The sequence below is a fragment of the Drosophila nasuta genome, unplaced genomic scaffold, assembly GCF_023558535.2.
Source record: "Drosophila nasuta strain 15112-1781.00 unplaced genomic scaffold, ASM2355853v1 ctg28_pilon, whole genome shotgun sequence".
NCBI lineage: Eukaryota > Metazoa > Arthropoda > Insecta > Diptera > Drosophilidae > Drosophila > Drosophila nasuta.
The window spans coordinates 222,826-294,914 of NW_026869488.1; the positions used below are offsets into that span (position 1 = coordinate 222,826).

At 39.7% G+C, this 72,089-nt stretch overlaps 2 protein-coding genes and 2 long non-coding RNA genes across 4 annotated transcripts; 2 read left to right on the top strand and 2 right to left on the bottom strand.

The window, feature by feature from the left end:
• The first annotated feature begins 13,989 nt into the window (after positions 1 to 13,989).
• On the top strand, positions 13,990 to 25,649 carry LOC132797859 (uncharacterized). Its single transcript, XR_009633805.1, has 3 exons — positions 13,990 to 14,101; positions 14,167 to 14,590; positions 25,321 to 25,649. It is a non-coding gene; the product is annotated as an uncharacterized LOC132797859 (long non-coding RNA).
• A 2,222-nt stretch (positions 25,650 to 27,871) lies between these two features.
• Positions 27,872 to 33,565, top strand: LOC132797867 (uncharacterized). Its single transcript, XM_060809626.1, has 3 exons — positions 27,872 to 28,061; positions 28,227 to 28,277; positions 33,123 to 33,565. Exons 1-3 carry the CDS (start codon positions 27,872 to 27,874, stop codon positions 33,563 to 33,565), a joined length of 684 nt encoding a protein of 227 aa, XP_060665609.1.
• A 2,998-nt stretch (positions 33,566 to 36,563) lies between these two features.
• On the bottom strand, positions 36,564 to 37,812 carry LOC132797873 (uncharacterized). The gene is made up of 6 exons (XM_060809631.1): positions 37,514 to 37,812; positions 37,377 to 37,449; positions 37,261 to 37,319; positions 37,001 to 37,190; positions 36,793 to 36,946; positions 36,564 to 36,712 (listed from the first exon to the last, which is right to left on the bottom strand). The coding sequence occupies exons 4-6, from the start codon at positions 37,163 to 37,165 to the stop codon at positions 36,582 to 36,584; spliced, it is 450 nt and encodes a 149-aa protein (XP_060665614.1). The 5' UTR covers positions 37,166 to 37,190; positions 37,261 to 37,319; positions 37,377 to 37,449; positions 37,514 to 37,812; the 3' UTR covers positions 36,564 to 36,581.
• A 5,475-nt stretch (positions 37,813 to 43,287) lies between these two features.
• On the bottom strand, positions 43,288 to 44,178 carry LOC132797874 (uncharacterized). Its single transcript, XR_009633807.1, has 5 exons — positions 44,105 to 44,178; positions 43,990 to 44,048; positions 43,730 to 43,919; positions 43,521 to 43,675; positions 43,288 to 43,437 (listed from the first exon to the last, which is right to left on the bottom strand). It is a non-coding gene; the product is annotated as an uncharacterized LOC132797874 (long non-coding RNA).
• Between the last annotated feature and the right edge of the window lie 27,911 nt (positions 44,179 to 72,089).

The window sequence follows — 72,089 nt, forward strand, 5'->3', positions numbered from 1 at the left end:
TATGAGAGAAAAACTCTGGTATATTCGTTTTTGGGCTATAAATACATGAATACGATTGAATCAGATTAGTTACAGTCTAACGAAGACAGTAAAGACGAATCACGAACACATTATTTACATTTAGAACATACATTAATTTAACGAAAACAATGGTTACTTCAAAAAAAATCGTCCATATGTGTATTTTTCGAAATATTAAATACGACTCAAAATCAACCATAAAAATTTGCATACGCACGCGAAAAAACATATGATTACTTTGAAAACTCACCCTTGACCAAAATAGCCATTTGAAAGCTTTGGAATGTTACCATTGGAATAAAACAAAATTTAACCAAATATTGAACAATTTTATTTGGACTATTATTCTGCTAGGTGGCTCATTGGGGCCACTGTGCGTTGAACCGTTTTTTGCACAGGCTCCCCAAGTGGTCAATTTGCGACATTGCTGTACGCTGTGCAATAAAAAGACACAGTGATGCTACCTTAATTTGCACATTATAATTTTCAGATGCTTTTGCAAAGTTGAGCTGCTTCGCCTGGGTAAAGACACTCATGGCATTTGCATGCTTCTTTTTTGCAGCGTGAGCTCGCAGATCACTTAGTTTAGCCGTAATAGTGGTCTTGCAACAGTTGCAATTTAGGAAATCGACATTTGGTGGTGTTAAAACAGAGACAGACGCAACAAATTCTGTAATATATAGACGTTTAGGTCTATATTTATCTTTTGCACGGATAATTTGCTTGTAGCTTGGGTAAATATCACAATTTCTCTTTTTACTTTCCAGTCTAATGCTCTTGTACTGTTTTTTTGGTAAAGCCATTCTCCATGAAAAAATCTAAAGCTTCTTCTGCACAGTGGATCCGCTTGTATGGAAGAGCGGCCGAAATTACTAATAATGGCCATAACGTGCTGAACTTTATAAAGACAAGTAAGAAAGCTACAGTCGAGTGTACTCGACTTTTTCAAAATATACCGAATATACTGCAAAATACTAAAAATATACCAAATGGTATATTTGGTATATCGATATAGTGCCGCATGGAAAATATACCATAGACGGCATAATATACCAGATTGTCAGCCAAAGCAACTAAGACCCCTAGTAAATAGCTGTTTTGCCCATTCAAAAGTATTTCTTTAATAACTTCGATAATTATACCCGCTACCCATAGGGTAGAAGGGTATTATAACTTTGTGCCGGCAGGAAATGTATGTAACAGGTAGAAGGAGGCCTCTCCGACCCTATAAAGTATATATATTCTTGATCAGCGTCAACAGCCAAGACGATCTAGCCATGTCCGTCTGTTTTTGTGTGTCTGTCCGTCCGTCCGTATGAACACCTAGATCTCAGAGACTATAAGAGATAGAGCTATAATTTTCGACAGCATTTGTTATGTTTGCACGCAGATCAAGTTTGTTTCAAATTTTTGCCACGCCCACTTCCGCCCCGCAAATCAAAAAAATCGAATAACAAGTGTAATTTTAAAGCTATAGTTGCGAATTTTGGTATATACAATAACTACTACAGTTATGATTCCTGAAAATTTGGTTGCGATCAGATGAAAATTGTGGAAGTTATTAAAGAAATACTTTTGTATGGGCAAAAACGGCTACTTACTAGGGGTCTTAGTTGCTTTGGCTGACAATCTGGTATATTATGCCGTCTATGGTATATTTTCCATGCGGCACTATATCGATATACCAAATATACCATTTGGTATATTCTTAGTATTTTTAAGTATTTTCGGTATATTTTGGAAATGATACCGCAATATTTTGCCTTTATTAAAAGTGGGTAGCGGGTATCTCACAGTCGAGCACACTCGACTGTAACTTTCTTACTTGTTTTTATCTGATCGCAACCAAATTTTCAGGAATCATAACTACTATAGTAATTATTGTATATACCAACTCTAGTTTTAAAATTACGCTTGTTATTCGATTTTTTTTATTTGCGGGGGCAGAAGTGGGTGTGGCAAAAATTTGAAACAAACTTGATCTGCGTGCAAACATAACAAATGCTGTCGAAAAAAAATTATAGCTCTATCTCTTATAGTCTCTGAGATCTAGGTGTTCATACGGACGGACGGACAGACACACAAAAACAGACGGACATGGCTAGATCGTCTTGGCTGTTGACGCTGATCAAGAATATATATACTTTATAGGGTCGGAGAGGCCTCGTTCTACCTGTTACATACATTTCCTGCCGGCACAAAGTTATAATACCCTTCTACCACAAACCATACAATACATAGATGCTTCATCCCATGCAAATTTTTGTATCATTAAAAACTGAATTATGGCGGCCCCATTCGGGCCGTGCGCTGCGATTTAAACCCCAGAGCCTCTTCGGCTCATTCGAAAATTGGAAGCGCAGCGTTGAGTTCAGTCGCAGATCAAATGCGGAGCGATGAGCACGGGTGTATTTCGTTGCGCTCTGCTTTCGATTCTATGCCTGCGTGTATGTATCTACATGCTCGCCTATTTTTTTTTATTCGTAGTGTAGATTAGAAAAGGTTTACAGAGTGGAGTTAAAGAAAATTATACCTAGAGAAAAGGAAGAAAAACAGAGTTAGTGGAGCCTGGCTCTTGTGGGACGGCCGCGAAGCAATGCTTCACAAGGGCGTCGGCGCCACTTACTCGCTCGTTCTTTGTCTTGCCTTCTCGGCCCTCCTTTGCTCGTTCATGACCGCTGCCACAAATTGGCTGATCAGTGTCCAGTTAGTGGACGATACCAGCATCAGCGGAACCAACGTCGACACAGTTAATCTTTCACCAATTGCATCTGCCAGCTCTTGTCTTAGGGCTGCGTATCTACCGCACTGAAAAATTACGTGCTCGGCATCCTCCACCGCAGTCGGGAAACAGGCGGGGCACTCTTCGGCTGTGTCATGTCCCAACCGGAACAAGTAGCTCCTGAAGCAGCCGTGGCCACTGATGACCTGGGTCAAGTAAAAGTTCAACTGGCCGTGACTCCTTGTCGTCCATTCCTTAATGAGAGGGATAAGCCGGTGAGTCCACCGCCCTTTGGACGTCTCGTTCCACCGGGTCTGCCACCTTTCGAGGCATTCCCTATGTGCTCTTTGCTTAATGGTTCTTTTCTCGGCGTTGGGTAAGGAGCCAGTCTGGAGCTGCCGGAAAACGCTTACCCTCTCCCTGACCATTTCCTCGAAGGGGGTATGCCGGCAATGACATGTGCAGCCTCGTCGGAAACGGTCCTGAAACCGATTATGACTCTGATGGCGCTCAGCCGGAAGGTTGACGCCAAGCCGCCGATGTACGAGCTTTTGAGAACGGCGTCTGCCCAGATAGGTGCAGCATATAGGGCTATGGACCTTGTCACGCTTGAAATTAGTGCTCGACGACACTGTTTGGGGCCCCTGGTGTTGGGCATCAGGCGAGATAACACCATGTTGGTGACAGCAGCCTTGCGGCCAACCTCCTGCAGGTGTTCTCGAAAACTCAGCCTCGAGTCGATCGTCACTCCCAGGTACTTGAGTGTTCGGTTGGAGGTAATATGGGCGGCTCCGACCTTGACTACCGCCGATTCAACTTTCTTCCTGCTACTGATCAGCACTGCTTCCGTTTTGTGGAGAGCCAACTCCAGTCCAACGGAGAGCAGCCAAGTCCCAATGCAATCGATAGCTCGGTTGCAATTTGCGATTTAGCGACCACAAGTAGCGCAATGTCGTCGGCGAAACTAATTAGGTTTGCTCCTGTCGGCAGGTCCAGTCGAATTATTCCGTCGTACATCGCGTTCCACAATAGCGGGCCAAGCACAGACCCCTGAGGAACGCCTCCAGTCACGATGTACTCTTCTGTTCGAGCGCTGGTATCATATTTAAGTACCCTTGACGAGAAGTAACTCCTGATAATCTTTAACAACTGCCGTGAGACTTTGAATGCGTCTAGCGCCCGTAAGATGCAGTTCCAGCGGGCCGAGTTGAAGGTATTTCTGATGTCCAATGTCACCATCAGACAGTACTTCTTCTGGCCCCCTTTCCAGCGAGTGCCAACAATTGCATTGGAAGCAATGCCAACTACCTTCTCGATTGCATCTACTGTCGACCTGGCCTTACGGAATCCATATTGGTTGGGGGAAAGGTTTCCGTTCACCAATATAGCTTCCTCCAAGCGAGTGCAGATCACCTTCTCCAGCAGTTTCCCCGCCACGTCGATGAGGCAGATAGGCCTAAACGAGGATGAATTGCCAGGCGGTTTCCCGGGCTTCGGAATTAGGACCAGCTTTTCTGTTTTCCACCTATCCGGGACTACAGCTTCTTCCAGGCACTTATTCAGCATTGATGAAAAAGCTTCTGGATGGAGGGAGCAGGCGAGCATTAGTGCCCTTGCGGGTATGCCATCCGGACCTGGAGCCCCGGTTTGTTTCATGCTTCTAACGCATTTTAACACCTCCTCGCTGGTGACCAACTTCAGCGGCAGACCATCGTTGGATGCTGTATCTGGCAGCCATGCGTTGTCTTCCTCCACGCTGGGAAACAAATCCATGACAATCCCACGCAACAGATCATCTGGTGGTGGTGGCGATCTCCGTGACCCGATTTTCTTTATAACGATCTGGTATGCCTTGCCCCATGGGTCGTCATCCAGTGTGTCACACAGGGCCAGGAAACACCGTTTTTTTACTCTCCTTGATCGCATTTTTGAGAGTTTTGCGGCTCTCTCTAATGACTGTTTGCCAATATAGGAAAGAGGGTCTTCCCCGCGCTCTCTGATAGCGCCTCCTCGCGTGGTTGCAGACACGTCTTGCAGCGGCAATGGTCTCGTTCCACCAGTAAACTGGCGTGTGGCGTAGCGAGGGGTTTACTCGACTCGGCATGGAGCCTACGCAAGCCGACTCTAGCCTTTCCATGACAGCTTCGACCATCTGTTCTGCGCCGCCTGAAACCTCCAGCTCTCTCAGCGAGCTTGCAAAGCGCTCGACGTTTAGCTTGCTGGCTGAGAAAGTCCTCCAACGAGGTGCGGCAAAGATGCACCTGTGGCTCCGAGCTCCAATTTTGCAAAAAAATGGCCATATGGTCGCTCCCTGTATTGGAGTCACTGACTCCCCACTCCGCTGAATGAGCGAGCGAACTGCTGCAAAATGTTAAGTCAACAATTGAGCTGGTACCGGCCCTGCTGAATGTCCATTGCGAGCCTTGATTGAGAAGAGTTAGGTCGAGTGAAGCAAAGGCTTCGACCACCAATCGCCCTCTTTGGTTGGTGACCATGCTTCCCCAATCGACTGCCCAAGCGTTGAAGTCGCCTGCGACGAATACTGGTGAGTGGTCTCTCACGTCCGCAGCTAATCTGTCCAGTATGTTAGCAAAGTCCGAAATTGGCAAACTGGGGGCTAGGTATACGCTGTACACCCAAACACTGCCCACTGTCAGCCTGTTGGTAGCCAAACTGGAGTGGGTTTCTGCCACAAACCCATATAGCCGCCTTGCCGGTGTGGTCGCACGTCCAATCAGCTCCAAAACCAGTTCTGAAAGGTTCACTAAGAACGCATACATCAACCTCGTTCTCCCTGATCGACTCCAGTAGGAGGTCCTGAGCCGCTGCACAGTGGTTCAGGTTCAGCTGCATAATCTTCATAGTGAGCGTTTGATACTTCGCCCATTTGCCGAAGGGCAGAGTCTGCTATCTGCTCGGCTACTCTGCATCGCGTCCATCCGATCTTCAGCTTGCCCAGCTGTGCAATTTTTTTGGCCCAAATTGGAGGCACCAGGACCGTCGCCGCCTGAGTGTTGGCGTAAGCTGGTCTTATGCTCTTTACCTGGCACCTGGCAACTTGCTCCGCCATCGCTTTCACAATCTTGCAAGTTCGTCCGAGTCTCTGACAACCAGCTGCGCACCTCTGCACAGTCTCCCAACACATTCTCGATCTCCTCTCGCAGTTTGTCTGTGTTGTCCAGACCTGTTCCTCCAAGTTCGAGCAGTAGATCGCCCTTGGCAGCTCTGCGCGCAGTGGTTACTCTGAGACATCTTTGAGTCTGCCGCCCTGTCGTCTCGTAACTAGAGAGACCACATCGCTGTAGCTCATCTCACCTTTCCCGCTCACTATCAGCGCGTCCGGGCGTACTTTGCTGGTCTTTTTCTTGGCACCGGTGGTGATGTTTCTGCTGGTCCTCGGCTCTACGGTTATCCACTCGCCGCCTTGCACCTGGTTGTTAACATTTTTATTGCGCTTTGGGGGAGGAGTTTTCCTCGGCCCGCTCTCCGTGTCTCGCGGTCGTTTGGGTGTGGCCGCTGCCTTGCTCCCAGTTGCCGCCAACTTAACTTCAATTGGAGCTGCCTGAAATGGTACTACTCCTGCGTTGGGGGATCTCTAGCTGTCTCGTGGCATAGTTGCTCCGCTGCCGCTCGTTACAGCTTCATCAGCCTCATGAGCTTGCTCCTCATTTTTTCGTTTATGTGCCTCTAAGAGGCGAACTGCTCCGAGAGGCCGTCCAGTTCTGTGCCCATCCGCTCCAGAAGGTCTTTGACTGACCGCTTCTCGCTGGCTGGGCCAGCAACAGGCACGATGCGTGTGACCACCATGTCGGGATCAGACCCAGCGACCGCCGACGATCTTGTTGACTCCTCGCTCCTGGTGTCGCCCATTTGGCTATGGCATGCTGTTGCTTCTGCGCTGCCGCCGCCACACGGGAACTTCGGCCTACTAACCACTACTGGTTGTAGTGGAGGTGTGCGCTGCATCGCGCCAAGCGTCAACACGCGCTTTTTCGACCACTTTATTTAAGTACTTGACTTTTTTCGTTCCAGGTGGACTCGAACCGAGGATCGCTGGTAACTGGGAAGTCCGCGCCTTTATGCACTGCGCCACTGCAGCTGCACTCTTTCAGCGGAGCTTATTGCGTATATTAGTATGCAGCTCCTGAAAGTATGCACCTTCAAATAACCCGCTACGCAACAGGCCCTCCTGGAAGTATGCAGTTATTTTTGCGCTTTTTAAGCTTTGCGCTGTGGCAACGCCAGAGCGCCCAGTCTGGCTGAGCAGCTGATGGTGGTGCAGCCCTCGTCGTCAGCTGATCGTGGGAGTGCAATTGATATTGTTTACCAGTAGTTGTGGTCAATTGTACTGGAACCAACAACAATTTCCCTCGCAGCCGTCAACTCTGCCAATGCTTCTTCTGGTAATGCCTACGTCGTCCAGCAGCAGGTGCCCCGACCGACCGTGAGTACACAGGGGTTGAACACTGCTCGAGCTCACTCGTAGTCACTTTTTTTTAGATTTTCGACTTATTTTGGCGAATTTCAGAGCGATCGAAAGGAGCGTCTTCAAAAAATGCGACCGGCTTGTGGAAAATTCAACTGTGTAGGTCAATAATATTCAAAATATTATACAAATATAACATAAGTTGTGTTTTCAAACATCGATACAAAATTAAACAAGTAAGAAAGCTACAGTCGAGTGTGCTCGACTGTGAGATACCCGCTACCCATTTTGAATAAAAGCAAAATATTGCGGTATCATTTTCAAAATATACTGAAAATACAAAAAATGCTAAAAATATATCAAATGATATGTTTGGTATATCGATATAGTACCGCATTCAAAATATACAATAGACGGCACAATATACCAGATTGTCAGCCAAAGCAACTAAGACCCCTAGTAAGTAGGCGTTTTTGCCCATACAAAAGTATTTCTTTAATAACTTCGACAATTTTTATCTGATCGCAACCAAATTTTCAGGAATCATAACAACTATAGTAATTATTATATATGTATGTATCGAGTTCATTTACTTATTGTGTATTCGCGTCCAACAAGGTCATTACTTTGATGGAAGCCAATATTGAGGAGCAGAATAGGCATTTTTTAATAGATGCTACATTTAAAGTTTGCCCTTTCGGAGACTTTAAATAACTGCTTTTTATATGTAACATATACATATGTTAAGCAGATGAAAAATGTGATTATTTCATTGTTTGTATAATTTCATATTTTATTTGAACTTATTATTTATTTTTTAGATAACACATTTTCTATTTGTTTCGATGACGCGTAACGGAGCTCTGTTACGTATGTTGTCTAAAAATGGAAAATTTTCTTAAATTGCAAGATTTTGATGATGATTTTGACGAAGTGGAGGAACAGGTCAGGATCACGCAACACCATCTACAGACGGCTCTGCAAATGTCACTTCCCATTAAGCTTGTGAGAACTTGGAAGATATGTGACGGCATCAAATCATTAAATTCCAAAAAAACACCTGGAATAGATATGCCATCGCACGTTGAAGGTTTTGCCAATGAAGGCTATACTCTCTATTGCTAACATTTTCAATGTCATGCTAAGAGTACAGGTGTTTCCAAAGCAGTGAAAGATGGCTACGATTGTGATGATTCATAAACCAGGCTGTCGACGCCAGATGATGGCAGGTGTGACCACTCAAAACAGCTGACAGTGTGGTCGCGATCAATTGATATCGATAGTGACAAAGCTAGTATACTGTGCGTGTGACCTTGTCACACGCGCAGTCACACTGATCTAGTTTATCCTCACGTTGGTCACCCTGCCCTCTTTTAGTGCTTTTTCCTAATAACATATGTTCCTACTATTCGCTGGCCTGCACAACAAGTGTATTTTTTCAACAAGTGCAATAAAAGTGATTTGTAAAGTTTGCAAATCTACAATAATTCCAAAGTAAAAGTGTTATTAATTATTCTGAAGACGCCCCCCTACACACAGGCAAACCAGAAGCTGAAACAGAATCTTATCGACGAAGGCCTTCTGTGTAAAATAAAAATGCTGCTACCTGCTCCATTCTACGGAATCTTAAAATCGTATATGGATAGACGCGAATTCAAGGTCAGAGTTAGAGACTCATTTTCTACAACATGCCACATGAGAGCTGGAGTCCCGCAGGGTAGTGTTCTAGGACCACTGCTGTACTCCCTATACATACATACTCCTTATGGCCTACCCATCCCAATGGGTGCATATATGGAATATCCCTCCAAGGCACAGTGGGCGATTTGGTCTCGCTAGCGGCATTTAATTAATAACTTCTAAACTAAAATAGATGTCTTCGGTCGGTTTTTTTTCACTGATCAGAGAAAAATCATAGAATTTTTTAAGTTAAAAAATTTTTTTTTTTAATTTTATTTTTATTTTTTTTTTTAATTTAAACAATTTTTTTTTTAAATTTAAAATTTTGTTGTATTTTTATTTTATTTGAACTTCAATTAACATATTTCATATATAAACTTTATTTAAAAAATGATGGGATGATGGAAAAAAATGGGATGACTTCTGAGTGCAATACTAAAAAAAAATCCCTTTTTGGTACTAACACTGTGTCTAAAAAGTACCATAGTTTGAAGGCTAGCAGGTACTAGCAGTTAATATTACACATTTTGGACGCCACTGATTCACACTTTCGGCTAATAAAAGAGTTAGACTCCACGACAGTCAGGTGTACGCTAATCCGGACTCGTTGTTAATACATTGAATTACCACTACGTTTTATGAGCTACACATTTATAGACCGGTCACAAACATTGATTTTTTTTGAAAATACATACCTTGAATATAATAAAAAACCAAACTTCTAACAAATTCACTAAAAATTGTAAATTTCCGAGGAACTCGAAATCAATGCGCGAAAAAAGAAAGAATTTTCTAGAGCTCTTTGCAAAATCATATCGTGTGTTTGACCGTTCACAGCTAATGATCAGTTGATCGTAGAGCTTTTAAAAAGCTTTTAAAAATCTAATCCAGGGGTGCTCAAATTCGTCTTATGGCAGTGCGTTTACTAACACAGATACAAGAAAACGTGTACTTATGTAGCGGCGCTTTTGTGTTGGGACGCAGCTGTGCACTGAGAGAAATTACGATTGTATTTTGTGTTTACATCCAGAACTACGAAGCATATTTCGCATTGTACTTCACATTTAAAGTTTTTGGTAAAAAAAAGTGCTCTCCAATTCATCACTCATTTTTCTAACCCGCCAAAAAATTTAACATAACCGTTACGGTGGTCCACCACAAAATAAATTAAAACCCAACCCAGGCACAAGAATAAGTTCCAGTGCATGTGTTCGAGGAAAAAACAAAAACAAAATACATTGCGGTCAGCGACGCGTGACGACGGAAAGAAATGTAATGACGAAACATGCAAAATTGTTTTTGTTTCACATGCAAATCGAAGCCCATATGCACGGTGCTTATGGGCGCACTACCCATAAGCACAGAGCATCTACAAAAACAAAAGTGCACTCAGTGTATAGGCGTTGAGCACCCCTGATCTAATCAAAGCATCTGCTATCGATATGTGAAAAAATATTAACGGTTTTTTAAATTTGAAAATTTGAATTAAATGCCGCTAGCGAGACCAAATCGCCCACTGTGCAAGGCTCTCATTGCATCTTATGCGGACGAGATTGCTAAATTATACAACTCCCCAAGCAGAGTAGAAGCTGCAAACGGACTCCAATGATACCTGGATAGCTTGGCAGCATGGTGCAGAAGGTGGAATCTGAAAGTCAATTCCACAAAAACGAAAAAACCGTGTTTTACTCTGAAAAGATTAATCTCCACCACTCCAGCTATTCACTTCGAAGGCGTGACACTGGAACAACATACTTCTGCGAAATATCTTGGTATCGTTCTAGACAAGAGACTCACTTTTGCGCCACACTTAAAAACTGTTACCAAGAACTGTGGCCAAAGGCTACAGAAATTGCGCTGGCTGCTCAACAAAAGAAGAAAAATGTCTCTTCGAGCAAAGAAAGCAGTATACGTATGTATGTACATTGCATAGTGCCAATTTGGATATATGGAATGCAGATTTGGGGGATTGCTGCCAAATCAAACTACAAACGCATCCAAGTACTGCAGAATAGGGTGTTACGACAAATTACAAACTGTCCGTGGTATGTGAGAGGATCCACCCTACACCGCGATCTGAAAATACATTCTGTAAAATATTTATGATTGCAATCAAATCAAATTTAACACGATTGTGTGAGTGTGTGAGACGAAGAGAAGAGAAGCGCAGCAACCAAGTCTTCGTGCATACGCATGTACATTAGGGTGTCCCAAGGTAACAGGTGGGATTTTTTAAATTAAAATCGCATACCCTCTATTTTCTTTCCAAATGACCTTATGAACATAGAAAATAAATATTATGGCGATTGAATCAGGACAACCCGTGCCGACTTGATGTCGAACAATCTAAATTTCTGTACAAAATAGGTATTGAAGATTACTAAAAAATCGAGTTAATTAAAATATATACGAAACATATTGCTATTTATTATTATGTACAATATATGTGAAATACATTATTCTACAAATTTTCTTTTTAAGGTTTGTTTTTTACAGTCTGGATAAATCTTCCGGTGTTCTTGTACGCAGCGTAATAAAAATTGCTTTTGTTCCTCTTCAACTGTAATTAATCCATGAAACTCTTGCATCATCTTAACCGCTCTATCAGCAACATCATTGACTGCCCTTAGCATTGAAATATATTCTGTAGATATGCAGATTGGCAGACACACAAGCCGATATAGCGATAGGTTGCTAACTCATAGAAGCAGGCTCGCTAGGAGACTCCTACAAGCTAGACCGTTGATGCGATTGAAGCGTCAAGGGTTCGCCAAAACGTTCACCCAATAGTAAACTTCTCAGAAACTCCTTAAACTAATATGAGGTTTGGCCCAAACATAAACATTTTTTTTCCTGTGTTGTTATAGTACTATTTATACCCGCTACCCATAGGGTAGAAGGGTATTATAACTTTGTGTCGGCAGGAAATGTATGTAACAGGTAGAAGGAGGCATCTCCGACCCTATAAAGTATATCTATTCTTGATCAGCATCAACAGCCGAGACGATATAGCCATGTCCGTCTGTCCGTCTGTGTGTCTGTCCGTATGAAACACTGGATCTCAGAGACTATAAGAGATAGAGCTATAATTTTCGACAGCATTTGTTATGTTTGCACGCAGATCAAGTTTGTTTCAAATTTTTGCCACGCCCACTTCCGCCCCCGCAAATCAAAAAAAAATCGAATAACAAGCGTAAAGCTTAGTTGCGAATTTTGGTATATACAATAACTACTATAGTAGTTATGATTCCTGAAAATTTGGTTGCGATCAGATGAAAATTGTGGAAGTTATTAAAGAAATACTTTTGTATGGGCAAAAACGGCTACTTACTAGGGGTCTGAATTGCTTTGGCTGACAATCTGGTATATTGAGCCGTCTATGGTATATTTTGAATGCGGTACTATATTGATAAACCAAACATACCATTTGGTATATTTTTAGTATTTTTAAGTATTTTCGGTATATTTTGAAAATGATACCGCAATATTTTGCCTTTATTAAAAGTGGGTAGCGGGTATCTCACACTCGAGCACACTCGTCTGTAACTTTTTTACTTGTTTCTTTCTGTACTGGTTCGATACTTAAATAAAGAAGCTAATTATTTGAAAAAAAAAAAACTTTTTAGCAACGGCATGGGTGTTTTTGAGAGCGCGATGTTCCAGAAAGCAGCGAATCTTTTTTTGTAGCACATTTTCGAATGAATAGGGAGGAGTTTGCCATCCGTATGGAGCGCCTTTGTGGATTGGCCAAAAAAGACACCGCATTTCGAAAGGCCATTCCTCTCGATAAACGGATTGCAATCGCATTGTAGGATCTTCTGCGGAGTATCGGACAGTGAGCACGTTGTTTAGTGTGTCGAAAGCAATGGTCTGCAAATTATTGCTAGAATTTTGCCATGTGACCTGTAAAGTTCTGTCATCCGACTACCTCCCGCACAACTTTCTCACGCAATCAAAATTGCAGGCTTTGAAGAATTTGAAATCATACGAAGACGCACACGAAACAAGTGATTTCGATAGAGACGCTGAACTAATTCGACCAGAAATTTCATCCTACATTGTAAACAATAAATAATTAAAATATAAAGAATTTGTGTTTGTTTAACGCATTTATTTCAAATTTTTATTATTTTCAGAATAATATTTACAAAATCATAATATTTAACAAAATACTATTAACAAAATCATAATATCAGCAATACAAGAGTATTTAACAAAATATTTACAAAATCATAATATCAACAATATAAAAGTATTTAACAAAATATTTACAAAATCATAAAATTTTCAACCATTGTTGCTTTTGCTTAACACAAAGCAAAAATGGCCGCACTTCATTGCTGGTAATTTCCTTATAATAATATTTTCAAAACCAAAATATTTGCAAAATCAAAAAATTTAATTTACAATATTCCTCTATTCACTATTTTAAATAGAGTCTTTTCCCTCCACTGCTAGGAAAAATCGCTATATTAATTTTAGACGAGCGTTGCCAAGGCACTCAAGAATAGCGGTCCGCCTGTATGCGTCCTCGACCATGAGACGCTCGAATACTACCTTCATCATCAACTCCAAAAAGGATGATGTTAGAATCACTCAAATACGAATCATTCGAGTCACACGGTTCAGCTAGCGCAGGACTGGACTGCCTGCGCCGACGATTGGAAATAGATGACATGAATCTATCCCACTTATTCTCATCCGGATCTAAAAATAACAGTTAAGAATTACTATTGAAGGTTAAGGTCTTTGAAATCATAGCTTATCCATGCTATCAAGGATGCATTCGTCAAAATTTATAGACTTCATCGCTGACAAAATTCTGTGCACCTTGGCAAAATATTGCCACTGCGATGACGCACCGCCAGTTGGACCTCGTTTCTTAATTTCATTTCTTTTTTTATAACTATACACCCATTATTACTGTAACTCAACAACTTACTTATATTTTTTGGTCAAATTGTCCAACTTGGTCCTCACGTCGTTCCACTCCACATTGAAGCCTGCCGCCAAAAACTTCTCACACATACGTTTGTATATGTGTGTTTTTTTGGGCAGACCTCAATGCCGTCAAATTCTCCTCCCATAACTCGAACTACATAGCCTCGTGAATGGCACTCCACGATATTGACGGCTTGCGTGTTTTTTTGGCTCATCTGAAATATAAAAATTTGCTTTAATAATCAAAATAAAATTTTTATTTTTCTATTTTCATACCTTGGCGCACTTAAATGTCAGCTGTTTGTTTAGTGGTGAGCTCTTTTTCGTTGTCACATCCATAAAATATCGCGAAAGTGCATTCGCTATTTCTACGTAGCTCGCAAATGTAGAAAAATCGACTTTTTTCTTATGGGTTTTTACATGGGGCGAACGTAACATTCGATCTGAATGGAACAAAACCGAGCTTTTGGGTGCAGTGGCTATTAATGGTGCATCATTTATTTCCGATTATGAGAAGGTGATGAGTAACGCTTTGAAAATTTGCATCCAAATATGAATTTATATGCTTGCTGGTTCCATTTTACACAAGCATGTAAAAGAAATGCAATCAGAATTATTGGTTTGGAGAAAATGCTTTCGTGCAATAAACATGCATATATGTTGTTTGTGAAATTTCTATATTTACCTCTTCTACCGGAAAGCAAGATTGTTGAAGCATTTAGTCTTCTTGAAGCTCAAGCCACAGTCTTAGATACGATGCTCGTGTCCTTTTCAAAATATTTTAAGAAGGAGAGGCTTATGTAATAGGCCGCTTGTCGTATCTGAAATTGACTAAGCCTAAAAGTATGCAACATTTTTTCTTCTTTTTTCTGTACACCTACATATTTCTATCTATTATTTATTATATTATTTATTTATATGTTTATTGTCCTAGTTAATTTGTATTATTTAATTTGTTTAGTTGTATAAAATAATTTGTAGTCTGAGAAAATGGTATTCAATGTCTTGTCATGGTTTGTGCTGAGAAGCGGAGCTTTATTTACAAATGAGACTGAAAGCTCCAAAAACAGCGCCATCTATTGGTGGACCACGATACATGCAAGCATTAATTGCTAGATCAGCTGATCGTGTGAAGTCCAGACCAAAATAGACAAGCGATTACCTTTTTGAGTAGGATTAATTGTCAAATTTCCGAAAAAAGGTTTTTGTTGTTGGTTTTGGTTGGAAGAAATGGTTAGCAGGTTATGTGCAAGAACCTGAAAAAAAATAGTGGAAAAGTGCATGTGCTTTAATAGAAAAAAAAAGTACATCAGTGAAGTGGTTGGTGTAGACAGATGCTTAAAACGTACTTGTGAGTATACAAAGATACTTCATTGTATAATTGTTATACTGAGTCGTTAATCTGGTCATCTTCTTTTTACAAAAGTGCACCTTGCCGTCCACTTTTAGCTGTTTGTCCACTAAAGGAATTTGCCAACTGGCGTAAATAAACCAAGTGCCGTTTTCCAGATTAGGGTAAATATTTGTTATACGTATATTTAGTTTTTGTTGTTCTAAGTTTAGTTTTGTCTATTTATTTTTTAGATTCGGCACCCAGCCATAATTTATATAATAACCCAGTTATAAGTTATATAAAAAAAACCGTGTGTAAATTAGAAATCATTTAAAATGAAACTTCAACACACACAACTGCTTGACTAACGGCCAACAACAAAAGCTTCGTCGCAGCTGTGCTGGCCTCCTCAGCTGTCGGTACACCAAAACAGATGGTCTACCTAAACGACGGTAGCCAGAGATAGTTGCCGACTCGCACTGCTAAACGGAGAACTGCTTCCAAGCAGGTTGGCTTCGTCTGTTGTCGAAGAACAACTTACCGTTGGCAGTCTCGCCTCATTCGCTGGCTACGGATTTTGCTGCTCCTTATTGTGTCATCGCGGCAGAAGGCGAATAGCTGATTGTCAGCCTTTGTTTTGAGTATTTTTGTTGGATTATTGTTAGTTTAAATTGTTTAGTTAAAATGTGCATTTTAAGTGAATGTTTATAATTGTTGTAAGTGTATTATGATGTGGCGAGAAAATTGAAACAACAACTTTTCTTGGGCACTCATAATGCAAGTACCACGGTATTGCTGTAGAAAGTAACAACTGCAATCAGTTAAGAATGCATATAAGGCACCATATATAGGCAAAATATCTTTTAAAAATTGTATTTAGTTGTAAAATTTCTTGTGCCTGTATTGCCTGCAAAGAATTGCCCTAGCAGCTCATAGCAGCCAGCTTTTACGCTTGCGCAAAAGCTTTATTGTTATTGTTTATCCACAGCTTCACCACAGACAGTCACTAACACAAGGAAAGATCTTTCTGCGTGGGAGTCGCCGAATGTATGTAAGTCTGTTTCACTCTTACTAATTAATTAGATACATATGAGTTAGAGCTTTTGGTGCATCTCACCATAGCGCTGCTACAGCTGCTACTGCAGTCCCAGCGGTCAATGACCTTGTAAGGCTGGCCATATACATATGCCTGCATTGAGTGACAGCCATCAGCTGATCCTCATCCAATTGCTTGCGCAGAAATTTTTTTGTTTAAAAAGATAGATAATGTTTGCCTATATGCATTGTGCTTTCCATCATTCTCAATGAATTCAGTTTATTTGCAAAATTCTTAATATTTATGTTAGATCATATTTTATATTTATAGGTTAATTATTTTTTTTTGTTTTTTGCTTTATTTATTTTTTTTTCTTTTTGCCTTATTTTAATTACGCCTCATACACACTTACTATGTTTGTCCGTTAATTTATTTATTTATTTATTTTTCTTGTCATTTCGTTTGTAATGTTAAAATTCAAATCACTTTTCTTACATGTTAATAAATTAAGTATGTCCGCTTAATTGTTCACTTTTATTTGGAACCATGCATAACCAAGCAGGAGTAGGTTAGCCGAACCACTGTCTCTTAGGGATCCTGCCAACTTTTAATTTTTGGCATTTGAATGCAGGATCACGGTAGGGTGGGCGTCTGCACACAATATCAGCTGTGTTGCATGAGAGAGTGGCTCCGTCTTCTTTGTTAACCTACCTTCCTCTCCGTCCCTTTCTCTTCTCTTTCACTATTGTTTATTGTAACCTTCCCATTGCACTTCTTTTCTGTCTTCCCTTATGTACGCGAATTTTAAATGTATTATTATTATAAGTGGTGCGTCCTATTAGTTGGCCCTTTCCTTGAACCCCATGCAATCTGAGCAAAGCCCGGAGAAGCCAGCGCGTACGCCACACTAGTAAACCCAACACCAGCACCCGACGAATATTACGCTAGTGATTCGTTACAGATATAATTATAATTTAATAATATATTTTGGCGCCCAATCGTGTGGCCTGTTTTTGGATAGAATCTAAACATGGCCTTTAAAATATTATATATGCTCTAGAATCAATAACATCCAGTGATTCAAGTCTTTTGTTTGTCTTTATACATATTTGTGTACTAGGTTAGTCTCTTTGTGTCTATTTTATTAGCGAGAAAGTAATACCTCGTAAAATCAAGACAAAAGAACTTAACCAAAGAACAAAAGAACTTAAACTTCCCTTTTAGTGGCTGTTAAGGCATTCACATTTCAATTAGTGTTTGAAACGGATCGTGGCTCAGAGCTGCTTTCTCGTCATACTAATTGAAGGTATGCCTATCTAGCAACTAGTCCTATCCATTCAGGTGGGTTAATTAGAAAATCTGGAGGCTAACTTACACTCTGTGAAGTTTTGCATGGTTTCCAAATATCTTATGAATCGTGGTTGTTTATCAGTTTTGTTGAAATTTGCATTTGTATTATTATTTATTTATCTATTTAATTGTTCAGTTATTTTTGTGTGTTATTTATTATTTGGTATTTGTTTATTTATTTATTTATTTCATTTTTCTCTTATTTATTTAAATCTTTATTTATTTATATATTATTTTTCCCCAATATTATTATTTATTTATACAGTTGTTTGTAGAAAATTTTTCCTTCATTAGCAGAAATTCTGAAGATTAGGTCTTACATATCATGCCAGGTCCCATAATTCAAGGTGAAACCATTTGTTGTGTTTGCACTCAGGAGGTCGAACATCCTGCTCAATTGTTAGCTACAAGGTGCAATCATTATTTTCACCACGCCTGCTTTAATACTCGCACTGACAATAGGAATTTGTGTCCAGTGTGCCGAACGGTGTTAACAAGATCTTCTGTGAATCTTGCTGAAGAATTGGAAGCAGCCAGTTCAAGTGCCACTATGAGAACTAGAGGGCAAGCGAAAGCCACGGCGACGGACACATCGGCAAATGCCAATGTAGGAAATTCTACAGGTATTGGTAGTAGGTCCAGCTCGCAGCCAAGGCAGCCGACTCCAATTCCACAAGCTCCGCAGAGTCCAATAGCTCAGCCAGCAGCAAGTGCTGTTGGCCAAGAAATACAACAGACAATTGCGGCTGCGATATCAGCAGCATTAGTGCAGCAGACGCAGTTACTATCGCAGGTGATGGAAAATGGTTTTCAGAGATTAGTTCAGCAACAGCTAGCTGTCAATTCTGAACCAATTCAATCTATTCCAAGACCTTCTCCACCAAGTCCACAGCATCAAAGCTTTGAAGAGTTGTTTGGATTACCAAATCGGCTAGAAACGAATCCGTTGGTAAATCCGAGAGCGCCGCAAGTTGGTGCCAACTCTTCGCCATTAGGTTCTCAATTGAGTAATACTCTACGACCCGACAGGATTAGTCAGATAATTGCTAATTGGAAACTAAGATATTCTGGACACTCGTCTATGTCTATAGAAGATTTTCTCTATCGAGTAGAGTCATTGACTCGACAAACTCTGGACGGAGACTTTGAGTTGCTAGCAAGATATGCGAGTAACTTGTTTGAGGGTAGAGGGAGTGAATTTTTCTGGAGGTACCACAAAAGTGTGACAGAAGTTCGTTGGGCAGACTTATGCAAGGCATTGAAAAATCAGTTTACGGATGGCAGAACTGATTGGGAGATTCGAACAGCTATTTCGCAACGAAAGCAGAAAGCCAACGAATCGTTCGATCAGTTCTACGAAGCCATTATGGCATTAGTAGATTGTTTGAACAGCCCAATGAGTGAGCAGTCCATACTGGAGGTCTTGCGAGCCAATTTGCTCTCGGATATTCAGCACGAATTATTGTATGTGCCAATATTCAGCGTTGAGCAGTTGCGTCACACTGTTCGTACGCGAGAGAGGTTTTTGAAAACCATTTCAATGCCATCAACCGTTCCCAGAGGTTTACCGAGACGGCATGTAAGTGAAGTCACGGTACAAGCCACAATGGATGAAGAGGATGATGTTGAAGAGCCAGAGAATCTGGAGGTGGATGCTCTAACACTTTCTTGTTGGAATTGTGGGAAGAGTGGACATCGATACCAAGATTGCGTAGCAGAACGTAAAGTGTTTTGCTACGGTTGTGGAAAGCGTGACACGTATCGACCCAGTTGCACGAAGTGTGCAATTCCAAAAAACCCGTATGGGCGTGCACCGTTGACAAGTGCACGCAAACTAGTCTCGAAGGATACCAACACGGAGTAAAAGAAGATATAAATGTATCGAAAATAATACCAGAAGTTCAAGTAAACCCGGCTAGATCCAATATTTCAGATTTAGATAATGTTTGTAGTTCTTGTATTCGTAATAAGCAGAGGAAGGGAACTATATACGAATTAAAATGAGGAAAAAAGAGCTTTGTTAGCGTCAATAGTAGACATCGCGGATGATCTTCGTCCTTATGCCCAAGTCAATATACTAGGCAAATTGATAACGGGGTTAATGGACACTGGGGCTAGTATTAACTGCATTGGTGGGAAGTTAGCAGAAGAAATATTAACTAATAATACCGAATATACGCGGTTGTCATCAGCTGTAAAACTGCTGATGGAAATAGGCAACGAATTTGTGGCAAGTTGGTTATTCCTGTCCAGTTTAAGGGCAAGACACATTCACAACGATTTTATATCGTCCCGACTTTGTCGCAGGACTTGTATTTAGGTATTGAGTTTTGGAGAGATTTCGAGCTATTGCCAATGTTTTTGATGCACCAGGCTCACACTAGCAGCATTGCCTCAATTACATTTAATGATCCGCAGCAACTCGAGTTGACAACTGCGCAAAAAACGGAACTTATCACTGTTATCAACCAGTTCCCTTCATTTGCAGAAAAGGGGTTAGGAAAGACCAATTGGCTAACACACGATATTGAGGTAACGGACTGCAAACCCATAAAGCAGCGGCATTATGCAGTGTCACCAGCGGTGGAAAAGTTGATGTACCACGAACTCGATCGAATGTTAGCGTTAGGAGTAATTGAAGAGTCCGATAGCCCTTGGTCGGCACCCGTGGTGTTGGTTCAAAAACCTGGGAAAGTTCGTCTTTGTTTGGATAGTCGTAAAGTGAATGAGGTGACCATTAAGAACGCTTATCCGATGCCGTTAATAGATGGAATATTAAGTCGATTGCCAAAAGCTGAATTCATATCAAGCATTGACTTGAAAGACGCGTACTGGCAAATTCCCTTGTCACCCAATGCACGACAGAAGACGGCGTTTACTGTCCCCGGTAGACCATTATACCAATATACGGTCATGCCCTTCGGCCTTACGAATGCGCCACAAACAATGACCAAACTTATGGACAAAGTCATTCCACCGGAATTGCGAAATGAAATTTTCGTATATTTGGATGACTTGTTGGTAATTTCCGACACGTTTGAAAAGCATTTAGTGGTCCTTAAACAACTTGCAGATCGTCTAACACTGGCAGGTCTCACCATCAATGTTGAGAAGAGCAAATTTTGCTTGCGAGAGGTGAAGTACTTGGGGCATGTCATAGGTCAAGGTACGATACAGACTGACCCTGACAAGGTAACAGCCATCCAAGAGTTTCCCGTGCCGAAATCGATAAAGCAAGTGCGACGATTTTTGGGAACAACAGGCTGGTATCACAAGTTTATTCATAACTATGCTGGTATTGCGGCTCCGATATCTGATACGTTAAAGCAGAAGCGCAAGTTTGTGTGGTCAGATGAAGCGCAGAAGGCATTTGAATTACTTAAAGATCTGATGTGTAAAGCACCATTGCTGCATAGTCCAGATTTCTCCAAACCCTTTGCAATCCATTGTGATGCAAGTCACACAGGTGTTGGAGGGTGCTGATGCAGAAAGATAGCGAAAGTAATGATGTACCAATTGCGTTTATGTCACGAAAATTGAATAAGTGCCAACGCAACTATTCGGTTACGGAGAAGGAGTGCTTAGCAGCTGTAATGTGCGTCAAGAAATTTCGTGCGTATGTAGAGGGTCACGAGTTTTCGATCCACACCGACCATGCGTCATTAAAATGGTTAATGTCGCAAGCTGATTTAAGCTCGAGGTTGGCAAGGTGGGCACTTAAGTTGCAAGCCTTCTCTTTTAAGATCGTGCATAGGAAAGGCAGTCAGAACATTGTACCTGATGCTCTTTCTCGCACTTACACCGAGGACTTATCTTCGCTAAGTGTTGATAAGGTAGTAGATACTACCTCAATCCAATTCAAGTCGGCAGAGTATGTAGAGCTAAAAGAGAAAGTTAAGGCCCAGCTATCTCAAATGCCTGACTTAAAGATAGTAGACCAAATCATTTACCGTCGTTCCGAACATGTGTCGGCAGAACAAGTTGCTGATGACTTATGTTGGAAAGTTTGGATTCAAAAGATCTCATCGCTGAGGTGCTAAGAGAATGTCATACTTCTCCACTCTCCGCACATAATGGAATCACCAAAACCTTAGAACGTGCGAGGCGATTTTACTATTGGCCGAATATGCTAAGTGACATAAAAGCTTTTGTCAGCAATTGTGATATCTGCAAAGTCACAAAGCATTCAAATCAGCCATTGCGACCGCCTTTAAGCCATAATGAAGAAACTTGTAGAATTTTTCAAAAACTATATGTGGACTTTTTAGGGCCTTATCCGCGTAGTCGTTCTGGCCATATTGGCATTTTTGTTGTGGTAGATCATCTGTCTAAGTATCCATTTTTGCACCCCGTGAAAAAATTCACAGCGGAGGCTGTAGTGCGGTTCTTAGAAGAGAACATATTTCATTGTTTCGGTGTCCCAGAGGTTGTTGTATCTGATAATGGAGTTCAATTCAAGTCGGATAAATTCAATGAATTGCTCCAAAAATACGAGGTACACCATCGTTATACGGCTGTTTACGCGCCGCAAGCGAATGCTTCAGAGCGTGTCAATCGATCAGTGCTTGCTGCTATTAAGGCGTATATTAAGCCTGATCAGACAGATTGGGATGAGTCGCTGAGCTTTATTGCTTGTGCGCTTCGATCCGCGACACATTCGGCCGTGCGATCAAGTCCGTATAGAGTGACCTTTGGGCAACATATGGTTACCAACGGGAAAACTTATGCGCTTCTGAGAAGCTTGGATCAACTGGAAGACAGAACTACTCAGTTTAGTAGAGACGACTCAATTGAACTTATTCGTGCGGCTGCAAGGAGTGGTATACTACAACAGCAGATACGCAACGAAAAGTTTATAATACACGTAGTCGAGAGGTCAACTACACTGTAGGGCAGGAAGTGTATAGACGGAACTTCCAACAAAGCAATTTTGTGAAAGGTTTCAGTGCTAAATTAGCTCCAACGTTTGTAAAATCGCGAGTCAGACGCAAGTTAGGTTCCGCATATTATGAGTTGGAGGATTTACAAGGCAAGTTCATAGGCAAATTCCATGCGAAGGACATTAAGCAATAAGCGCTTGTCTTCGCATAATGACTATTAAGCTACCTCAAGCGGGTATCCCACTTTGTCGTTACAACGACTAAGTGTGATTTTGCCAGGGGGATGTGTAATAGGCCGCTTGTCGTATCTGAAATTGACTAAGCCTAAAAGTATGCAACATTTTTTTTCTTCTTTTTTCTGTACACCTACATATTTCTATCTATTATTTATTATATTATTTATTTATATGTTTATTGTCCTAGTTAATTTGTATTATTTAATTTGTTTAGTTGTATAAAATAATTTGTAGTCTGAGAAAATGGTACTCAATGTCTTGTCATGGTTTGTGCTGAGAAGCGGAGCTTTATTTACAAATGAGACTGAAAGCTCCAAAAACAGCGCCATCTATTGGTGGACCACGATACATGCAAGCATTAATTGCTAGATCAGCTGATCGTGTGAAGTCCAGACCAAAATAGACAAGCGATTACCTTTTGAGTAGGATTAATTGTCAAATTTCCGAAAAAAGGTTTTTGTTGTTGGTTTTGGTTGGAAGAAATGGTTAGCAGGTTATGTGCAAGAACCTGAAAAAAAATAGTGGAAAAGTGCATGTGCTTTAATAGAAAAAAAAAGTACATCAGTGAAGTGGTTGGTGTAGACAGATGCTTAAAACGTACTTGTGAGTATACAAAGATACTTCATTGTATAATTGTTATACTGAGTCGTTAATCTGGTCATCTTCTTTTTTTTACAAAAGTGCACCTTGCCGTCCACTTTTAGCTGTTTGTCCACTAAAGGAATTTGCCAACTGGCGTAAATAAACCAAGTGCCGTTTTCCAGATTAGGGTAAATATTTGTTATACGTATATTTAGTTTTTGTTGTTCTAAGTTTAGTTTTGTCTATTTATTTTTTAGATTCGGCACCCAGCCATAATTTATATAATAACCCAGTTATAAGTTATATAAAAAAACCCGTGTGTAAATTAGAAATCATTTAAAATGAAACTTCAACACACACAACTGCTTGACTAACGGCCAACAACAAAAGCTTCGTCGCAGCTGTGCTGGCCTCCTCAGCTGTCGGTACACCAAAACAGATGGTCTACCTAAACGACGGTAGCCAGAGATAGTTGCCGACTCGCACTGCTAAACGGAGAACTGCTTCCAAGCAGGTTGGCTTCGTCTGTTGTCGAAGAACAACTTACCGTTGGCAGTCTCGCCTCATTCGCTGGCTACGGATTTTGCTGCTCCTTATTGTGTCATCGCGGCAGAAGGCGAATAGCTGATTGTCAGCCTTTGTTTTTGAGTATTTTTGTTGGATTATTGTTAGTTTAAATTGTTTAGTTAAAATGTGCATTTTTAAGTGAATGTTTATAATTGTTGTAAGTGTATTATGATGTGGCGAGAAAATTGAAACAACAACTTTTCTTGGGCACTCATAATGCAAGTACCACGGTATTGCTGTAGAAAGTAACAACTGCAATCAGTTAAGAATGCATATAAGGCACCATATATAGGCAAAATATCTTTTAAAAATTGTATTTAGTTGTAAAATTTCTTGTGCCTGTATTGCCTGCAAAAGAATTGCCCTAGCAGCTCATAGCAGCCAGCTTTTACGCTTGCGCAAAAGCTTTATTGTTATTGTTTATCCACAGCTTCACCACAGACAGTCACTAACACAAGGAAAGATCTTTCTGCGTGGGAGTCGCCGAATGTATGTAAGTCTGTTTCACTCTTACTAATTAATTAGATACATATGAGTTAGAGCTTTTGGTGCATCTCACCATAGCGCTGCTACAGCTGCTACTGCAGTCCCAGCGGTCAATGACCTTATAAGGCTGGCCATATACATATGCCTGCATTGAGTGACAGCCATCAGCTGATCCTCATCAATTGCTTGCGCAGAAATTTTTTTGTTTAAAAGATAGATAATGTTTGCCTATATGCATTGTGCTTTCCATCATTCTCAATGAATTCAGTTTATTTGCAAAATTCTTAAATTATTAGAAAATTTCAAAAACCAAAAATAATTATTTATATTATATTTATGTTAGATCATATTTTATATTTATAGGTTAATTATTTTTTTTTGTTTTTTGCTTTATTTATTTTTTTTTCTTTTTGCCTTATTTTAATTACGCCTCATACACACTTACTATGTTTGTCCGTTAATTTATTTATTTATTTATTTTTCTTGTCATTTCGTTCGTAATGTTAAAATTCAAATCACTTTTCTTACATGTTAATAAATTAAGTATGTCCGCTTAATTGTTCACTTTTATTTGGAACCATGCATAACCAAGCAGGAGTAGGTTAGCCGAACCACTGTCTCTTAGGGATCCTGCCAACTTTTAATTTTGGCATTTGAATGCAGGATCACGGTAGGGTGGGCGTCTGCACACAATATCAGCTGTGTTGCATGAGAGAGTGGCTCCGTCTTCTTTGTTCACCTACCTTCCTCTCCTTCCCTTTCTCTTCTCTTTCACTATTGTTTATTGTAACCTTCCCATTGCACTTCTTTTCTGTCTTCCCTTATGTACGCGAATTTTAAATGTATTATTATTATAAGTGGTGCGTCCTATTAGTTGGCCCTTTCCTTGAACCCCATGCAATCTGAGCAAAGCCCGGAGAAGCCAGCGCGTACGCCACACTAGTAAACCCAACACCAGCACCCGACGAATATTACGCTAGTGATTCGTTACACTTAAGAAAGTATCTATTTCATCATTTCCAAAGTATGCTCTCATTTATTCATCTTTTAATTTAAATAGGAAGGACCTAAAAACATATCGGTATTCAAACGATCAACAAGAACCACGGGCTCTGTTGAAGCATATAACTTAAATCTGCGCAATAAAATTTGAACAAAGGGACACTTTTTCAAATTTGTGGAATGTATCATTGATGCGGAGTATGAAAAATGTCGAGAATTCGCTCTTTTTCAAAATGTTAGGATAGGTAATTCAACACAATCAAAACCTATATGTTTAAGTATATACGAAATGTAATTAAAGCCATTAAAATATTTAAAAAAAAGTGAAATATCTCGGCCTAACACTTGACAGAAGACTAACCTGGGCAGATCACATCAAAAATAAAAGAAAACAGCTGAGTCTTAAACTTCGACAAATGAAGTGGCTGCTGGGCTACAGATCCCAACTGAGCCTCAGAAACAAAGTCTTGCTGTACAAAGTGATATTAAAGCCTATATGGACGTACGGGATTCAGCTTTGGGGCACAGCCTCAACTTCAAACATCGAAGTGCTGCAACGTTTTCAAAGCATTACTCTGCGAAGACTAGCCAAAGCACCTTACTATGTTAGAAACCAGGTCATCCACAAGGACCTTGAGACTCCGAGTGTATCTGAAGAAGTTAAAAGGTACGCTTTGAAGTATCAGGAGAGATTGGAGCAACATTGTAACCCGCTGGCCATTAACCTGCTTGACAATAGCCAACATCGCCGACGGCTGAAAAGGCACCACCCCCTTGATCACCCCTTTAGACCACCCAAAGAGTGGTAGTAAATAAAGTTTTGTAAATAATCTCGTAAATACTCGTCAAAAATTAAAAGTTTTCTGTCATTCTATTTGTTATATAATTTACTTATTATCTTTAGATAGATAGATTGTAAATAAATAAAGAATAAAAAAAAAAAAATATATTAACATTATTTTTTAATTTCAAGATCGCGCTTTAAAAATTATGGATGCAATGGAAAGCCAAAGCGAAAGCCTCGGATAGGATCCCCCCTTATGTTGACGACCACCGCAAAATGAAAAAGAACTACGATTTAAGGATATGCACCTGGAATGCCCAAACCCTTAATTAGGAAGGTGCCTCTATCCAACTGGCGGATGCCCTCGAAAAATTAAAGGCTGACATTACCGCCATCCAGGAAATGAGATGGACAGGACAAGGTTGCTCCAAGCGAGCAAACTGCGATATCTACTACAGCTGCCATGCGGAGAGGCGCGAATTTGGATGCGGATTTGTAGTAAGCCGGAGACTTCGCCACCACGTCTCCAATTTCACCCCAGTGAGTGAACGGCTGGCTACAATCCGCGTCAAAGCTAGATTTTTTCAATCTTAGCATAATTTGCGCGCACGCCCCGACGGAGGAGAAGGACGATGCTGTTAAGGATGCATTCTACGCGAGACTCGAGGACACATACGACCGCTGCCCAAACCACGACGTAAAGATCATCCTCGGGGACTTTAACGCAAAGGTTGGGCGCGAACGCATCTTTGACAGCACCGTCGGTCAATTTAGCCTCCATGAGACCACCTCGAACAACGGTTTCAGGCTGATTGACTTTGCCGCGGTGCGAAACATGGTAGTGAGATTCCAGACCAGATTTCGGCACCTCGATATCCACAAGGCTACATGGCTGTCCCCTGATCAAAAAACGCGCAACCAGATTGATCACGTTTTGATAGGCGGAAGGCATGCCTCAAGCGTGATGGACGTGCGTACGTTTCGTGGAGTCAACATAGACTCGGACCACTATCTTGTCGCAGCCAAGATACGCATGCGGCTATGCCGAGCGGAAAACGTACGCCCCATCACGCAACGAACGCTTGACGTCACTAGGCTGCCATCACAACGGACAGCAACAACCTACTCCATTCACCTCTCGGAACTGCTCCACCAACCTACCCCGCTCCCTGTTGACGCCGGCGGATTCTGGGCGCACATATCCCACTCCATGCGAGCTGCCGCTGAAACAGCCATTGGGTTCCAGCGCCCACACACACGGAACCAATGGTATGACTAGGAGTGTCGCGTCGCAGCTGCGGCAAAAAACGCCGCCTACAGAAAAACGCTGTAGTCTGGCGCAACGCGTGCTACGTGTGAACGTTACAGGGAGCAAAGGATGGAAGAGAGGCGACTTTTTAGACGGAAAAAACGGGAGCAAGAAAAGCGAGAGTGCGAGGAACTCGAGGTGTTACAAGACAGAAATGATGCTCGAAAATTTTACCAACAAGTCAACCGTCTGACACAAGGTTTCAAGACCGGAGCATCTAACTGTCGAGATGAAAATGGAAATCTGGTTACAGATACGCAGTGCACGCTGAGGTTATGGAAGGCGCATTTCTCCAAGCTGCTAGCAGGCGATGTCGGCAGCCCGATACCACCAATCGACGACAATGTGGATATACCACTACCTAGCCATGACGAGGTCCGAGTTGCTATTATGCGACTCAAAAACAACAAAGCAGCCGGTGCTGATGGACTGCCTGCAGAGTTGTTTAAAGCCGGCGACTAAGAGCTGATAAGGTGCATGCATCAGCTCTTCTGCAAAATATGGCTAGAAGAAAGCATGCCCAACGATTGGAATCTCAGCGTCCTTTGTTCTGTGCTGAAGAAAGGCGACCCAACGATATGCGCCAACTACCGGGGAATCAGCCTGATTGCCATCTCATATAAGGTCCTATCGAGCGTAATATGTGAACGACTGAAGCCGTATACCAGCACACTGATCAGACCTTATCAGTGCGGTTTCAGACCTGGTAAATCCACCATAGACCAGATCTTCACATTGCGCTAAATCCTTGAGAAAACCCACGAAAATGGAATTGACACACCATCTCTTTGTCGATTACAAAGCTGCATTCGATAGCCCGACAAGGGAACGCCTATATGCCACCATGTCTGAGTTTGGTATTCCTGCAAAGCTGATACGTCTTTGCAGGATGACATTGAGCAGTACCATCAGCTCTGTCAAGGTAGGAACGAAGCTCTCTGAACCTTTCAATACCGTTCGAGGTTTCAGACAAGGCGACCCCCCTGCCGAGCAACCTCTTCAACTTCGTGATGAAAGGGGTCTTGCGGAAAGCCGGTGTACATCAAGCTGGCAATATTTTTTATATGATGATGATATTGACATCATTGGCCGCAGTAAGCGTGATGTCACTGCTGCAATTTCCGCTATCGAAAAAGAGTCAGCAAAAGTGGGTTTGGCGGTAAACGAGGGCAAGACGAAGTATATGCTGTCGACAAGCAGGGAGGCGCGGCGCCTAGACTCCCCACGTGGCAGACAGCAATACGTTCGAAGTGGTCAAGGAGTTCACGTACCTTGGCACTGCGATTAACACCAAAAATGACGTCAGCCTGGAGATCAAGCGAAGAATCACACTTGCCAATAGGTGCTACTTTAGTCTGAGTAGGCAAATGTGCAATAGAGACCTCTCTCGCCGAACAAAATTAGCACTCTACAAGACACTCATCCTACCTGTGCTCCTTATTTTTTTGGACGTTGACGTACTAACGGCAGTACCATCAAGTGGCCCAGCGATACCAAGCACGGGCTTGTTGACGCGCGGACAAAACAAAATAAATTTGTGAACAGCATGCATTAAATGAAAACCGCGAATAAATATTAAAAGACGCTGGACAGCTAATTAAATTAGATTAAAAATATGTTAGAATAAATGTATAATAAAATAAATAACAATTAAATACTCGATAAATAAGCTAATAATAAGGTTTTAAGCAAAGGAATAGATTTACTAGAGCAAACTACGTTATTGAGATTATTATAGTTCACACACAGAATACGGAAGGGATTATGGCAAGCAAAGTTAGTAGATCTACGTGAAATGAGAAGTGGAAGAAAATTCCTAGTGATCCTGACAGGAACTGCGAAACTAATTTGACTTAACAGCTCCAAAGAGTCTATTTCACCATTAATTAGTCTCTATATAAAAACAGCACCTTGCATAGTTCTACGGTCAGAAAGAGAAGAAAAGTTTAGTAATAAAAGTCTACTGCGATACGGTGGTAATCTAATATTAGGATTCCAATTTAAACTACGAAGAGCAAATCCCAGAACACCCATGGCCCTATTTACAGCAGACAGAATATGTTTATCGAATTTTAGTTTTGCATCAAGCAGAACCCCTAAGTCATTCACACCTTCAATTCGCTCAAGAGGTGTATCATATAACATATAGTTATTTAACTGGGAAGAACCCCTACAAAAGGTCATAAACTTACACTTATTGCAGTTGAGATGTAACATATTTACTCTGCACCAAGATTCTAGACGATTAAGGTCACATTGTAACAGTGAGCTCGCAAGACTATCATTAAATGTCAGGCAAAGCTTAACGTCATCGGCGTACATAAGTACACGAGAATGCTCAATAACAGAAGGAAGATCATTTATGAACAAAGTGAACAATAGAGGACCCAAATGACTGCCCTGGGGCTCACCAGAAGTGACTTGGACACATTTAGATACAAAACCATTGTAGAAATCATTCCAAATTTTGTTGGAAAGGTATGAGGTTATCCACTCAATTAGGCTATGAGGAAACCCTAAAACATTAAGCTTATACAGTAAGAGGTGATGATTAACAGAGTCAAAAGCCTTACTAAAATCGGTGTAAATGACATCCGTTTGCATTTTATTCTCGAATCCTTTAATTACATTTAATTATTTGAGTAGGTGCAGAATAAGATTTCAGCGTGATCCAAAGCGATTTTACGACTTCGTTAACTCGAAGCGTAGATCCGCGTCATCACCAGCATATATGTCTTTGGAGAATATGACAGTATCTAATGGTCATGATGTTGCCGATTTATTTGCGGACTTTTTCCAAACGACATATTCTGTCCCAAGTTCTCAAAATTCCTTTTCTTATCCTTATCAGTTAAATTCATCTAATTGTATTTTTGGTCCTTTAATTACTGAAAGCTCTATTTTAACGGAACTATTGGCTATAAAACCTGTTTTTTCGGCTGGTCGGATGGAGTACCTAGTTGTGTGCTAAGGTATTGTGCTGGTAGTATCTGTAAACCGCTTTTTAAATTGTTTGAATTATCCGTTAACTTATGTTCTTTTCCTAAAATCTGGAAAAATCATACATTATACCTATCCTAAAAAAGGGAGCAAATCTAAAGTTCAAAATTATCGTGGTATATCTAAATTGTCTGCGATTCCGAAAGCATTTGAAAAAATTATAACTTCTCAACTGCAACATCTGTGTAAATCTATAATTTCACCTTACCAACATGGGTTTGTGAAGTCTAGATCCACTTCTACTAACTTATTGGAGTTCTCTTCTATTGTAATTAAAGGATTCGAGAATAAAATGCAAACGGATGTCATTTACACTGATTTTAGTAAGGCTTTTGACTCTGTTAATCATCACCTCTTACTGTATAAGCTTAATGTTTTAGGGTTTCCTCATAGCCTAATTGAGTGGATATCCTCATACCTTTCCAACAGAATTCAGAATGTTTATTATAATGGTTTTGTATCTAAATGTGTTCAAGTCACTTCTGGTGTGCCCCAGGGCAGTCATTTGGGTCCTCTATTGTTCACTTTGTTCATAAATGATCTTCCTTCTGTTATTGTGCATTCCGTGTACTTATGTACGCCGATGACGTTAAGCTTTGCCTGACACTTAATGATAGTCTTGAGAGCTCACTGTTACAATGTGATCTTAATCGTCTAGAATCTTGGTGCAGAGTAAATATGTTACATCTCAACTGCAATAAGTGTAAGTTTATGACCTTTTGTAGGGGTTCTTCTCAGTTAAATAACTATGTGTTATATGATACTCCTCTTGAGCGAATTGAAGGTGTGAATGACTTAGGGTTCTGCTTGATGCAAAACTAAAATTCGATAAACATATTCTGTCTGCTGTAAATAGGGCCATGGGTGTTTTGGGATTTATAAAACGCTGGTCGAAAGAGTTCAATGATCCCTACATCACTAAGACTTTATACGTCTCACTGGTTCGTCCTATCCTTGAGTACGGATCTCTTGTCTGGAATCCCCAGTATAGGGTTTATCAAGATAGGATTGAATCGGTGCAGAAACAATTCTTATTATTTGCTCTTCGTAGTTTAAATTGGAACCCTAATATTAGATTACCACCGTATCGCAGTAGACTTTTATTACTAAACCTTCCTTCTCTTTCTGACCGTAGAACTATGCAAAGTGTTGTTTTTATACTGAGACTAATTAATGGTGAAATAGACTCTTTGGAGCTGTTAAGTCAAATTAGTTTTGCAGTTCCTGTCAGGATCACTAGGAATTTTCTTCCTCTTCTCATTTCACGTAGATCTACTAACTTTGCTTGCCATAATCCCTTCCGTATTCTGTGTGTGAACTATAATAATCTCAATAACGTAGTTTGCTCTAGTAAATCTATTCCTTTGCTTAAAACCTTATTATTAGCTTATTTATCGAGTATTTAATTGTTATTTATTTTATTATACATTTATTCTAACATATTTTTAATCTAATTTAATTAGCTGTCCAGCGTCTTTTAATATTTATTCGCGGTATTCGTTTAATGCATGCTGTTTACAAATTTATTTTGTTTTGTCCGCGCGTCAACAAGCCCGTGCTTGGTATCGCTGGGCCACTTGATGGTACTGCCGTTAGTACGTCAACGTCCAAATAAATAAATAAATAAATAAAAACAATAGAAGAGAACTCCAATAGAAGTGGATCTAGACTTCACAAACCTATGTTGGTAAGGTGAAATTATAGATTAACACAGATGTTGCAGTTGAGAATTTATAATTTTTTCAAATGCTTTCGGAATCGCAGACAATTTAGATATATCGCGATAATTTTGAACTTTAGAATTGCTCCCTATTTTTAGGAAAAGAACATGAGTTAACGGGTAATTCAAACAATTTAAAAAGCGGTTTACAGATACTACCAGCACAATACCTTAGCACACAACTCGGTACTCCATCCGGACCTGCCGAAATAACAGGTTTTATAGCCAATAGTTCCGTTAAAATAGAGCTTTCAGTAATTAAAGGACCAAAAATACAATTAGATGAATTTAACTGATAAGGATAAGAAAAGGAATTTTGAGAACATGGGACAGAATATGTCGTTTGGAAACAGTCCGCAAATAAATCGGCAACATCATGACCATCAGATACTGTCATATTCTCCGAAGACATAAATGCTGGTGATGACGCGGATCTACGCTTCGAGTTAACGAAGTCGTAAAATCACTTTGGATCACGCTGAAATCTTATTCTGCACCTACTCAAATAATCATTATAACACTCATTGTTATGAGTGCGAAAAGCAGCTTGAGCAACAGAATAGCGGAGAAAATCAAAAGAAGAGCCAGTTCCCTTGAATTTTTTGTAAAGTCTCGACTTACGATTTCTTAAAATTCGATAATTTCTTAGTAAACCATAAGGGTTTATCAGACAAATATGGAATACTTGATGGAACACAAGCATCAAATAGCGAGTTCAAAGTAGAATAAAAAAATTCAACCGCTATATCCAAGTTCGTAGACAAAGAAAGTTGGGACCAGTCAGTTTGAGATATAAGCAGAGCAAGTTTCTCAAAATCGGTTTTCCGAAAACAACGAGAAAGCTCACCACAACGTACACTCGGCTCTGACGCAATAAATGGGAGCTCCAATATAATTTCCAAAGTGGGATGGTAAGGGTCTTCAGGGGAAGATATAGGAGATATTCTCGATAGAGAACATGAATCTGGGTCTAAAATGAAAATAAGGTCTAGAGACCTGTTTAAGCAATTTGGAATACCATTAATCTGAGACAATGATACCCCGAAGAGACCATCAATAAAAACATGGGATATGGCGCAGAAGCATGGATAGTGTCAATGACAGATGCAGTAGCGTTTAAAGTGTTCGAGAGAAAAATTCTTCGCAAGATCTTCGGTCCCGTTCGGATTGGGGACGACTTTCGCATTCGGATGAACCACGAGCTGTACGAGTTATACGACGACGTGGACGTGGTCCGGCGCATCACGATACAACGTCTGCGCTGGCTCGGCCACGTTATGCGTATGGATGAAGAATCTCCAGCTCAGAAGGTATTCGAAGCGAGAGTCGACTACGGGCGACGACGAAGGGGACGACCAAATCTCCGATGGAAGGACCAAGTAGAGCAGGACCTCAATCTACTGGGTATTTTCAATTGGAGGAGGCGCGCGAAGAGCAGAAGCGCCTGGAGGGAAACGCTAAGGTCGGCCAAAACCCGAAATGGGTTGTAGTGCCACCTAATAATAATAATGGATTTGTTTGACAAGGGAGAAATTGACATACAGGGGTACTTTTTCGCAAAATGACCTTTTTAAAAAAACAGAACTTGTTCGACAGTGTGCATATGGATTCCAATAGTGAAAGTTTTTCTTAAAGCTTTGGATTAGCACTATAGTTAGATTTAGAAACTTTTTCTGGTTTACCAAAAAAATGTATAAATTCGTTTAATTTTTGGCTTGCGTACGGATTTGTTTATTTTTGATATTATCAGAACAGAAAAAAAAATCCAAAGCCATTCTTAGCTCTAATTAAAGTACTAATCTAGAGCTATAAGAATAACCTTCGCTTATTTTTAAAATTGTTTTAGTTTATGATTTTTTCACTGTAAAGACGCTCGCACAAATTCTGTCAGAGAATTTCCATATATATAATATATAAGTTGAACTGATTTATATAAAAAATAAACCCTACAAGCCGAGTATCATAAGGTGTGAGACAATTTTGGTAGTTAAATGGAGATCAGTAGTTTTGAATTCTCAATTTTGTTTTATTTATTTCTTATTTCACTGGTAGATAAGTCAACAATGGTGTAGATATTTCCGCTTCTGGGATTGTCCTCAAGTCCAACGTCGATAGGAATGTTATACGGGTGGTTGTCACGGGAGTCAGTGTGAAGCACACTGACTATGTTGCACTGTACACACTGTTCCGGCGTCGACTGTAGTAGTTTGTAGTCACACTACTACAGCTAACGGAAAGAAGTTGTGGTTCGTGCGAATAGTATAAAACGTGGCACGCGGCGTGGGTGGAATGGTTGTGAGTGTGTAATCACACTGGCCCAATCACACCGTACACACTGTTCCGGCGTCGACTGTAGTAGTTTGTAGTCACACTACTACAGCTAGGGGGTTCGGTGTACTTCGCGAAGAATCGTAAGCAGGATGTTCGGTGTAGGTGAGGCGAATGTTGGTGTGTAATCACACTGGCACAGCCGCACTATACACACTATTCCAGCGTCGACTGTACTACTGGTAGTCTCACTGTTACCGGGAACGGACACTTTGCTTTGCACGAGCACTACGGAAAACGAGGTACACAGTATGAGTGAGACAAATGCTGGCATGTTATCACACTGGCACAGTCACACTGTACACACTTTTTCAGCGTCGACTGTAGTAGTCTGTAGTCACACTACTACAGTGAACGGGAAAAAAATATGCGCGTTGTGCGAAAAGAAAAAGACGAACGAAAGACGCGGCGAAAAAGAACAATATGTAGCGTATGACGTTACTGTGGTTGTGTTAGTGCGTTGTCGCACTCGAGGAGGCTGATGAAATAACAATGCTACTGGTTATGCGTAGTCGCATATGTTAAACGGGGGAGCAACGGGGAAAAATCAATGAGCAAGTGGATATCAAGCATCCAGCTTGAACGTACCTATAATACTCGTTGGTTGCGTGATGATCTTCTCGTTGTTAAGTATGCACGTGGGTTCTGCTCAAGACTTTTGTTACAGGCACTCGCGGGTAAAAGCGTTTCGCACTGGCAAGTTCTAATCAGAGTGTGAGCCGCTCCTCCTACTCTCGCCTTTATCTAGATCAAGGTCTTGGCTCTGCAAACTTGCTTGTACTTCCTTTTCCCTAAATTTGCGAATGCGCCGTTAACTCACTTTGTTGCACCTGGGCTGTTAACTCGCTTGGCTCTTTTTGCGTTGCACATGCGCTGTCAACTCGCTTGGCTCTGTTTGCGTTGCACATGCGCTGTTAACTCGCTTGGCTCTTTTTGCGTTATTGTCAAATTACATATTTAATTTTCAAACTTACCGATATTTCTACATTTTTGTGGCAACACTTTTGCTCCCTTCATTGGGCATTTAAAAATAGTTAAATAAAATCCTTCATGGATAATTGAATTGAGCAAGTGAATAATAATGAGCAAGTGAACAAAAATGAGCAAGTGAACAATATAGAACAAAAATGAACGAACATATTCGCTCGCTCAGTTGAGTGAACAACTATTTTTTGTTCACCCACTCATGAGCAACCCAACACTATATCAAATGAGCACGAGCGCATTTCATTGCGCTGTGCTTTCGTTTATTTGATTCGTTTATGAATCCACATGCTCGCCCATATTGCTATATGTATGCTCACCGAACCAATCTTATGGGAAATATAAACAATTTCGATTGCTCGCTTGAGCAAATTTCCAATTACTCCAATTTCAATAGCGCAGTCATTTTCGATGTAAACAATTATGCTTTACCCAAAACGCAATTAACGTAAAGCGCAGATCACAATGCGCAAAACTTAGTGTAAACTCAAGAGCGAATGCTGACATGTCAAAACCCAACTGTAAACACAATTGCATTTCACATATCAAATCTTTGATGTAAAAAGATATGTCCCAACTTAGCTGCAACCACTTTTCTACTTTAGTTATAATTCGATATCCGAATAAAGCGGAAGCTTGCAGCTCTGTTCAGTACAACTGAATTGATTAAGTTGTACTGCGTAGCCAAACGTTTGAGCAGTGCTGTATGTACTTATGTACATACATATGTATGTCTGTATGTACCTTGCAGTTCTGAGCGCTAGTTCATTGCTGGTGAAATAAGCACTTACCAGCAGACCGCCACTACTTACAAAGTGGCGTCTAGCAATGCGTTTTTTAATTTCCGTTTTTGTATGAAATGTCCGCAAATATGGTCAATCGTAACCGCCTCGATTACCCACGAACTAGTTAAATAGTGCAAAATATTAGGGTTTTTAAGGAAAGTACTTACATTAGACCTCATGGAACGGCCGGTAAAGTAAGTACTTACATGGGACCCCATGGAACGGCCGGAAAAATAAGTGCTTACATCGGACCCCATTTAAGGGTCGGTAAAATAAGTGCTTACATCTGATCCCATTGAAGGGTCGGTGAAGTAAGTACTTATATTGGACCCCATGGAGGGGCCTGCCATTATAAATTGAAAAACATGTACAATTGCAATTACAGTTTTTATTTAATTTAAATTTTTCTTTATTCTAACGGGTCTTGTTCTTTCATTACTTTTAGGCAGTTCGAGTTTTTAAAATATCTCTTTTGGAGCTGCAGGGCCTTTCTCAATTGGTCCTCAGCTGGGCCAATACCGCCGACTGCAGTAATTGAATCTAGAAATAAAAGGATTAAAAAGTTTTAATATATTGAAGTGGATAATGATTATTAAATAACTATTTTTCAAAATACTCACCGATCATAACACCAAAGAAATTGTCTTCTTTTCTAAGGGCCACTTTCCCCTGAACGCCATTCACATTATACGCCAAGACCACTTCATTGGCTAAAATATTTTTTAAGTTTTTTAATATCCCGCCATTTGATATTAAATTTGTTATTGCATCGATCTGTGAACGAAATAGATCTTTAACTAAAAGAAAATTTTGTGTGCTTATACATACATAGAGCTCTTGGCTAGCGATATTTATATTCGAATTAAACTCAATCAGATCATCTACGGTCTGAATGGGAAATTGGCATGCCAACTTCTGCGTCTGTCCATGGTCCTTGGACATCCCTTTAGTGGAGGCTGTTTGCTCCGAAGAAGCTTCTACTAGGATCTCCATTTTTTTCCCATGACTTTTTGTTTAGCTGAATATAAATATATAAATATAATATAATACAATAATGAATATAAAAATCAGTAATCATTCAAACATACTCATGCCTTTTAAGGTCCTTACTTCATCCCAACTTTTTCGATAGCCTCCTTTGTTTCGACTGCAAATAAAAAACAAATTCAAATTGGCCGAATTTAAAAATAACTTAGACACTCACCTCGAGAGGAACTAACTTGATCCGAAATACTCAAGGCGCTCAATAGTCTCTCCACATTTGCACTATTTCTTATCTAAAAAACAACAGTTTTAATACATAATTTGCTACAGCTGTCTTAAATATTTTTTTAAACTTACCAGTCTTAAGAAACTCCAATCTGGCTGGGCTGTCCGACATCGTCTATATACAACTCGTTTGTTATTTCTTGGGGCTTTTATATAATATATATGACATAATTTAGGGTTAAACAGATAAAAGAACGACAATATCCTCAATCATCAATATGGTGAAGTAACGCCATTATAATCATATCCTTTAAATATGGTATTGCGACTGCTTTACAAATCAACTGGTTTAATTCAAAAATTTCTTCTACTAGGTAAATAACCAAGTCAGAGGATCTTATATGCTCCGTATAAAAGTTCCGCACATTCTTGAATCGTCTTCCTCTAAATGTATCTTCCATAATTGATTCTATTCTAATCGGAATATCTCCTTCAATGTAACAATAATTGTTTGGTTCCTTCTGGATTAATGTGCTTCCTTTAAGTATTATTAAATTTTTTTTCGGTCTCTAATATTTCTTGGATAGGTAAATTCTGTTCTTCGTCAATTCTCCGGTAAATTTGCTCTAAAATGTTTTGTTGGCTTTCTGACAAAATTTTTCAAATGTTGCAAATACTTTTCAAAAACATAGGCAGAGCCTTTAACTGGATCTCGAATGTATTCCACCGTTTCTTTTACTTTTCGTAGTAAGCTATGTATGTTATATGAAACACTATTTTCACCAAATATAATTCGAAAATTTGAAACAAATAAGTTCAACATTCGCTGAATGGTTTCCAAATTAATTTTTCGTTGATATGGGCAGCAAAGCATCCTATACGCACAATGCAATAACAAAAACACATAATAATGGTCGCCTGATAATTGATTTTTGAGTACAAATATTCCCGTATACAGTAAAAATTGTCTAAATTCCGTTGCTTTCCAGTTATGTATATAGTTAACTTAAGGGTCTTGGCTTTCTTGCGAATTCTTTAGGCATCTTTTTGCGTATGTCAATTAATTTTTGAGATATTTTAGATTTCTTGTCGTTCGTCAATTTTTTGTAAGTCTTATATATGTCATCAATCGAACAAGAAATTTACGCATGACTCCTAAGTCAAATAAATGTATGCAGTCTAGTGGAATTTGAGAAACCATTTTTACATTCACGGTTTCAAAAGGTGTCATTTTTGTCAAATATTGTTTTAAGTGATGATCTGAATATTACCTACTTTTGAAGTCCTCGTCGGTTATTAAGTCTTCACACTTTGTTGTGTATGTTAAAACACTATTTATTTTTTTTGCCGACCTGTATGCATTTTGAACATCCATGCGAAGATGTATGTCCGGGAGTCCCACTGATGTAAGCCCTAGCTGGGGCATCACAAACAATAGCCCTTAATTTTAATTGTATATTTCTTTATTCTGTGTCAATTCCATTTTGAAGAAGATATTTTAGCTCACAAGTAAATTGGCTTAGAAATTCGCCAAGACTATTGGGCTTAGATTTTCCCAAAAATATTCCAACAGGGATAACAGGAGAATTTTTACTATTTGTTACTTTTATCAAAATTGGCCATAGTTGCGAATGTTTATGTCAATAGTTATGTCGTCAGTAAAATTAATTAAATTCAAAAGCGTAGCAATCTGAGTTTTAATGCCAATGTGCAAATAACGGCCACCACTCATTTGCATTATTTTATTTGGAGCACTGTATTTGTAAAATGGACCGACATCTAAACTATTTTTTAGTATTCGAACTAAATCAATTGCACAGCCACGTGTTGGCCTATGCTTTAATTATTGTTACCGTTGTTTCTTTTCGTCTTTAGTTCATTGTGAATATTGTCTTCATAAATTATTTCCTCCAAAAAATTCGCTTCACTGTCATTATTTCCATAATGTAAATTTTCTCTAATAATTTCCACTTCTTCTTTAGGCACATTTTCGTTCTCCACTGTGGAACATAACTTTTCTTTATATTTTTCTTTTTGCTGGTGCTTTAGCCTTCTTATATGTCGTTCACTATACATTATTGTAACAGCTTGTCGTACTTTTATTGTTTATTTAATATTTACACATTAGTACACATATAATACAAACATATATTATTTTTTAAGTCACTCACCCAATAATCGATTGATCCGCTTTGCATTTCTCAACTCAAATGCCTGCAAAAATTTTATCAGCCAGCAAGCACAGCTGCGTTTAAGCAAAAGAGTAGCATAAAATAAAACAAGTAAGAAAGTTACAGTCGAGTGTGCTCGACTGTGAGATACCCGCTACCCATTTTGAATAAAGGCAAAATATTGCGGTATCATTTTCAAAATATACCAAAAATACTAAAAATATACCAAATGATATGTTTGGTATATCGATATAGTACACCATTAAAAATATACCATAGACGTCACAATGTACCAGATTGTCGGCCAAAGCAACTCAGACCCATAGTAAGTAGGCGTTTTTGCCCATACAAAATTATTTCTTGAATAACTTCCACAATTTTTATCCGATCGCAACCAAATTTTCAGGAATCATAACTACTATAGTAATTATTGTATATACCAACTCGTAACTCTAGCTTTAAAATTGGGCTTGTTACTCGATTTTTTTGATTTGCGGGGGCGGAAGTGGGCGTGGCAAAAATTTGAAACAAACTTGATCAGCATGCAAACATAACAAATGCTGTCGAAAAAAAATTATAGCTCTATCTCTTATAGTCTCTGAGATCTAGGTGTTCATACGGACGGACGGACGGACGGACTGACACACAGACGGACAGACGTGGCTATATCGTCTCGGCTGTTGACGCTGATCAAGAATATATATACTTTATAGGGTCGGAGATGCCTCCTTCTACCTGTTACATACATTTCCTGCCGGCACAAAGTTATAATATCCTTCTACCCTATGGGTAGCGGGTATAACAAACGGTTCTTTCTGGACAATTGTTTTTGTAAGCGGTGCACCGAAGACGGGTAAACAAACAGCGATGTAAAGCATAATCGAAGTTTTGTCTTTAATCTTGTGTATGCTCCAGAGAACGTCAAGGGTGTCACTTTTTGGCACCCGAATCACACTTATAAGCATGGAGTGCTTGTCGCACTCACAAACAAAAAGAATAGTACAACACACCCAAACGCACAAATCGCTTTCTGTGTTTCGTTTTTTTGCATTTCGTCACTCATTGAAACAGTAAGCGTAGATTCTATTTCACAAGACACTCAAAAATTTTGCTGAGATAAGTAAACTGCGTAGTGCACTTAAAGCAAGTGTACCAAAAGCAACGGTAGATCACAAAAGGCAATGCGCAATAATGCGCTGTGAGCGAAACACTCCTGCTTTACAGTTATGATTTCGAGTGTCTTTGACTTGTATGAATGCATGATCGCTGGTTTTTTGGTCGCTTGATTTCAGTTGTTAGTTGAAGCCTAAGAAGGAATTAGCAAAATATATATTGTAAGACCTAGTCATTGAAGACTCATTCACTTGTAATAATTATAAGCATTTGTTATTTTTATATTAGTCACTGAAGACGGCAATTACTTAATTTAATTTACGACTTCTAATCTAAGATTAAAATGAATCCAAAAGGAAAACTATTAACGACTGAATTACCTGTTCCTTTATCTGTATGAACGATCTCAAATTCATATAAAATATGTAATGACTTTCTTGAAAACATTAAAATTAAATACGCGCAATGAAGCAGCAAAACACGGCTTTTATTTTCATCTCACATATATGTACATATATATCTTAAAAACTTAAAAACAAATATGGATGTATGCATGAAGCTAATGCAAGAATAACAACAACACACTTGTCTCTCACATATTGTGTGTCTCAAGTGTTGTGCTCTCAATTTCGCACATTCTTTTTGCTTTCGCATATTGATCGGCGTCAACTCATGTATACATGCAGAAAAGAGCACGAAATCGTTTTGCGAGTGTGCGTATGAGCATGTCCGAAAATATCAGTGCAAGGCAACAACACTTATTTAAGAGTGCCGATCACACTCTAAGTGCCGTAAATGCACAAATGATTCGGGTACACTTATTGTTTGGGTGTACCCTTGCCGTTCTCTGGCATGCTCTTTCCACAAAATAACAAACACCGTTCGTTTACTATAGGGTCAATCTAGTAAGTACCCATGCACAGTGGGCGATTTGGTCTCGCTAGCGGCATTTAATTCAAATTTAAAAAACCGTTAATATTTTTTCACATATCGATAGCAGATGCTTTGATTAGATTTTTAAAAGCTCTACGATCAACTGATCATCAGCTGTGAACGGTCAAACACACCATATTGCAAAGAGCTCTAGAAAATTCTTTCTTTTTTCGCGCATTGATTTCGAGTTTCTCGAAAATTTACAATTTTTGGTGAATTTGTTAGAAGTTTGGTTTTTTATTATATTCAAGGTATGTATTTTCAAAAAAATCAATGTTTGTGACCGGTCTATAAATGTGTAGCTCATAAAACGTAGTGGTAATTCAGTGTATTAACAACTAGCCCGGATTGGCATACTCCTGTCTTTCGTAGAGTAGAAATTACCTGATTCAAGTGGATTCAGTCTAACTCTTTTATTAGCCGAAAGTGTGAATCAGTGGCGTCCAAAATGTGTAATATGAACTGCTATTACGTGCTAGCCTTCAAACTATGGTACTTTTTTAGACACAATGTTAGTACCAAAAAGGGATCTTTTTTTTAGTATTGCACTCAGAAGTCATCCCATTTTTTTTCCATCATCCCATCATTTTTTAGATAAACTTTATATATGAAATATGTTAATTGAAGTTCAAATAAAATAAAAGTTCAACAAAATTTTAAATTTAAAATTTTTTTAAATTAAAAAAAAAAAATTTTAAAAAATTTTTACCCACTCATGAGCAACCCAACACTATATCAAATGAGCACGAGCGCATTTCATTGCGCTGTGCTTTCGTTTATTTGATTCGTTTATGAATCCACATGCTCGCCCATATTGCTATATGTATGCTCACCGAACCAATCTTATGGGAAATATAAACAATTTCGATTGCTCGCTTGAGCAAATTTCCAATTACTCCAATTTCAATAGCGCAGTCATTTTCGATGTAAACAATTATGCTTTACCCAAAACGCAATTAACGTAAAGCGCAGATCACAATGCGCAAAACTTAGTGTAAACTCAAGAACGAATGCTGACATGTCAAAACCCAACTGTAAACACAATTGCATTTCACATATCAAATCTTTGATGTAAAAAGATATGTCCCAACTTAGCTGCAACCACTTTTCTACTTTAGTTATAATTCGATATCCGAATAAAGCGGAAGCTTGCAGCTCTGTTCAGTACAACTGAATTGATTAAGTTGTACTGCGTAGCCAAACGTTTGAGCAGTGCTGTATGTACTTATGTACATACATATGTATGTCTGTATGTACCTTGCAGTTCTGAGCGCTAGTTCATTGCTGGTGAAATAAGCACTTACCAGCAGACCGCCACTACTTACAAAGTGGCGTCTAGCAATGCGTTTTTTTAATTTCCGTTTTTGTATGAAATGTCCGCAAATATGGTCAATCGTAACCGCCTCGATTACCCACGAACTAGTTAAATAGTGCAAAATATTAGGGTTTTTAAGGAAAGTACTTACATTAGACCTCATGGAACGGCCGGTAAAGTAAGTACTTACATGGGACCCCATGGAACGGCCGGAAAAATAAGTGCTTACATCGGACCCCATTTAAGGGTCGGTAAAATAAGTGCTTACATCTGATCCCATTGAAGGGTCGGTGAAGTAAGTACTTATATTGGACCCCATGGAGGGGCCTGCCATTATAAATTGAAAAACATGTACAATTGCAATTACAGTTTTTATTTAATTTAAATTTTTCTTTATTCTAACGGGTCTTGTTCTTTCATTACTTTTAGGCAGTTCGAGTTTTTAAAATATCTCTTTTGGAGCTGCAGGGCCTTTCTCAATTGGTCCTCAGCTGGGCCAATACCGCCGACTGCAGTAATTGAATCTAGAAATAAAAAGGATTAAAAAAAGTTTTAATATATTGAAGTGGATAATGATTATTAAATAACTATTTTTCAAAATACTCACCGATCATAACACCAAAGAAATTGTCTTCTTTTCTAAGGGCCACTTTCCCCTGAACGCCATTCACATTATACGCCAAGACCACTTCATTGGCTAAAATATTTTTTAAGTTTTTTTAATATCCCGCCATTTGATATTAAATTTGTTATTGCATCGATCTGTGAACGAAATAGATCTTTAACTAAAAGAAAATTTTGTGTGCTTATACATACATAGAGCTCTTGGCTAGCGATATTTATATTCGAATTAAACTTAATCAGATCATCTACGGTCTGAATGGGAAATTGGCATGCCAACTTCTGCGTCTGTCCATGGTCCTTGGTCATCCCTTTAGTGGAGGCTGTTTGCTCCGAAGAAGCTTCTACTAGGATCTCCATTTTTTTCCCATGACTTTTTGTTTAGCTGAATATAAATATATAAATATAATATAATACAATAATGAATATAAAAATCAGTAATCATTCAAACATACTCATGCCTTTTAAGGTCCTTACTTCATCCCAACTTTTTCGATAGCCTCCTTTGTTTCGACTGCAAATAAAAACAAATTCAAATTGGCCGAATTTAAAAATAACTTAGACACTCACCTCGAGAGGAACTAACTTGATCCGAAATACTCAAGGCGCTCAATAGTCTCTCCACATTTGCACTATTTCTTATCTAAAAAAACAACAGTTTTAATACATAATTTGCTACAGCTGTCTTAAATATTTTTTTAAACTTACCAGTCTTAAGAAACTCCAATCTGGCTGGGCTGTCCGACATCGTCTATATACAACTCGTTTGTTATTTCTTGGGGCTTTTATATAATATATATGACATAATTTAGGGTTAAACAGATAAAAGAACGACAATATCCTCAATCATCAATATGGTGAAGTAACGCCATTATAATCATATCCTTTAAATATGGTATTGCGACTGCTTTACAAATCAACTGGTTTAATTCAAAAATTTCTTCTACTAGGTAAATAACCAAGTCAGAGGATCTTATATGCTCCGTATAAAAGTTCCGCACATTCTTGAATCGTCTTCCTCTAAATGTATCTTCCATAATTGATTCTATTCTAATCGGAATATCTCCTTCAATGTAACAATAATTGTTTGGTTCCTTCTGGATTAATGTGCTTCCTTTAAGTATTATTAAATTTTTTTTTTTTTCGGTCTCTAATATTTCTTGGATAGGTAAATTCTGTTCTTCGTCAATTCTCCGGTAAATTTGCTCTAAAATGTTTTGTTGGCTTTCTGACAAAATTTTTCAAATGTTGCAAATACTTTTCAAAAACATAGGCAGAGCCTTTAACTGGATCTCCAATCTATTCCACCGTTTCTTTTACTTTTCGTAGTAAGCTATGTATGTTATATGAAACACTATTTTCACCAAATATAATTGGAAAATTTGAAACAAATAGGTTCAACATTCGCTGAATGGTTTCCAAATTAATTTTTCGCTGATATGGGCAGCAAAGCATCCTATACGCACAATGCAATAACAAAACACATAATAATGGTCGCCTGATAATTGATTTTGAGTACAAATATTCCCGTATACAGTAAAAATTGTCTAAATTCCGTTGCTTTCCAGTTATGTATATAGTTAACTTAAGGGTCTTGGCTTTCTTGCGAATTCTTTAGGCATCTTTTTGCGTATGTCAATTAATTTTTGAGATATTTTAGATTTCTTGTCGTTCGTCAATTTTTTGTAAGTCTTATATATGTCATCAATCGAACAAGAAATTTACGCATGACTCCTAAGTCAAATAAATGTATGCAGTCTAGTGGAATTTGGGAAACCATTTTTACATTCACGGTTTCAAAGGGTGTCATTTTTGTCAAATATTGTTTTAAGTGATGATCTGAATATTACCTACTTTTGAAGTCCTCGTCGGTTATTAAGTCTTCACACTTTGTTGTGTATGTTAAAACACTATTTATTTTTTTTGCCGACCTGTATGCATTTTGAACATCCATGCGAAGATGTATGTCCGGGAGTCCCACTGATGTAAGCCCTAGCTGGGGCATCACAAACAATAGCCCTTAATTTTAATTGTATATTTCTTTATTCTGTGTCAATTCCATTTTGAAGAAGATATTTTAGCTCACAAGTAAATTGGCTTAGAAATTCGCCAAGGCTATTGGGCTTAGATTTTCCCAAAAATATTCCAACAGGGATAACAGGAGAATTTTTAATATTTGTTACTTTTATCAAAATTGGCCATAGTTGCGAATGTTTATGTCAATAGTTATGTCGTCAGTAAAATTAATTAAATTCAAAAGCTTAGCAATCTGAGTTTTAATGCCAATGTGCAAATAACGGCCACCACTCATTTGCATTATTTTATTTGGAGCACTGTATTTGTAAAATGGACCGACATCTAAACTATTTTTTAGTATTCGAACTAAATCAATTGCACAGCCACGTGTTGGCCTATGCTTTAATTATTGTTACCGTTGTTTCTTTTCGTCTTTAGTTCATTGTGAATATTGTCTTCATAAATTATTTCCTCCAAAAAATTTGCTTCACTGTCATTATTTCCATAATGTAAATTTTCTCTAATAATTTCCACTTCTTCTTTAGGCACATTTTCGTTCTCCACTGTGGAACATAACTTTTCTTTATATTTTTCTTTTTGCTGGTGCTTTAGCCTTCTTATATGTCGTTCACTATACATTATTGTAACAGCTTGTCGTACTATTATTGTTTATTTAATATTTACACATTAGTACACATATAATACAAACATATATTATTTTTTAAGTCACTCACCCAATAATCGATTGATCCGCTTTGCATTTCTCAACTCAAATGCCTGCAAAAATTTCATCAGCCAGCAAGCACAGCTGCGTTTAAGCAAAAGAGTAGCATAAAATAAAACAAGTAAGAAAGTTACAGTCGAGTGTGCTCGACTGTGAGATACCCGCTACCCATTTTGAATAAAGGCAAAATATTGCGGTATAATTTTCAAAATATACCAAAAATACTAAAAATATACCAAATGATATGTTTGGTATATCGATATAGTACACCATTAAAAATATACCATAGACGTCACAATGTACCAGATTGTCGGCCAAAGCAACTCAGACCCATAGTAAGTAGGCGTTTTTGCCCATACAAAATTATTTCTTGAATAACTTCCACAATTTTTATCCGATCGCAACCAAATTTTCAGGAATCATAACTACTATAGTAATTATTGTATATACCAACTCGTAACTCTAGCTTTAAAATTGGGCTTGTTATTCGATTTTTTTGATTTGCGGGGGCGGAAGTGGGCGTGGCAAAAATTTGAAACAAACTTGTGCAAACATAACAAATGCTGTCGAAAAAAAATTATAGCTCTATCTCTTATAGTCTCTGAGATCTAGGAGTTCATACGGACGGACGGACAGACACACAGACGGACAGACGTGGCTATATCGTCTCGGCTGTTGACGCTGATCAAGAATATATATACTTTATAGGGTCGGAGATGCCTCTTTCTACCTGATACATACATTTCCTGCCGGCACAAAGTTATAATATCCTTCCACCCTATGGGTAGCGGGTATAACAAACGGTTCTTTCTGGACAATTGTTTTTGTAAGCGGTGCACCGAAGACGGGTAAACAAACAGCGATGTAAAGCATAATCGAAGTTTTGTCTTTAATCTTGTGTATGCTCCAGAGAACGTGAAGGGTGTCACTTTTTGGCACCCGAATCACACTTATAAGCTTGGAGTGCTTGTCGCACTCACAAACAAAAAGAATAGAACAACACACCCAAACGCACAAATCGCTTTCTGTGTTTCGTTTTTTTTGCATTTCGTCACTCATTGAAACAGTAAGCGTAGATTCTATTTCACAAGACACTCAAAAATTTTGCTGAGATAAGTAAACTGCGTCGTGCACTTAAAGCAAGTGTACCAAAAGCAACGGTAGATCACAAAAGGCAATGCGCAATAATGCGCTGTGAGCGAAACACTCATGCTTTACAGTTATGATTTCGAGTGTCTTTGACTTGTATGAATGCATGATCGCTGGTTTTTTTGGTCGCTTGATTTCAGTTGTTAGTTGAAGCCTAAGAAGGAATTAGCAAAATATATATTGTAAGACCTAGTCATTGAAGACTGATTCACTTGTAATAATTATAAGCATTTGTTATTTTTATATTAGTCACTGAAGACGGCAATTACTTAATTTAATTTACGACTTTTAATCTAAGATTAAAATGAATCCAAAAGGAAAACTATTAACGACTGAATTACCTGTTCCTTTATCTGTATGAACGATCTCAAATTCATATAAAATATGTAATGACTTTCTTGAAAACATTAAAATTAAATACGCGCAATGAAGCAGCAAAACACGGCTTTTATTTTCATCTCACATATATGTACATATATATCTTAAAAACTTAAAAAACAAATATGGATGTAAGCATGAAGCTAATGCAAGAATAACAACAACACACTTGTCTCTCACATATTGTGTGTCTCAAGTGTTGTGCTCTCAATTTCGCACATTCTTTTTGCTTTCGCATATTGATCGGCGTCAACTCATGTATACATGCAGAAAAGAGCACGAAATCGTTTTGCGAGTGTGCGTATGAGCATGTCCGAAAATATCAGTGCAAGGCAACAACACTTATTTAAGAGTGCCGATCACACTCTAAGTGCCGTAAACGCACAAATGATTCGGGTACACTTATTGTTTGGGTGTACCCTTGCCGTTCTCTGGCATGCTCTTTCCACAAAATAACAAACACCGTTCGTTTACTATAGGGTCAATCTAGTAAGTACCCATGCACAGTGGGCGATTTGGTCTCGCTAGCGGCATTTAATTCAAATTTAAAAAACCGTTAATATTTTTTCACATATCGATAGCAGATGCTTTGATTAGATTTTTAAAAGCTCTACGATCAACTGATCATCAGCTGTGAACGGTCAAACACACCATATTGCAAAGAGCTCTAGAAAATTCTTTCTTTTTTCGCGCATTGATTTCGAGTTTCTCGGAAATTTACAATTTTTGGTGAATTTGTTAGAAGTTTGGTTTTTTATTATATTCAAGGTATGTATATTCAAAAAAATCAATGTTTGTGACCGGTCTATAAATGTGTAGCTCATAAAACGTAGTGGTAATTCAGTGTATTAACAACTAGCCCGGATTGGCATACACCTGTCTTTCGTAGAGTAGAACTTACCTGATTCAAGTGGATTCAGTCTAACTCTTTTATTAGCCGAAAGTGTGAATCAGTGGCGTCCAAAATGTGTAATATGAAATGCTATTACGTGCTAGCCTTCAAACTATGGTACTTTTTAGACACAGTGTTAGTACCAAAAAGGGATCTTTTTTAGTATTGCACTCAGAAATCATCCCATTTTTTTCCATCATCCCATCATTTTTTAGATAAACTTTATATATGAAATATGTTAATTGAAGTTCAAATAAAATAAAAGTTCAACAAAATTTTAAATTTAAAATTTTTTTAAATTAAAAAAAAAAAATTTTAAAAAATTTTAAAAAATTTTTTTTAACTTAAAAAATTCTATGATTTTTTTCTGATCAGTGAAAAAAACCGACTGAAGACATCTATTTTAGTTTAGAAGTTATTAATTAAATGCCGCTAGCGAGACCAAATCGCCCACTGTGCCATGTAGTGATCGGCGAGGTAAGCACTTATGTTACCTATGGCGACTAGGTGGTTCGACGTTCGTTTTCTATAGGGTCACTTTAGTAAGTACCCATGTAGTGATCGGCGAGGTAAGCACTTACCCATGGCCAATCGACACCTCCAGTTCTGCAGGGTATTATTTGAGGGCAAGTGAAAACGGGGCAGAAACATTGCGCATGTTAGTAAGCTAAATGCAAAGTATGTGTATGTTCTAAGCACAACGATTAAAGCAATGTTTAAAAAAATGCAGCTAGTTTAATTTCATATGATTTTGCTTCTGCTTCTGAAAAAATCAGTAGTCGCAGTCGACTGCTTTGCTGCTTTCGCGAAGCAACGCAAGTCGAAGGAGCAGCAACTGCTCGACTTATGCAAGTCGCCAGCAGCAGTAGTCGCGGTTTGAAAATTATTGATTTTTCTTTGCTGCTGCCCCCTGTATTCTGATAAATCAAACAGTTTGACAATTTATTTTTTTTTTTAAATTAATTTTTTTCATAAAATACAATATTATTCAAAATAAACTTTCAAAATCTTCGTCATCTTGAAAAAGAGATAAGTTGTCAATCGCTGAGTCCAAAATGCTTGGATTCAATTTGACCAGCATTATATTCTCTAGTACTTCCTGACTTAGTCGATTTCGGTAGTCAGTAAGTACAAGACTTAACGTCGAAAATTTTCGATCAATCGTCACCTGTTAGAAAACATTTGTATTTATGAATCTGTGAACATTAATTTATTAAAACATTTTATATATGTACCTGAGTTAGCGGTACAGCAAAGCAAACATTACTTAGTGCATATATGTAGTAGCTCTTGGTCAGTGCACTGATTTCCTTTCCAAAATGTGAGAACGTCTGCATCGATTCTTTGGAAAGGAAGTTGAAGATTCTCAATCTTTGAGTAGACGTCGAATGTACTACTGACATCCGTTTGGATCCCTTGCTCTAAGTAAGCGTTTAATAATTCATTTTCTTTATCAAAAAAAATGGTTCACAGATTGATGTGAGCCCGAATTTGGTGTTGAGCATAACTGTTAAGTAGAATTTATGTCATTTATTCTGTCCCATATCGATTTTAAATGATTCACTGTATCATTTTTTTATTGTGGTGTTAGTGTATGTTGGAAACGAGGATCCAAAAGTAAACACGAAATGAGATATTTATTATTTAATAATATTTTCGATCGCCTTTCTATAGAGCTCAACATTTTTTCGCCAATCGTTCTTGTCATATCGTGAGTTGCATCATTTAATATTTTTTCTGTGCAAATTTTTAATTTAATCCATTGGGCGTAAAAAATTTCCATAATGCAGTTGCTCTTCTTGAAATATTTTTATTGTTTTCTGCAATGCATTATGGTCCGGATTCCCGATTTGGTGGCATTAAATCGAATATTGCATCTATTTAGCTGAAACTTGGCATTGTAACGTGCAACGATATACACCACCAGGGTGAACGGACGATCTGTGGGTGCGGGTCACGCTATAGTATCCGGCTCTAGCTTGTCGGCTTTGGGATTAAGATAAGAATTGAGCGTACTGCGACATAAAAAAAAGCTAGAACACTAACCGGAAGAGAAAAAAAAAACTAAAGTTTCTATGTTTCTGCAGAGAAAGAGAGAAATAAAGAGAGAAAGAGAGAGGGAAGAAGAGAGAGAGAGAGAAAAGAAGAGAGAGAGTGCGAGATTTAGGTTACCATCTTGTCACTGGTGTTACGTGACAAGGCTCCCCCACCCATCCTATGATCACAAGCAACAGAGCCTGGCTCTGCTGTAATAAGCACATCCGCACATTTTTTGAATTGAATACAATAAATCTTTGGAGCAACAAAGTATAAATTAATTTAAACAATTTCTTTGATATTTTTCTTTTACAATTTCATTCCTCTTTTTTCTAATCGCACTCTTGTTTTGATATTTTCGTTGTACAATTTCATTCTTTTCTTTTTTTTTTATCGCACTCTTACAAATTGATTTAGTTTTATTATAATTGCGATCGTACGTATAATTTGCTTTTAAATGTGTTAACGCTTCGCTTTAAATTTGATTTAATTGATACTTTGATTTTAGTTACCATTGTTTTAATTTGCGTTCAGACACAAGCGCTACTAATCAAATTTTACTTTTAGTTTTGTAGTACACTTTTACATTTTTTTATTACTTGTGTTTAACAAAACTACACTTCCATTTTCTACTTTCATTTAAATTTTAACTTTGTTTTCGAATTGGTAAATTTTTATTCAATGCGAAAGCGCTACACCTTTTTTTCCGATCATTTTTTTTTTTTAGAACTGGTAAATTGAATTTCGTTTGTTTTGTTTTTATATCAATTGCATGATTTAATTTAAATCATTTTTCTTGTTTTCACAACACTTGAAGTAGATTAGAGAAGATCAAAGATTTCACAAAACAAATGTTGACGCTGGCAGAGAATTAAAGCTGGCGCCTAAAGGCGCTTCGTTGACCAGGCGGTAGCCTGTAGAGGCGCTCCGCTGGCCGAGAGAGCCGGTGCAGGGGTGCTCCGCTGGCCGTGAGGGCCGTTGAGGGTGCTCCGCTGCCCGAAAGGGCTGGTGCAGGGTGCTCCGCTGGCCGAGAGGGCCGGTGCAGAGTGCTTTGCTGGCCGTGAGGGCCGGTGCAGGGTGCTCCGCTGGCCGTGAGGGCCGGTGAGGGCCGAGAGGGCCGTTGAGGGTGCTCCGGTGGCCGAAAGTGCCGGTGCAGGGAGCTCCGCTGGCCGGGAGGACCGGCGCAAGGGTGCTCCGCTGGCCGGAAGGGCCTGCAGGGGTGCTCCGCTGGGCGAAACTGAAGCCTGCTGGGCGCTCCGCTGGACAAGCTGCGGCTTGTGAAGGCACTTAGTCAAAGCAAACTGGCTGTCTGCTTCGAAACAAGGAGCAAGGCCTTAAAGGTAACAAAATCAATCCAATTAACAGCAATGCCAATGGAAAAATCCCCACTAGAGCTTGATGCCTTTCAATTTATATTTTCTATAATTATGCTGAGCTTTCCAGTGCAGCCGATGCACTTTAAGCTTATCAGCAGTTTTACAACACTGCTCAGCTTATCAGCCGCTTTAAGCTCAGCTTAACAGCAGCTTAAGCTAATTCGACAGACTAAAAGGCATACTTTTAGGAGCTACTTGCAACAAATTCAACCTTGGCTTAAACCTAGCAAACATTTAGGCCAAATTCAATGCCTGTTGCTGCAGGCCCCGTTTCGTCTCAATCCTTCTGATCTGGACGCAAGTAAGCTCTAATTCCCGAAATTACCGAGCGATTAACTCGTTCGGATGCATTCGCTTGAGGGAAATGAATAGCACTGAAAATCTGATTAATTCCATTCTGTTTCATGAGCTTTTGAAACGCATCAGAACGGAACTGCGATCCATTCTCAGAAACTATAGTTTCTGGAGCACCAAAAGCCATGAATAGTTTTCCTTCTAGATATTTCATTACGAGAGCCGTGTTTATTTTTTTAACTGGCTTAAGGAAAACATATTTCGAGAAATGGTCGAGTACTATAAAAGTCCCAATATTTCCGCTCCTTAAGCGAGGATACGGTCCAAGAAAATCAATGAAAAGGCGTTGGAAAAACCTCTGACTATCAGGGGTTTTACCCAAAGGAGGTCTCAGAGTACAATTTGGAGCTTTCGTAGTCTTACACACTTCACAAGCGTTGATGTAAGCTTTAACATCAGAAACGAGACCAGGCCAGAAATAATATCGCCTCACCATTTCGATGGTTTTGTGGATACCACCATGTGAGCACAAAGGACTGTCAAGCGACTGGAAAAGGATTTTAAGGACCAATTCTTTCGGTATCCAGAGTTTCCAGGCATACTCATCGTGTATCTGCTCTCCTGTCAAATGCTCAGCCTTACGATAAACGTATCCGCTATCGACTTTCAAATCAGGAAAATTCGTACTATTAGCTTGTACGCTTTCGAGCAACTCGAGTACTCTTGAGACTTGAAATGTGGCGAGTCTAAATCCACAATTAAACCCTGTCGTAAGTTTATGGCCGCCATGCCATCTTCATTCACTCTCGACAGAGAATCTGGTACCACATTCATTGAGCCTTTACGATGCTCTATTTTAAACCGATACCTTTGTAACGCTAGTGCCCAACGAGCTAGACGTGAATTTAAATCGTGGTTGGACATCAGCCATTTTAATGAAGCATGATCAGTCAAAATAGTGAGCTCGTGACCTTCCACGTAATCACGAAAATTCATTAGTGCAACAATCGCTGCTAAACACTCTTGCTCAGTGACAGTGTAATTGCTTTGTTGAGCTTTTTCGAAATGAAAGCCACTGGACGCTCATCTCCGTTTTCATTATTATTATTATTATGTGGCCATTACAACCCTTTTATCGGGTCTCAGCCTGAAGCGCGATGTGCCTCCACGCGGCTCTGTCCTGAGCGCGCCTTCGCCAGTTGGTAACACCAAGTGTGGACAGGGTTTCCATCACCTGGTCCTGCCAACGCGTTCGGGGTCGTCCTCTCCTTCGTGTCCCAACAATCATCGCATCAAACACCTTATGAGCCGGAGCATCTTCATCCATACGGGCAACGGGGCCCAGCCAGCGAAGTCTTGGAGATTTCACTCGACTGGCCACGTCAACATCGCCGTATAGCTCATACAGCTCGTGGTTGTATCGGATGCGATAAACATCGTCCACGCAGATTGGATCAAAGATTTTGCGAAGAATTTTCCTCTCGAACACTTTAAGAGCAGCTGCATCTGACTGCGTCGCAGTCCAGCACTCCGCACCATATAAGAGTACTGGAAGAATGAGCGTCTTGTAGAGTGTGGTTTTTGTGCGTCGAGAGAGAGCTCTACTATTAAACTGCCTACTGAGCCCAAAGTAACACCTGTTGGCAAGTGTTATTCTCCGCTTAATCTCCAGACTGACATCATTTGTGCTTGTTATAGCAGTGCCTAGGTAAATAAACTCCTTGACGGACCCAAAGCTATAGTTTTCTGCAGTCAGCTGAGAATCAAGACGACGCGATTCTCTGCTAGAGCACACCATAAACTTTGTTTTCTCCATATTAACTGCTAGTCCTACTTTTGCTGATTCCTTTTCAATAGCCCCGAAGGCTTCTGTGACATCACGCTTGGTGCGGCCAATGATATCAATATCATCAGCGTAACCAAGGAGCTGGACACATCTGTTGGTTAATATCGTGCCCGTCCGATGTACACCAGCCTTTCTTATAATACTCTCCATTAAAATATTGAAGAGTATACAAGACAGCGAGTCACCTTGTCTGAGGCCACACTTGGTAGTAAAGGTTTCGGATTGGCCACATCCTACCTTGACAGAGCTTATGGTGTTGCTCAATGTCATTCTGCAAAGTCTAGTCAGCTTTGCTGGTATACCAAGCTCAGACATGGCGGCATATAGGCGATCTCGCCGGGGCTATCAAATGCAGTTTTGTAGTCGACGAAGAGATGGTACGTGTCGATCTGGTTTTCGTAAGACTTCTCCAGGATTTGGCGCAAGGTGAAAATCTGGTCAACAGTGGACTTGCCAGGCCTGAACCCACACTGATAAGGTCCAATCAGTGCTTCAGCATGGGGTTTCAGTCTTTCACACAATACGCTCGTTAGGACCTTGTACGCAACTGGAAGAAGACTAATTCCGCGGTAGTTGGTGCGCACCGTGGCATCACCCTTCTTCAGGATGGGACAGATCATGCTGAGATTCCAATCTTCGGGCATGCTCTCCGTGAGCCATATCTTACTGATTAGTTGGTGCATGCTCCCTACCAACATATCACCAGCTGCCTTAAACAGTTCTGCCGGCAGGCCGTCAGCACCTGCAGACTTGTTGTTCTTAAGCCGTTGGATTGCATCCTTGACTTTGATATGACTTGGGATTGGCACTTCAATATCAGTGCCATAGATTGGGGTTCGTGGATCATAATCTTCAGAGTCTGTGCTTGAGCCAGATAACAGACTCGAAAAGTGATCCCTCCATAACCTCAGCACGACCTCTGCTTCTGTGACAAGGTTTCCATCATCGTCCCTGCACGCCACTGCACCAGACTTAAATCCTTGGGTCAGACGCTTGACCCTCTGGTAGAAGTTACGTGCTTAATTTCTGCATCTGCTGCTCTTTCCTGCTCTTTCTTCTTGCGTCTGAAAAGGCGTTTTTCGTATCTTCTTCTCAACCTGTAGACGTCCACAATAGCTCGTGTCGCCCCAGCCTGCAGTGTTCTTCTGTAGGCGGCGTCCTTTGCAGCTGTTGCGTCACGACACTCCTGATCGTACCATGGATTCCTTGTTAGAGGACGCTGGAATCCAAGCACCTCTTCTGCCGAAGCTCGCAGGGAGTGAGATATGAGCGCCCACATATCGCTTATGTCTTGAGGTATTGAAGGTGCTCGGCTTAATAGCCCCGAGACGTGAGTGGAGAATGCATTCTTCGCCTGTTGTGATTGCAGCTTTCCGATGTCCAGCCTTCTTAACGCACTTCGACGTGCAATCTTCGCCACACATAGCCGTGTGCGAATCTTAGCTGCAACAAGATAATGGTCGGAGTCGATGTTGGGACCCCGACAGGATCGTACGTCGAGTATGTTAAATGCGTGCCTTGCATCGATCACAACATGATCGATCTGATTTCTGGTCAGTCGATCGGGAGAGAGCCAAGATGCCTTATGGATGTCCGGAATCCGGTACTACGAACTACCATATTACGCGCAGCTGCAAAGCCTATTAATCTGAGACCATTGCTCGAGGTGGTCTCATGTAGACTAAATCGCCCGACGGTGGCACCAAAGATGTCTTCTCGTCCTACCTTGGCATTAAAATCCCCGAGGAGAATTTTAATGTCATGGGAAGGACAGCGGCCATAAGCTCGGTCGAGCTCCGCATAGAAAGTGTCCTTGGTGGCATCGTCCTTTTCCTCCGTTGGGGCATGTGCGCATATCAGGCTGATGTTAAAGAATTTGGCAGTAATTCGGATCGTTGCAATTCTCTCGTTTATTGGCCGAAAGTGAGAGACTCGGCGCCGCAGCCTGGCACCTACAACGAAACCACAACCAAATTCATGCCGTTCTGGATGGCAGCTGTAGTAAATGTCACAGTTCTTCCTCTTTATGCAGCCTTGTCCTATCCATCGCATCTCCTGGATAGCAGTGATGTCAGCCCTACATTTGTTGAGGGTATCTGCTAGTTGTTGAGCAGCACCAGGTCTGTACAAAGTTTGTACGTTCCAGGTGCATACTCTCAAATCATTGTCCTTTTTACGTTTGCTATGGTCGTCAACGTTAGATCGGTTCCTTTCCGAGGCTTCTCTTGCTTCCTTCACTGAAATTGTGTTTTGCATGGGTGGATTCCAAGTCCTACGCCAAAACCTAGTTTGTAGAGTTAGGACTCTCGTCGCGCGCCTTAGTTTGCCACTCAACGGCTGTCGAGCGACAATCCAGGGACAACCACGTGGAGGTAGTGCGTCGGCTTGAAGAAAGCAGTGACAGGAATCATGCTGGCATTCACCAAGTTGAATGCAATCAGACACTTTGACCTGTATGCTTCCCCCATTCTCCCCAATATTCATTCACTTGGACTAATACTGCCCCAACGACAAATTTACTAGCATCGCAATGTATTGCGAATGGCTTAGCAAAATCAGGCTTGCATAGCACGGGAGCTTCACTAAGGCGTGACTTCAACACGTCAAATGCGGTGCATGCTTCTGGTGTCATGCTAAATCTTCGTTTAGTTGTCATCAAATCTGTTAATGGTGAAGCTAACGAAGCAAAATTCTGAACGAACTTGCGATACCAACTGCACAAACCCATGAAACTTCTCAAACCTCGTAATGTTTTAGGAACTTGAAATTCTTTTATGGCTCTGACCTTCTCTGGGTCAGTCTTAATACCACCGTCGCCGATTATGTGGCCCAAATAGCGCACACGTCGCATACAGAAATGACTTTTGCCAATGTTGATTGTCAGACCTGCACGCTTAATGTGGAACTATGAACTATCTCTCTCAACACCTCTAAATGGCCATCGAAACTAGATGAAACTATTAGCAGATCGTCTAAATACACAAAAACTTCATTTCTCAGATGGGCTGGTACTACTTTGTCCATCAGTCGCGACATCATGTTGGTTACGTTACACAATCCAAAAGGCATAACTTTAAATTGGTATAACGGCCTACCACGGACCGTGAATGCAGTTTTATCGCGGGATTGAACATCGGGAGGCACTTGCCAACATGCACTTTAAATCTAAGCTCGTTATGAACTCAGCTTTAGGTAACCTGGAAAAGGATTTTAAGGACCAATTCTTTCGGTATCCAGAGTTTCCAGGCATACTCATCGTGTATCTGCTCTCCTGTCAAATGCTCAGCCTTACGATAAACGTATCCGCTATCGACTTTCAAATCAGGAAAATTCGTACTATTAGCTTGTACGCTTTCGAGCAACTCCAAGTACTCTTGAGACTTGAAATGTGGCGAGTCTAAATCCACAATTAAACCCTGTCGTAAGTTTATGGCCGCCATGCCATCTTCATTCACTCTCGACAGAGAATCTGGTACCAGTATACAAGACAGCGAGTCACCTTGTCTGAGGCCACACTTGGTAGTAAAGGTTTCGGATTGGCCACATCCTACCTTGACAGAGCTTATGGTGTTGCTCAATGTCATTCTGCAAAGTCTAGTCAGCTTTGCTGGTATACCAAGCTCAGACATGGCGGCATATAGGCGATCTCGCCGGGGGCTATCAAATGCAGTTTTGTAGTCGACGAAGAGATGGTACGTGTCGATCTGGTTTTCGTAAGACTTCTCCAGGATTTGGCGCAAGGTGAAAATCTGGTCAACAGTGGACTTGCCAGGCCTGAACCCACACTGATAAGGTCCAATCAGTGCTTCAGCATGGGGTTTCAGTCTTTCACACAATACGCTCGTTAGGACCTTGTACGCAACTGGAAGAAGACTAATTCCGCGGTAGTTGGTGCGCACCGTGGCATCACCCTTCTTCAGGATGGGACAGATCATGCTGAGATTCCAATCTTCGGGCATGCTCTCCGTGAGCCATATCTTACTGATTAGTTGGTGCATGCTCCCTACCAACATATCACCAGCTGCCTTAAACAGTTCTGCCGGCAGGCCGTCAGCACCTGCAGACTTGTTGTTCTTAAGCCGTTGGATTGCATCCTTGACTTTGATATGACTTGGGATTGGCACTTCAATATCAGTGCCATAGATTGGGGTTCGTGGATCATAATCTTCAGAGTCTGTGCTTGAGCCAGATAACAGACTCGAAAAGTGATCCCTCCATAACCTCAGCACGACCTCTGCTTCTGTGACAAGGTTTCCATCATCGTCCCTGCACGCCACTGCACCAGACTTAAATCCTTGGGTCAGACGCTTGACCCTCTGGTAGAAGTTACGTGCTTAATTTCTGCATCTGCTGCTCTTTCCTGCTCTTTCTTCTTGCGTCTGAAAAGGCGTTTTTCGTATCTTCTTCTCAACCTGTAGACGTCCACAATAGCTCGTGTCGCCCCAGCCTGCAGTGTTCTTCTGTAGGCGGCGTCCTTTGCAGCTGTTGCGTCACGACACTCCTGATCGTACCATGGATTCCTTGTTAGAGGACGCTGGAATCCAAGCACCTCTTCTGCCGAAGCTCGCAGGAGTGAGATATGAGCGCCCACATATCGCTTATGTCTTGAGGTATTGAAGGTGCTCGGCTTAATAGCCCCGAGACGTGAGTGGAGAATGCATTCTTCGCCTGTTGTGATTGCAGCTTTCCGATGTCCAGCCTTCTTAACGCACTTCGACGTGCAATCTTCGCCACACATAGCCGTGTGCGAATCTTAGCTGCAACAAGATAATGGTCGGAGTCGATGTTGGGACCCCGACAGGATCGTACGTCGAGTATGTTAAATGCGTGCCTTGCATCGATCACAACATGATCGATCTGATTTCTGGTCAGTCGATCGGGAGAGAGCCAAGATGCCTTATGGATGTCCGGAATCCGGTACTACGAACTACCATATTATGCGCAGCTGCAAAGCCTATTAATCTGAGACCATTGCTCGAGGTGGTCTCATGTAGACTAAATCGCCCGACGGTGGCACCAAAGATGTCTTCTCGTCCTACCTTGGCATTAAAATCCCCGAGGAGAATTTTAATGTCATGGGAAGGACAGCGGCCATAAGCTCGGTCGAGCTCCGCATAGAAAGTGTCCTTGGTGGCATCGTCCTTTTCCTCCGTTGGGGCATGTGCGCATATCAGGCTGATGTTAAAGAATTTGGCAGTAATTCGGATCGTTGCAATTCTCTCGTTTATTGGCCGAAAGTGAGAGACTCGGCGCCGCAGCCTGGCACCTACAACGAAACCACAACCAAATTCATGCCGTTCTGGATGGCAGCTGTAGTAAATGTCACAGTTCTTCCTCTTTATGCAGCCTTGTCCTATCCATCGCATCTCCTGGATAGCAGTGATGTCAGCCCTACATTTGTTGAGGGTATCTGCTAGTTGTTGAGCAGCACCAGGTCTGTACAAAGTTTGTACGTTCCAGGTGCATACTCTCAAATCATTGTCCTTTTTACGTTTGCTATGGTCGTCAACGTTAGATCGGTTCCTTTCCGAGGCTTCTCTTGCTTCCTTCACTGAAATTGTGTTTTGCATGGGTGGATTCCAAGTCCTACGCCAAAACCTAGTTTGTAGAGTTAGGACTCTCGTCGCGCGCCTTAGTTTGCCACTCAACGGCTGTCGAGCGACAATCCAGGGACAACCACGTGGAGGTAGTGCGTCGGCTTGAAGAAAGCAGTGACAGGAATCATGCTGGCATTCACCAAGTTGAATGCAATCAGACACTTTGACCTGTATGCTTCCCCCATTCTCCCCAATATACTTGGACTAATACTGCCCCAACGACAGATTTACTAGCATTGCAATGTATTGCGAATGGCTTAGCAAAATCAGGGTTGCATAGCACGGGAGCTTCACTAAGGCGTGACTTCAACACGTCAAATGCGGTGCATGCTTCTGGTGTCATGCTAAATCTTCGTTTAGTTGTCATCAAATCTGTTAATGGTGAAGCTAACGAGGCAAAATTCTGAACGAACTTGCGATACCAACTGCACAAACCCATGAAACTTCTCAAACCTCGTAATGTTTTAGGAACTTGAAATTCTTTTATGGCTCTGACCTTCTCTGGGTCAGTCTTAATACCACCGTCGCCGATTATGTGGCCCAAATAGCGCACACGTCGCATACAGAAATGACTTTTGCCAATGTTGATTGTCAGACCTGCATGCTTAATGTGGAACTATGAACTATCTCTCTCAACACCTCTAAATGGCCATCGAAACTAGATGAAACTATTAGCAGATCGTCTAAATACACAAAAACTTCATTTCTCAGATGGGCTGGTACTACTTTGTCCATCAGTCGCGACATCGTGTTGGTTACGTTACACAATCCAAAAGGCATAACTTTAAATTGGTATAACGGCCTACCACGGACCGTGAATGCAGTTTTATCGCGAGATTGAACATCGAGAGGCACTTGCCAATATGCACTTTAAATCTAAGCTCGTTATGAACTCAGCTTTAGGTAACCTGCTCAAAATGCCGTTAATCTGAGGAAGTGGATAATCATCTTTCTCCGTGAAGCTATTGACTTTGCGACAATCTAGACAAATTCGCACTTTGCCTGGTTTTGTCACCATAACAATTGGAGAAGACCAGGCGCTTTCTGATTCTTCTATCACTCCCAGTTCCAGCGCCCTGTCAATTTCTGCGTACATAGCCTTCTCTACGGCAGGCGAGACTGGGAAATGTCGCTGCTTAATGGGCTTAGCGCTACCCACCTCTATGGAGTGCGAAATCAAATTTGTCTTCCCTAAACTTTCTTTAGCAAAAGAGGGAAAGCACTCCATCACAAAAGCTAGCTTGGCCTTATCACTGCTCGACAATTTATGTTGGTCCTCATCTTCAACTTCTGTGTTAAAGTCTTCTACACTGGCGACTTCCAGATGTTTCGGAAGAAGGTTATAGAGTTTCCAGAAATCGATACCTAGATACAGATCTTCTTTCAGGGATGGAACGATATTAACTTCTAACAGTTTCTCAAGGTTGGCGTACTCTATCTTAACCTTCATACGACCTAAAACTTTCTGATGACTTTCATCTGCAGTGGTGGCGCTTTTCTTAATCGGTTTAAAAGCAATTTTATCTTCAATAATTTCCTTGGCTAACGCTCCTCCACAACAACTAATAGAAGCCAGAATCCAGCTGACCATACACTGTACGATCTAAGATCCGAACAGACAAAAATGGACGAGGATCATTAGATCCAGGTGAGAGAGAACATAAATGTTCTAACCCAAGCACACACTTTTTGGCCTTTTGCCAAAAAGATTTGATTCGCTTAGTGCTTCTCGTTTTCGCTTTAGTAAAATCGGGTGAAAAATCATTTGCAGACACGGCTGTCCTTTTCAAGATTGGAATTTTTCGATGAAGCAATAAGCTGTCATCTTTCTGAACGTCCGGTAAAGTATTCACGTCTGGTAAAATACAAGGTGGAAGCAGTGAGACTTCCGTCACTCGTCTGTCATTGTCCCTTGGCTCCGTGAGGCACTCGGAACTCCGATCACAATGCTGCGCATAATTCCCCCCATTTCACATCTATGACGCTTTTGTGATAGCGCCAATAGAATTCGAGGGCCTTGCCTTCAAAGAGTACGCTAGCATGCTTACACACAATCACAAAATTTCCGCCTAATGTTTGATGGGTAAGAGCCTCTGCTCTATAAATAAAATTATCCACGGATACTTCTGTTCCGGAAAATTTCATTTTCCAACCATTGAGTATCTGTACTACTTTGTCCGGTCTATTTAAAAGATAGATAGATAGTGAGCAGTCTTCTCTCCATGGAGAGCAAGGAAAGAGCATTCTCGGATTCAGGATTCTCTGAATCTTTTACGCGTGTGTTCGATGCGCTTTGCGATGTGTCAGCAACGTCATCCGCCATTATTTCGCTACTCCGCTCTTCCACCTGACGGCTTTTAGATTGGGAACGAGTTTGCTATGACTATTTGGTGGCTCTACTGGCCTGCATGGTACTTGACAAACTGGGCATTTGTCCTTCGCTTTAAAATATATTTCTATGCACCTCTTATGGAATTCGTGGTTGCATGAAGTTTTATATACTTCTGCAGCGGACTTAATTTCTTTTTTACATAAAGGACATAGCGCCATAGGCAAGCCCATGGCTCCCTTGTTTGGCGATCGAACAACACTCATTGTAAGAACTGAATGAATCAACCTACAAGACTGACAAAGGTTCGTTGATGTTTCGATCCAAATCGACAACTACCAAGAAGACAAATACAAATTTAATTTAAATAAAAAAATAATTTTCCATCAAACGAAACAAATGTATATAAATACCAAAAAAAAAAAAATAAAAATTGAAAAAAATAAAAAATGTACACCCAGTTCTTTTTTTATGCGATCTCTTTTTACGCGATTTCACTTTAACGCGGTTATTTTTGCAGCGCAAATTTCTTTTTTTACGCGGATTTTTCACTTTAATGCGATTGCTTATCAGTGCATTATGGAAAAACTGGAGAAAAATCCTGAATTGGACTTCACCGATGCTTGGAAAAGGTTTTCTATCAAGGATTGCATCTTATACGCGTCAAAAGCAATTTCTGAAATAAGTCAGCATACGTTAAACGCATGCTGGAAAACTAACTATTTTTACGCGATGGCAGAACCAACAATCGCGTAAAAAAAGGACTGGGTGTACTATAAAATAAACCAAAAATAATATCGAAATGTAAAGAAGATAAATCATAAAAGTTTTTAGCCGAACACAAAACCTGACATCACACCTGTCGTAGGGCAGTTTAACTATTAATAACCAAAAAATTCTCGTATAAAGGATAAATAGACAGAGAGATGAGTTTAGAATCTTAGTTGATTTACGACCAACAGACAGATCAGAAATCTTCTTATTATGTTCCAATTAAATCCTCTAAAAACTAAAGCTTCTAAGAATTTGAAGTTAAATCTGCAAAAGTTACACGGGGTTGTGACACTTTTTTTTTAATTCAAATGTCCACATAATCCACCGTCTGAACTTTGTGAAGATTATCCTGGGTCGATAATGTGATATCTTATAACAAGGGCCAGAATATCCACCGGAGTTGAATTCTTCTGTAGTTCCTCTCATTAACTGATACTCCATTATTGACTCATATGATATAAGAGGAGACAGAATTCTGACGCCAATTTTAAAAAGTGGCCAAAACCGAAAATAAGATTTTCTGTTTTGTTTTCCAAAGCTATTAGAAAATTAACGACGAATTATTTTAAAGAGTTTGAAATATTAAGAACAGAAATATATAAAAAACTGCGAAAACAATAGGCAAACTTTTAAAATTTTCTTTGCGAGAGTCTTATTGAGTTATTTGATGTAACCAATAAGGCCCTACACGTTGGGCGCTACTTTTCTTATTAATAATAATGAATTATATCTGTAACGTGCAACGATATACACCACCAGGGTAAACGGACGATCTGTGGGTGCGGGGCACGCTATAGTATCCGGCTCTAGCTTGTCGGCTTTGGGGGTGGTCTTGCTTCCACAAATCTATCTTATATTCGCTGCGCACTATCATTAATAAGATTAGAAATGAGTGTGCTGCGACATAAAGAAAAGCTAGAACACTAACCGGAAGAGAAATAAAAAAAAAACTAGTTTCTATGTTTCTGCAGAGAAAGAGAGAAATAAAGAGAGAGAGAGAGAAGAAAAGAGAGAGAGAGAAAAGAAGAGAGAGAGTGCGAGATTTAGGTTACCATCTTGTCACTGGTGTTACGTGACAAGGATCCCCCACCCATCCTATGATCACAAGCAACAGAACCTGGCTCTGGTGATCCCTTTTTGGCTCTACGAAGGTGGAGCCTTCGGCCAGGTTCGGCTAATCAAAAAAGAAATTATTCCATGTTCAAATCGTTTTAATTAAATAAGTAAATATATAAGAAATAATACATTATAAACTACGAGTATAAAGTAACTTTCAAAGATGATATAATGTGACAAAAATATACAACATTTAAATCTAATTATTTTTCAAATGGTATCAGAGAATTTTTTTTAAACTTTGTGCCGTATTTATTTTTCCTAATTGTTTAATATTCATTTGTTTAATAGTAATCGTATAATTTGTTTTGTTTTCAACGGCTGTAATTCATTTAGGTATTTTTTTATTTATTAAGAATTAATTTTTTTTCGCAACTTTTATCAATCTTTTATTCTTACTTAAATTTTCTTTAAGTTCTTTTAGTTGTATGAATTTTAATGTGCGTAATGTGCAAGAATACAATATTTGTACAAAGCGTACATTTCTTAAAAGAATGTACCCCCAGGACTCTCCGGCGAAGTGCTGGAACGGGCTAAACGACGAGGTGTTTAAAAAAAAAAAAAAAAATTTTGCACAATAGGCACATCCGCACATTTTTTGAATTGAATACAATAAATCTTTGGAGCAACAAAGTATAAATTAATTTAAACAAGTTCTTTGAAATTTTTCTTTTACAATTTCATTCCTCTTTTTTTTCTAATCGCACTCTTGTTTTGATATTTTCCTTGTACAATTTCATTCTTTTCTTTTTTTTTATCGCACTCTTACAAATTGATTTAGTTTTATTATAATTGCGATCGTACGTATAATTTGCTTTTAAATGTGGTAACGCTTCGCTTTAAATTTGATTTAATTGATACTTTGATTTTAGTTACCATTGTTTTAATTTGCGTTCAGACACAAGCGCTACTAATCAAATTTTACTTTTAGTTTTGTAGTACACTTTTACATTTTTTTATTACTTGTGTTTAACAAAACTACACTTTCATTTTCTACTTTCATTTAAATTTTAACTTTGTTTTCGAATTGGTAAATTTTTATTCAATGCGAAAGCGCTACACCTTTTTTTCCGATCATTTTTTTTTTTTAGAACTGGTAAATTGAATTTCGTTTGTTTTGTTTTTATATCAATTGCATGATTTAATTTAAATCATTTTTCTTGTTTTCACAACACTTGAAGTAGATTAGAGAAGATCAAAGATTTCACAAAACAAATGTTGACGCTGGCAGAGAATTAAAGCTGGCGCCTAAAGGCGCTTCGTTGGCCGAGAGGGCCAGCGCAGGGGTGCTCCGCTGGCCGAGATTGCCGGAATGGGTGCTCCGCTGGGCGAAACTGAAGCCTGCTGCTCCGCTGGACAAGCTGCGGCTTGTGAAGGCACTTAGTCAAAGCAAACTGGCTGTCTGCTTCGAAACAAGGAGCAAGGCCTTAAAGGTAACAAAATCAATCCAACTAACAGCAATGGCAATGGAAAAATCCCCACTAGAGCTTGATGCCTTTCGATTTAAATTTTCTATAATTATGCGTCTCTGTACGCCGCCGGTCATCAGAAAAATGATAAAACGGGAACCGGCTTTCGCTAAGTTGGCCGTGCTCAAGCTGATGCAGCTGGCGCAAATGTCAAAGCTGAGCTTTCCAGTGCAACCGATGCACTTTAAGCTTATCAGCAGTTTTACAGCACTGCTCAGCTTAACAGCAGTTTTACAACACTGCTCAGCTTATCAGCTGCTTTGCAGCGCTGCTTCAAGCTCAGCTTAACAGCAGCTTAAGCTAATTCGACAGACTAAAAGGCATACTTTTAGGAGCTACTTGCAACAACTTCAACCTTGGCTTAAACCTAGCAAACTTTTAGGCCAAATTCAATGCCTGTTGCTGTAGGCGCTGTTACAGCATACTTCAATAATAAACCACCCTAAATATTTAAGCAAACTTCCAAGTAAGTTTGACCACGCCTACTCCAATGCCCATATAGACATCATGACGTTTACGTGATATTTTATTTTAATTTTTTTTTGTTTTTATTTATTGCACTCCTTTTTGTCGTCGCTCAGTGTACATTCATCTATTTGACCAAATATAAATTTAGTCAGCGCGCAAGAGTGGCTCCCGCTGACGATCCACACGTCCAGCAACGTGGCGTGATAGAACTCAAACACATCTAAATAATTAAAGCATCGGAAAAGCCGCAAACCGGACTGTTATTCAAATTTAATATAAAGTGTGTACTATTGTTTAACATAACACATGGGCTGAAAAGTCCCGGGCCTGACAAGGAAAACTTGCTTTTTTTGGATCAAAATTGGCGTTACTCATCAACTTAATCTTTATCAAGAGCATCGCAATCATTCCAGAGCCGCTGTAACATTTCAATATAAATTTTTTAGAAGGAACTCATGAACTCATTCTTGTTGTTGGTCAAAAGTGAATTTGTGGATTTTGTGGATTTTTTTTGATGTTTTCTGGTGTGACCTCCTCATTTGGACGTCCACTGGGTTCTGCATCATCGGTGTCTCTACGACCATGTTTGAAGTCAGCAAACCAACGTTTTGTTGTTGTTTCTAATGGAGAGGAGTCCCCATAACACTTTTCAAGCCAAAGCTTTGCTTGAACGGTATTTTTTCCCATCAAGAAGTATTGTAAGATTAGAAGACGAAATTGCATTTGATCCATTGTTGTGAAAATAGAAAAAGTAGTGTCACTTTTGGCTCAATAACTTACAAACTAATGAATAGAATATCATGAAATTTTAGCAGCTGTCTTCTGAAGGATTGTATTAACTGAAAAAAAGGTGACTGCAATAAAACTAGCACAATCTATGTGTAAGGCCCGGGACTTTTCAGCCCACGTGTTACATTACACAACGCACAAATACGCAGAACATCTTTTTTTCTTCTACAGAAGTTGAAAACTTTTGTAAGCTTTTTGTTTTCCTTGGACAACACAAAACAGTACACATATGTTGTATATAACGTTAAACAAATTATCACACAATTTGTGTTTATTATTCTTAATTTACATACCTCTAACTTCAATATCCATTTTAAAAAATAGAAAATTATTACTTCGTTTGGGATTTGCCAAGCGCTCAAAGTCACTAAAAGTTTCCCGCCAATTTTGTCAGAAAAATCAGCTGCTCAATCACCTGACTTCAATCATCTCTAAAAATTGCAAGGTTGCATTTTTGACAAAAATATTTATTGATACTTTCTATCTAGGGTATCTAGTTTAAATATATAAAAAAAATTCAGATTTTCTTTCATAAAGTTTTGGACTTTATGCCACCAAATCGGCAATCCGGACCATAGTGGCACTGGCACGTCTGTGCCTTTTGGTTTTCTCTTTGATAATGATTTATTCCAAAAAATCTAAGCACGATCTTAGCCTAAGTACATAATAAGAAAAGCACGCGGCGAAGCCGTCGTGCCGGCAGCGAAGCTGCTGCATAGCTATGTATTACGTTTTACATTACATACTCTAAGAATATGCGACAAAGCATATTAGCGAGAGAGAGAGAGAGTCTTATGTGCATATACATATGTATGCACTCGAGTCGGAATGTAAAGCGACAAAGTAACTGTAACGAAGTGTCGCTGCTTAACTGTTCATATTCGGTACAGTGTTCCCTCGAAATATGCGCATACTATGTAAAGCCACAAAGTGTTTTTCTTTAGCTGTTTGCATGGCATTAACGAAGTGTTGCTGTTTAACTGTTTATATTCGGTACAGTGTTCTCTCAATATATGCACCTACTACAATATTCTTATTTTGATCGCCAATCGAGGACGTATGTATGTACGCATGTGTGCTCTCCAACAATTCTAGTGAAAGTGCAAAGTTAAATAGTTAAAAGTGCAATCAATATATAAAATAAAATATACATATATGTACTTACATACATATGTACATATGTATGAACACAAAACTCCGATTTTTCTAATGTGTAGTATGCAACCATTTCGCTGTTTATTCCCGCTTCCCATACGGTAGAGGGGTATTATAACTTTGTGCCGGCAGGAAACGATGTAACAGATAGAAGGAGGCATCTCCAACCCTATAAAGTATATATATTCTTGATCAGCGTCAACAGCCGAGACGATCTAGCCATGTCCGTCTGTGTGTCTGTCCGTATGAACACCTAGATCGAGTACACTTGACTGTAGCTTTCTTACTTGTCTTGTTTTGTCCAAATGCATACATATTTGTATATTACTTTAATCCAGTGTTTAAAAAACTGCAGTCGAAGTAGCAGAAGTCGCAATATTTTTGCTTTTCACTGCTTCGACTGCGAGCGACCTCTTAAAATGAACATTTGCTTCCGCTTTTGCTTCTGAAGAAAACAGAAGTGCAGTCGTTGCAAAAGCAGAAAACGATCGGCGATGAAAATCGAATCAGCAGCAGCAGACGCAGTGTACAAAATTTGGATTTTGCTTTGCTGCTGCTTTCGCGAAGCAACGCAAGTCAAAGCAGCAGCAACTGCTCGACTTCAGCAAGTCGCCAGCAGCAGTAGTCGCCGTTTGAAAATTTTTGATATTTCTTTGCTGCTACTTTCGATTCTGCAAGTCGTTACATGTCACGTCTGAATTTTTCTGCTTATACTGTTTGATACTTGATTCTTGTGCATCAGTGTCAATTGAAGCAATATCGCAAAGTGATATTTGGATGAATTTTGAAAATAACGTTGATGAAGGCATAGCTACATGTAAAACATGTAAAACTAAACTAAAAAATAATAGACTTTCAAATTTAAAAACACATTTACCTAATTTGCACAAAATAAATTTAAATGCTGCAAGTGTATAACAGTTAGAAACTTCGTCGTCGTCAAATTCCTCCATAAAATTAAAAAAAAAAAAATTAAAGTGAAGTGAAGTGAATAAAAAACAACTGCTAAGGTCATATATTGGATTGGTGACAGAAGACAGCATTTCATTCAATGTCTTCAATTCGGAAAATATGCGAAATATCGTTGACCCAATTTGTGATGGACTCAAAGCTGCTGACGGAAAAAAATTGCTTTAAATGCATCAAACTGCAAAAAGAAACTTTGCAAACAGTGGCAAACAATATAAAAGCGTATATAACCACTGAAGTGGCAAATAAATTATTGTCTCTAAAAATAGACAGTGCCACGCGGCTGGCAAGAAACATTTTTGGCATAAGTGCTCAATATATTGGTTCAGCTCAAATAAAATCCATTATATTGGGCATGGTACAGCTTAAAGGTGCTGGATCGAGCACAGCCAAAAATCTTGCCGCTGAAGTGCTAAAAGTCCTAAGTAAATATAATATAAACTTAAGCCAAATAGTGTCAATTACATATGACAATGGTGCCAACATGCTTAAGACAACAAATATATTATCATTAGTTTTCGATGAAAACCTTGGCGAGGACGACCAATATTGTTCAAACAATGAATATTTAAAAATAATTGAAAATATTGAAAAAGTGCCAAACACGTAAGCCTGCCTGAAGGCGCGTATTACGTTTTTGGCCTTAACTAATAAACTAACAGCTTTTCAAACGTTTAAATAATTTTTGACGGTTGATAAAAAGCACACAAAGTTATGAGCCTCAGCTTTGAGAGCTCACCGAAGCTTTTAACGCGACTTATATTTCGATATGCACAAGCCATATGTTTTTTCGCGCGTAAAATTTGGTCTGCCTTATGTTGTGTTTTGCTGTACAAATAAATTTGAATATATAAACCTATCCAGCTCATAATTTTTTTCTTGAAAGGTAAGTTAATTTACGATTAAAATTAAGTTACAGATTTGCAAATATATAAAAGACATCCGTTGTGACATCGAAATAGCGATACGTGCCTTGAGGCACGTTTGGGGATACAAGACAACTTTTGTTGCCAGCTGATATTTCACAATAGATTGTAATTTATGTGTTTGTTTCTATTGATGGAGTGATTTTAGTTATTAGAAATAGAAATATTACAGGAAATGGAAAACCGGGTTCGGTATAAGCTGTCCAACTTGACAGATGAGCAGTTGCTCAAGATTATGTTATTTTAGTGAATAATTAGTTTTATTTAAACAGGTATTGAATCAATAACAAGAGACTCGAGTAAGATTCTGTGGCAACAGAAATCAATGCAGTTGCATATTAACAATGTAGCATTTCGAGGCGATTTTTCGTTGCCAGCAGAAATAAAGGAGCTCAAAACACCACTAGAGCTCTTTTGCTATTTCTTTAATGCGGAAATAATGAATATGATCGTCGGCGAAGCCAGGTGAGCAGCTTTATCGGATGGTATCAACAATAAGTTGAAAATTAATACTGATGAAATGCACCACTACATAGATATTTTGATGTACATGTCTATTTATAGCTACCCAAATCTGAAGAGCTACTGGGGACAAAATGCGCATGACCCGAAGCAGATTCGAGGCAATCAAAAAGTACTTCTCGCTACGTGATGAGCGCGAACGGATCAAAAAGGGTGAACCAGGCTACGATCCTTTGTTCCATACGCGAAAACTTGTAGACTGTCTCAACAAACGGTTTGACTCGGTGCCAAAGTATGCCCGTCTTTGTGTTGACGAGCAAATGTGCAGCACAAAAATTAAGCACCACTTGCGTAAGTACATGCCAAATAAGCCTCTCAAGTGGGGCATTAAACTATTTGTATTGTGCGATTCATTTGGAGACGCATACCGCTTTGAGATTTACAGCGGTGCAGGTGATACTGTGGTCTTACCTGGTCATCCAGATCTTGGTGCTTCTGCCAACATTGTAGTGCGCTTAACACAAACCGTTGAGACATTTAAGAATCACATCATTTACTTCGATAATTTTTATACATCTTTGCCTTTGATGGTTTATCTAAGAGCGAAAGGTATTTACAGTCTCGGCACGGTGCGAGGAAACCGTATCCCCAATGACAAGCTACCAAACGATATTGCCATCGACATAACCAATGTACTCTGGAAAGACAGCAAACCTGTTCGCTTTTTGTTCACCTATGTGGGTGTAAAGCAATTTCAAAGGACAACCCCTCGTGAAGGAACTGCAAAGGTTGCTCGTTTTGACAGAAAAGCTAACGACACATATCAATTGATTGTCCCCAAATTGTGCATGAGTATAACGCTCACATGGGCGGCGTAGATCTCATCATATCAGAGCAAAAACACGGGATGCTGCAACACGAGTTTTTTATCACTTAATTGATATGGCAGCCACCAACGCCTATATTTTACACAGACGTATCCAAAACGAGAACGAAAGCGAAGAAAAATTACTCGCACTCCCAGACTTTCGCGAAACCCCAGCCGCAGGGCTGGTGACATAAAAAAACAAAACCTTACCGGGTCGTCCAATCAAAAGTGCATCTTCACCGCGATGGGCAAACCAGTCTCCATCCTCTCAGTCAGGACGAACAATAAATTCCCCATACTTTCAGACAGAGCGGGCAAAGGAGTCTCCATTCTCTCATCCACCTTATCAGCATGAGCTCAGACATGGTCAAAAATCAAAACATCCAATATCGGACTTGCGGTTTGACCAGCTGAACCATTTCCCACATTGGTTGGATCGACACAGTGGAAAAAAATGTTGCAAGCACTGTAAAACTTCACAAACGCAATGCATATGCACGAAATGCAATCTACATTTATGCTGCACAGCGAATAAAAACTGTTTTGTAAGAAAAATAAAAAAAAAATCTTCATTAGTTTAAAAAATTTTTTTCACTCAAAGCCCCAAGCGTGCCTTCAGGCACGCTTACCTTTCCTCTCATCTTACAGGTAGACCGAAGATTTAACGTAATTTCTGAGCACATATTCATTTACTTAAAAAAAATTATTTCAATACCTTTTTTCTATTACTTTGGATAGTAGTCTTAGAGGGTTAATAGGTGTTGATGCCAGATGACTGCAGGTGTGACCACTCAGGCCAGCTGACAGTGTGGTCGCGATCGAAAGTTATCGATAGCGACAAAGCTAGTATACTGTGCGTGTGACCGTGTCATACGCACAGACACACTGTTCTTGGTTTTCCTCTAAAGATGGTCACCCTGC

Coding starts and splice junctions, on each gene's coding strand:
- LOC132797867 (XM_060809626.1), top strand. CDS start 27,872: ATGCCCAACGATTGGAATCTCAGCGTCCTTTGTTCTGTGCTGAAGAAA. Junction 28,062..28,226: donor TCAGTGCGGTTTCAGACCTG/GTAAATCCACCA, acceptor ATTCCTGCAAAG/CTGATACGTCTTTGCAGGAT. Junction 28,278..33,122: donor GTACCATCAGCTCTGTCAAG/GTAGGAACGAAG, acceptor GATACCCCGAAG/AGACCATCAATAAAAACATG.
- LOC132797873 (XM_060809631.1), bottom strand. CDS start 37,165: ATGGAGATCCTAGTAGAAGCTTCTTCGGAGCAAACAGCCTCCACTAAA. Junction 36,947..37,000: donor TCGCTAGCCAAGAGCTCTAT/GTATGTATAAGC, acceptor TTTCGTTCACAG/ATCGATGCAATAACAAATTT. Junction 36,713..36,792: donor TTTCTTTGGTGTTATGATCG/GTGAGTATTTTG, acceptor TTTTATTTCTAG/ATTCAATTACTGCAGTCGGC.